The 72089-nt window shown below is 37.4% G+C and overlaps 4 protein-coding genes and 1 long non-coding RNA gene across 7 annotated transcripts in view; 3 read left to right on the forward strand and 2 right to left on the reverse strand.

Moving 5' to 3' along the window:
* LOC116253306 (uncharacterized) overlaps nt 1-11994 on the forward strand; it is a 25002-nt gene extending 13008 nt beyond the window's left edge. Inside the window, exons 4-8 of one of the 3 annotated variants that reach the window (XR_004172418.2) lie at nt 5163-6248; nt 6356-6437; nt 7713-7835; nt 10398-10445; nt 11506-11595. Coding sequence is in view for 2 of the 3 variants with exons in the window: in XM_031628069.2 (XP_031483929.1) it covers nt 5163-6248; nt 6356-6437; nt 10398-10445; nt 11506-11709 (1420 nt within the window). In the remaining variant the exon portion in view is untranslated. Of the gene's footprint in view, nt 1-5162; nt 6249-6355; nt 6438-6870; nt 7685-7712; nt 7836-10397; nt 10446-11505 lie in introns of those variants that run through there. The other 2 variants (XM_031628069.2, XM_031628070.2) reach the window with 2 other exon arrangements.
* A 5400-nt stretch (nt 11995-17394) lies between these two features.
* On the forward strand, nt 17395-20499 carry LOC126410044 (uncharacterized). The gene is made up of 2 exons (XR_007573302.1): nt 17395-17525; nt 17769-20499. It is a non-coding gene; the product is annotated as an uncharacterized LOC126410044 (long non-coding RNA).
* A 3587-nt stretch (nt 20500-24086) lies between these two features.
* LOC116252543 (pentatricopeptide repeat-containing protein At2g27800, mitochondrial) lies at nt 24087-24857 on the reverse strand. Its single transcript, XM_031626889.1, has one exon. The coding sequence runs from the start codon at nt 24855-24857 to the stop codon at nt 24087-24089; it is 771 nt and encodes a 256-aa protein (XP_031482749.1).
* Nucleotides 24858-28088: 3231 nt separating this feature from the next.
* LOC116252466 (vacuolar-sorting receptor 3-like) lies at nt 28089-48463 on the reverse strand. The gene is made up of 13 exons (XM_031626744.2): nt 47682-48463; nt 46030-46722; nt 45824-45912; nt 45561-45630; nt 45322-45405; nt 45147-45223; nt 44993-45074; nt 29971-30053; nt 29827-29890; nt 29399-29527; nt 29121-29230; nt 28597-28705; nt 28089-28488 (listed from the first exon to the last, which is right to left on the reverse strand). Exons 1-13 carry the CDS (start codon nt 48094-48096, stop codon nt 28484-28486), a joined length of 2010 nt encoding a protein of 669 aa, XP_031482604.1. The 5' UTR covers nt 48097-48463; the 3' UTR covers nt 28089-28483.
* An 8009-nt stretch (nt 48464-56472) lies between these two features.
* Nucleotides 56473-58387, forward strand: LOC116252544 (uncharacterized). The gene is made up of 5 exons (XM_031626890.1): nt 56473-56499; nt 56799-57024; nt 57122-57492; nt 57702-58055; nt 58163-58387. Exons 1-5 carry the CDS (start codon nt 56473-56475, stop codon nt 58385-58387), a joined length of 1203 nt encoding a protein of 400 aa, XP_031482750.1.
* The last annotated feature ends 13702 nt before the right edge of the window (nt 58388-72089 follow it).

Genomic DNA, 72089 nt, shown 5'->3' on the forward strand with positions numbered 1-72089 from the left:
CTCTGCTCCACACTCTCTGAGGTTTCACATCCACAATCTGTCGATCATTATGCTCCTCACGTCAAACTGCATCCACAACCAGCAGATTGACTCCACAAACAGCAGCTCCTCACGTCAAACTGCATCCACAACAAGCAGATTGACTTTGCCCCACACGGTCAACACAAAACTCTGATCACAGCAGCAGTAACATCCACGAGATCCACTTAAGGATTTGATCAAGCCTTCCACATAGGCGTGACCAGGCCCTTCTCCACGCAGCACAACCAACCTCTATTCTCTTACCGTCTCCTTATTGGGTGATAAGAGGGAAGAAGGATGAGGTCGCAGGAGGAGATGGTCGCCGGAGAACTCACTTGGCTGTCGACATCAGAGAAGGCTTTGATACCATGTCATGATGAGAGAGAGAGACAGCCCAACAGAATGCTCATTAACGTAACTCTAATCTCAAGTTAAAGAGATTAGGAGTGGTGGTACAAAAATTACAAAAACAGTCCAACAAGTATAAGAAAATATTTAAAGACCTACTCACTAACTTTCTAATATTGCAAAAACCCTCTTTAACATATATACATCACATTGTTGTGCTTGTACCCTCTCATGATGATGTGGATGCATTATTGAAATAGGAGCATCCATTAGACATTGGACTAGACTAAGTTAGATAGAGATTAGTCAAGAGTGACGGATAGTCACAGAAAACGCGTTTTTTTCGAAAAATCACGAAAAAAACACGATAAATTAAGTGGCCGTTTAAAACATTAAAAAACACATTTTTTTTGAAAAAAAACGTTAAAAATGAAAAAACGTTTTTTAACACGTTTTTTTGTGTTTTTTCACTTTTTTCATTTTTTTCAGTTTTTTTAATGCCAACAATTTTTTTTTTCATTTTCAATTTTTTATTTGTTACAAATCTGCTTATCTTTTGATGTTTATGTTATTAGTTTCACTTATTTTATTTTCCCCCTTTTTTAGTTTTTAAAAATTTTTAAAAGTTTACGGTATTTTTTCCTTTTTTTTCATGCTCGCCGTATTATACCCGAGAAAAACCTCGCTGTTTAAAACTCCAAGACGTTATTTGTGACTATGTAAGACCTAGGAGCTCTCATTCCTCCCCTTGACGGACTCATGTGGTTGGATCATACCAAACTAGAGATGGAAGGTGCCCTTTTAAAGTGTTCCTCACATGATACTTATTTAGATAGGGATTGGTTAAGGCCTTGGAGCATGGGTGTGCCTGAAATGGCCACACACCTGTGTCAACAAGTTAGACAATACAAGTTTACAACTCGAAGGGGCATCGTGGCGCTTGGATGCCAAGCACGTGGCATTCGTCCTCTAATTCTTCTTCGGTTGAAGTGTTGATCCCACTCTTCTGGGTCTGCTTCACTTTTCGAACATACAAGTAGTTTGGATGAGTTATTAGTCTTTCATAGCGGAGTTTTGGGTTGCCCACGGGATCCTGGAAGATCAACTGTGGCTATACTTTGCGTGTCACATACACTACTCTTGCATGGGCTGAGAGCCTGAGATAATCAGCTAGTGCATGAGTTTGTTCCTCTACAGAGAATCTGCCAACACAATTCTTTGAAAACTTTGTCCCGAGTATCCCTCGCAAAGAGAACCCTTGCTTGAAGGATGAGCCCTTTAACCAAGGTAGAACTGACAGACAAGTGCCACATAGTTGGCATCCAAGCACCACGTTTTTCCTTCGGGTTGTAAACTTGTATTATCTAGAAGTTGTGTAATAGGGATGCATATATAAGGTCGTCCTGGAAACCGCAATTGTATACAAATTTTTTGAATGAAAGGAAGAATGTCTCCCGCCTTAATATAACAACTCTAGTGCCTTTGCCTTAGCAGTAAGATAGAAATAATGTTGTTGTTGTCTTGTGGAAAATGGAAATGCTTTCTCTGGAGCTTCACTGTCTGGAGGTCTAAAGGCTGCTAAGGTTTTGAACCTTAGGCTTTACTTGGCTCTAAGAAGAAAAAAAGTAGCTGTGTGACTGCATTGCACCCCTCTACCCTATGATAAAACCCTCACTCATTTGCAAACGATACTTCAAGCGAGTAGAATAGGGTTTGTTTGACTTTTGATAACATATTAGTGGTGCACATGAATTGGACTGTAAATGTGAATCAGAGCCTCTAAAGCAGTATGGCTCGGGATATTGTAATGTATTATTGCAAATTGGATTAGAAATGATTTTAGAAGCTTCATGTTTGGTAAATGCTTAAGAACTTACATGTTTTAAGAAGTTCCAGCTTTAAAATTAGGGTTCTTGCCCGACTATTGCATAATTGGGGCCGACATATTCATATCAAGTGCTTCATTTATGAAATGGATATGTCCATGTGTGTGAGCAACAATGCAAAATGCATTTGTAGTATAGACAACAAATATCGTGATTTTTTTGAGAATATTGCGATATTGATAAAAAGATAAAGAAAATGATAAAACGAGAAAATATACGAAATTTTCAGGAAAACTTCAAAAATGAATGTATTGCAACTTTATCGTGTTTTTTTCATTTTTTTTCAACTTTTGTTTCTATGTTTTATTTATTTTCTTTTTCTTTTAAGGGTGAGTGGTTCATTCCATCCCCCGTAAGAGAGGCCATTGACTTTCCTCTATGCCCTCCACGCCCAGGTTCACAGGGCATGCTTTGGGACCTATTATGGTCCAAAGGAAGAGCGCATTGGGACGTGAGTGTGACCACTCCAGTATTCGAACACGAGTCCCTTTAAGAGGTGGATCACCTTGCCTCCCAGTGCACTACAATATTTTATCATTTTAACAAGATCTTTTTTATATCTTCTCATTAGTTTCTTATTTATTTTATTTTTACTTAATATTTTGAACTTTTTATTCTTCTAAAAAACTTTGAGATTTTCCAAAAAAAAAAAAGAAAAACTTTGCTGAGAAAATTACCCGAGAAAGACTTTGACGATAAAAACCTGAGAATGATATTTCTAGCTATGATTTGTAGTAATCAAAGTTGTCTTTGTGAAACCTACCCAAAGACGAAGTTGAGTTTCAAACTTGGTACTTTTTTAACATAGCCTTTTCCACGAATGTTTGGATGGGAAATCTTATTTAGCTTATATCTTTAAGACAATTATATAAGAAGATGCTAATTTCATTACACATGGCCATGTTAAAGATGTTAAATACAGTGACCCAAGTCACTTATTCAGGAAAATAAGCTTATGTGGACATGCCTTGTTAGTAGGGCATCAGAAGTTACTGATTGTGATGTTTCATTAATTTATTTTGCATCTTTGATATGAAAAATAAGTGCAATGTTAAGGGTTGAATATCTGATTTGCCCATCTCACTTGGCCCTGGTGCATTATTTTTCAGAAAACTTTCTATGATCTAGTTTTCAAAATTTAGTTGCTCCAAAATTGTGGCGTCTATAATTGTTTAATTTGGTTTGGTTTCCTAGGGCTTCTTGCCCTTTGAGAGAGGGAATTCCTTTTGTTCTTTTACCCATTTTCTTCTTTTTCAGTTTGAAGTACAGAGGTTTCTTGTAGTAGAAGACTCTCGGATGAATGCATGCTATGTGGAACATGAAATTGCAGGGGAGTGAGGTGATTGCAATATTGTAAAAAGCGTATCGTATGATGTATCAGTCTGACTTTAAGATACGCTGTATCGTTAAATATCGTAACATACCGTACTGTATCGTATTTAAAAAAAAAATAATCAGAAAAAATAAAAAAAAATCTGAAAAAAATCAGTAAAAATTAATGTATCATTATCATACGATACGTATGCCAATTGAATTTAAAATATTTAGTTCATATGATATAGCTATCCCCCATGGCTGCATATGTCAGCACTCTAGCATTCATGATTTCTTGATCGAACTTAATCTCCTTGTTGAAAAAAAAAGAACAATGATATGAAAATGGCTGTTTGGTGGTGTGAAAAACCGATCTGTTAATGATATAAGTTGCACCTAAGTCCCAGTGGTATGTGGGGGAGGCCCACATACCCGTACTGGCATATTGGTACGGCAAAACCGGTACGGTGATACGATTGGGTACGTTTGGATCGGTTTCGGGTCGGAACTGATCCAAACCACACAAAAACATTGTCTTAGTCTATTTATGTTTTTTTTTTATGAGATTATATGTAGGAGTTATGAAAGAAACATTTTCTTAATGATGTGATATCAATTTTGTTTTCGGAATTAAAAATATATAATTACCGCGGTGCCGAGATTGGTGAAAACGCTGTACCCGTACGCACTTCCCCGTTCCCGTACAAGCACCTTTACCCCTACCTATGTGACATAGAGTTGTACTCATTGCAGGCATGCGGTTAGTGGGTCCTATGTTTTCTCATGGGCCTTAGCCAAGTGATCCTCTAATCTTTTGTGTATAAGCAGGCAACAATTTGCTAGTTGCTGACCAACCATAGCATTCAGGAAGGTGGACATTTTAGAGTCTCAAATGATAGATTGTGTATGGTAGTTATCAAATTTCAAAGATCTATTAAATGCAGTATGTGGTTGTCATAACACCTGGCTGCTGAGTGCTGAGCAGGGTATCCAGGGATTTGACCTAGGATTGGGGAGCTCAATGTTTGTGTTGATTCTTGGTCAATCCAGATGTGATCCAATGATTTGCATGATGACTGGAGATTAAATGTTTCTTGAGGTGTCATTTATTTAAGTGGAGGTAAAACGTGTGATTTGGTAAAATTGTTAGGGCAACTAACGTGAACTTTGTCAGAGCTTGTAGTTGTAAATGTTCAAGGCTTGTTTAATTTACTTTTGTTATTTATCCTCTTTGGTCATCAATGTCTATCCACATGCTACTATGAAGGCATCCGGGCTACTTAAATGTTTTATGCTGTATGTGGTATTTTTCCTGTACCTTATCCATGGGAAGTAACTTGCTTGAAAAATTGCCATGCTTTTGGCATAGTCAAAATAATGCAAACCTGTCTCTTGTGATGTTTACTTTGTGAGAATTATATAATGTGCATGCAACAAAGCAAACCTGCATCTGTCATGATAGTTTACTTAATGAAAGTTATGTGGGTTGCCTTCAATAAACCGGAAATTACATTTTCCTTCATGCACTATGTTTATATTTTTGAAGTTGACATTTATGACTTGCTTTCCTTTTTGTTTTTCCAATGTTAACAGCCCAGGTGCCCCATTCCACCTGGATGAGAAGCAGCTTCTGACAGGAAACCCAGGATATGTACGATCTCATAATGACTTATATTCTTCTTGTTGGGAAAATGTACCAAAGAACCAACCTCCTATACTCAGTTCAGACAGAATCCATGAGGTCAGACTGCGCGAATCACCACACAATCCTGTGGGAAGTACATGTGCGCATGGTTCTCATGCAGTTCCATCCACCTGGTCAGTTTCAAGCAATATCGAGATGGTGGAAAAGAAAGATGAGGTTTGTGATGGAATTGAAAACAAAGTTGCATCAGATGGGCCTTCAACATCAAAACTTCAACCTGGAGGAATTAACTCATTTGACGATCTCCACAGCAATCCTTCAGTAGTAGATCCTACAAGAAACTCATCACAGGTTTCTACTGTTGGACAGACCACTGAACATGTATGGTCATATAAGCAACCTGGGTTGGACCAACAAATAACACCTGCTGGAGGCATTTTGCATCCTCCACCATTACTGCCTGCTCCTATTATGCATCCACCTATCCAGACTTCACCTTTCATACGTCCTGGTTATGTTCCTGGAAACAGTTCATGGGTTTCTCATGGGCAAAGTTCTTCAGCAATTAGTCATGTTTCCACGGGTCCAGTGGCTAACAATGGCCTGCATTCAAATGTTTATGGCCGGCCACCCATTTTACCTTCTGTTACCCCACTTGCACAGCTAGCAGGAGGTCCAATACTCCATTTCCAACAAATGGTTCCCCTACCAGCTCCTCCACCTGTGTCACCACCCCCACCACCACCAGTGCCACCACCTCCCCTTCCTCCACCTCCTACTGATTTTCCCCCTCCATTGCCTCCACCACCACCTCCTCCTCCTCCACCACCATCAATGCCACCACTGATTCCACCTCCACCTAGTTCTCCTCCTCCCCTTGTTCAACCTTCTTCAGAAACCCTGAATATGTCCACTGGACACAATCAGTGGCAAGGCCTTCTATGCAAAAGTGGTTTGAATTATTGTACTGTCTGTGCTACAAGAGAAGAGTCTGATGCTTGTAAATACACATTTTCCTTCTGTGAGCCAGTCGAGTATGTATCTGGTTATAAATATTTTTTCGCTCCACTGAGATTGAATCTAATTACTGAAATTCTGGGGTTACTGATTTAAATTCTACTCTTATTAATATCTAAATCAGGTGGCCTGCTAAATTGGATGTGACAAAACGTACAGATTTCAGACATGTGAAATCGACCTTTGCCAACACTCCACCAAACAAGGTGAAAGTTTCTAAGTATTTTCTGAAAACAAACTTTGATTCTTTCCTCTACCTTGGATATTGGTGTCATTTCCATTTCTTGATTGAATATGCCTGGACTGGGGCTTAATGAACCATAGAGTATGCATGACTTCTCTCTTTCAGGAAGTTTGATACATATCACAGACATTTTTTTTTTCTCTGCTGTAATTGCAACGTGGTTGCTCTCTCTCTCTCATATGTCACATGTATTCTTAGTAGTACACTGTTTTTTTCCTAATGATATGAATATCTGCTTTGGAATTAGAACCACACATAAGGTTGATATTTGGCATTTGCTTTTGTCCTAGTTCGTTGTACACCATGCTTATGGTGGTACATTTTTGATATATACCAAAATGAGAAATTTAATTGTTTATGTCGTTTGTTTGCTAAATGTAGTAATTGATTTTCAGTATCTCTGGGAGATTGTGATGTTAGTGAAGATGATGAAGCCTTTAACATGGTAGATAAATTGTTCTACTCATTTTTTAGTTAAACCATAGTCGCAAGTATGTTTAATATTTTGAAAATATCTTGGTATATAATTGTCTTGAACTCAGCCAACAATATTGACAAAATATAGCGATATGTTCATGACTATTGTAAAAAATGAAAGTATCAGAAATTTATTCGAAGATGCTATGACATATTCAGAAATGTTCCTTTTTGTATTTTTGAACCGTTCATATTTTTCTGTTTGCTTATTCTGTGCTCTACAAAATAACTATGCTTGTTTCTGAGCTCTTTTTGAAAGATTGATCCCCGAGAGCTTGGTTCTGAGCTTGCGCTAATAGTTTTGAGCTTGCCCCAAGCTTGACGTGGGCTTGCTAGGAGCAGACCCGTGTTTGAGCCAGCTGAGATCAACTGGCACTCAGCCCTTGAAGATCGCTACTGAGACCTAATGCTTGGGTTTAGACCTTGTTCAAACAAGAGTATGTTGGTATTGTGACGTATCAATGATTCAAAATCATGTGTGCAGCATGCAAAAATACATGTGATATTATGGTACTCCATCTAAAGCAAAAAAGCTAAATGAAATTTTTTTATTAAGTTTAATATGTGATGATGAATATCATACAATTCACCTTAGGATCATGAAAAGTCATCTACTTTTCTACAACTTGGGATAATCCAATACCAATATGTTTAATTTGAAAACCGGTTGAAAGTAAGACATTTTATCTCTGATTGTACTCATTATGAATTTGGTTCTGTTAGCACTTAAAATACGAAATTTATATATTTAAATTGACAGGTGAGTTTTGCAATTCAAGATTTCTTGAGGACAAATTAAATATGATCATCACTGTCAAGCTAACAACTGAAGTGAGGAAGAACATGCTATTTTTTGAACTTTCCAGCTACTCCAGGTTGGGAGGTGTGTCCTGCTGTTTTGCGGAAGGATGTTTCTTCATTCTGATGAACTTTCCTTTGGAACCCTGTAGCACATGGGTGCTGCAAATAGGCTGCCTCAAGTCCAGTGTGATTTGGATACTGCTGTTAATGAATGATGGTTCTTTGTGCTCTAAGTTGTAATTGAATCACATACTTGTTTATACATATAATCTTCTTGGATACACACATACACACAGAGTTGGCTTATCCTCTCCAAACTTTCTTGCGTGCTCCCACACCCCCAATCTGTAGCCACATTCATGTGGCATAGCTCTTCATAAGTTTTGGAATGTAATGCTAGTAAATAAGACCACCATTAGAGCCAAGGAATATGCTGCTTCTTCGTTTCTCATCCACGAGTAATTATTATGCCATCGTAATTTCCAACAGACCCCATCATTGAATAAAGTCTGTCATATGTATGAGTCGACGATATCTTTATCCATAGGCTCAAAAAGTAATACAATTGATAAATAAACACAATAACTCATAACGACTGCTGTCAGCAATTTTTATATATGGCTTTTCTTTGAAATTTGTAGATCTTATTGGAACTGGGACCTCAAAGAAACGTAGGCATTTATTATGTGTACTGTATATTTGCACAATAGAACATATAAAAATTTCAAGTTGCAAATTTAGCAAATCTGGCTGCTGTGGGATTTCTCATAATTTTGGTTTCTGCTGCAACTCACTTGGGGGTAGATGCCCCACACGCCTTTTATTATAACAAATAAAAGAAACCAAATACGAAAGGGACAATATAAACAGGAGAAGGACCTAAGTCCTCATGGTGCTAAAAAATAACCCCATTCTACTTCAGAATGGTTTGGCTGTCCCAAGGAGATGACAGGCATCCCAAGATGCGTTAGTATTCATCAACAACAAAAACTTTCCATGACCTGCCCCTCCCAAAACAGAAAAAAAGTTTAAAAACCCATTACTAGAGATGTTGATGGCAGCAAGCATTTCCTGCTTCCACCTGAACGGGCCAACAACAAGGTTCCATCAACATGAGAAAGGGTACATGAAATATTGTTTATGAATTGATGTGTAGACCATGGCCAACTTATTAGGAAGAGGTCATCATGTTTATGGTTCATTCACATTAAACATCTAATGAAGAAAAAAAACTGCAGACTACATAAAGATGATTATATGAAAGTGATAGTAGTGACTTGTTTTTTGCTTGCTTTAGAAACACATAAATATGACCTTGTTAGTTAATTTAAAAGTATATAAATACCTTTTTAGATTAATTGAAAAAAAAAAACCATAAAAGGAAGAGTCTTGAGAGCACCAGATTTTATTTTTAGGTGTTTTTTTAGATGGTAAATTTTGTTGTCATTTTTTTAAACCTTTTATCTATGAATGCCTTTGTGGTACACGTTTATCAAATTTGAATATATATATATATATATATATATATATATATATATATATATAGCGAGAGAGAGAGAGAGAGAGAGAGAGAGAGAGAGAGTAATTGGTAGAAGAATATCCCAGACCACTAGGTCAGGGACAAAAACCGGGACACTCAAAATTGGTTGTTAAAGTACTTTCTTGTATAATCTTACCATGTAAGTATGATCTTAGGAATGCTTTGATGAGAATCGTACGCTAGTCATTATGAGTTTAACATGTTTCTCTAGTCATGAAAAAGTCAGTAGTTCTTTTTTGACATCAATTTTTTAAGAAAAATCATTGCTTTTTTAAAAAACTACTTGAACTAAGACATTATGTTGAATTAGTATTTATAAGCTCATTAGAATGTTAAAACGTTCATTTGTTGTTTAAAATATTTTTTTAACAAGAATTAAAGAGGTCTCAGCTTTTCCCTGACCTAACCTTTAGTTATATTATTTTTATACCATATCCTGTAGTTATAGTATTTTTCATGTATTATCTATACATATATTCCATGGATTGGCCAATGTATTTTCCATGCTGAGTTGCCCACTGTTTTGCTCATTGCTCGGTTATTTTCATGAATCTAACCATATGGATGGATGTAGAATGTCCAAATTTATTTGTTAAAGAAAAATGTGAATATTGAATGAAGACATAGGTTTATAAGGATTTTAAAAGCAAACTTTGTTTTCTTGTCTCATCAAATACATTGGAAGGCTCATGTGTTCATGATTTTTTTTTTTGGGTTCTTTTGATATTTTGCATTCATCTACGTATCAGATTTTTGAAGCAGCATAAAACATTCGCTGAGCATATGCATGTATGTGTGTGTGGTTGTGTCTGCTGAACCCACGGCCTGTATTTGGACTTGGACGCACACCTACACCCAATGACATGGGGGAAGAAATGTTACTGACAAGTGACAATAACTGTAGTGTTAAATGATTATTTCTCATCCCTGCATGAACACACTCAAATAGCCCCCCACCCCAGCCCCCCTTCTTTTCTCCTTAAGTGATTGACCATTCTGGCAACCATATGAATTATTTATTATTTTTTCCTTTAGTGATTAACTGACCATTATGGCCACATAGCTGCTTACATTATTTTTTCCTTGTGTGGTTACTGGTTGCAGAGAGAGGTTTGTCGACTACTACCAGCATCTTTAGAAGATCAAAAAGGAGTAAGTTTGGGTGCTTGTTTCAAGAATGGTCTTGTTTTGCATATGGTCATTTCTCTAGTATGCATTAGCATGGGCATTCTATCTGAAACTTGCATTTGCTTCTTATGAATTAGTTCTGGGCTAGTTGAAAGCATGATTAACATTTGCGTCATAAAAGTTAGTCTTGTGTGGAAAATGTGTCCAATGTGTACAACACATTGGAACTTAATCAAGGAGTTTATATCAGAGTCCTTCCATAAGTCTCGACATTTCAATTTGGCCATGTGGCTCTGTAAACCAGTTGTTTTAGCACTCTATACATGGCAAAAATACTTACCGGAATATTTGCATGTTTGTCTTACACCGGAAACTCTAAATGAATATTTACAAATCTGGCTTGAGTGGGATGCAACTCAATATTGGAAAAGACCCAACCAAGAGGTCTTATGCTTAGGGAAGATGAATGTGTTCAAAGTTCATCTATCTTAAATGTATGAAATTATTTAAAATATTCCGCAAGGTTTTTACTTAATTCTATTTCAGAGAAAATAGTTTCCCCATTCTATAGTTTTATTACAACAATTAATGGTCAACTGATTGTTCTGCTTGCAGAATGCTTTCTAATTTACATCATCATAAGCGATCGACTGAATGCTAAAACTGTTATGGTGTTTACTTTTCAAATTGGAAACTTTTTCTATTTTCTATGATGATTGAAGAACAAAATTAATCTTGAGATAAAGTAAATTGACCACAGAAATGTCATTTCACTGCATTTTAGAGCGTTACTTGCAAGGAAGTGTTTTGTCATATTTTGGGTAGAAACTGTCGAAACATTTGTAGCTACCTTTTACAAGTTTGTGTTACCTAATAGACTTGGTTCGTCATAATTTTGCCAACTTCATTGGAAAAGGTTGTGGTTGTTTCCCTTTTAGAAATATTAACTGAATGTTTCCTATGTAATTCATGTTTTCATATGTAGCTATGTCATAATTAATTGAAATTGAGATAGATAACACCTGTTGATTATCAAAGGTGATTACTTTTTTATTTCTGATATATTTGTATACCTGGATTGCAGTTTCGGGATTTTATTTCATATTTGAAGCAGAGAGAATGTGCCGGAGTGATCAAGATACCAGCTGGAACTGCCATGTGGGCAAGATTGCTCTTCATTCTTCCTCATTCCACTGATACGTGTACCATGCTTTCCATCAAACAGGAGCCTATGGAATCCCTTATTGCTCTGGTCTTACCGAAGGAAACTAACTTTGACTGGGTTTAATTCATAGTTTATGTGCACTTACCATTGATGAAGGAAAATCCTTGTAGGTTCTTATTGTTAGAGTGGTCGCCCAGATCTCTCTGGAAATCAACGCTGCTGTATTTATAGATGCCCATCCGTTCTCCTACGAATTTTGTTTTATAAGCAACTCCGTGATTGGGTGATGAAGAGTTACGTGTGTATATATCAGACCTAGTGGCCTTTTGAGGGGCAATTTTTATTTTGTACGAATTTTTGAAATGTAAATGTTCTGCACATGCAATCGATTATCCCGCTTCTCATCAATTTTATTTTTCATCCATTTCATTTTTTATTGTGATCAAATTGTTGTTACTTGATGACTTTTTTTCAGCGTAATTATTTTTCGGTGTTTGGATGGAATAATTTCTTTTTTCCTGAAGTTGTTTTAGGTGTTTGATAGTTGGACAATAGCCATACCAGAAATGGAAAACTTATCGTTGAGCTCTGGAAGAATGGTTTCAAGATGAAGTAATTTAACAAGCATGCCAATTGAAATGTATTTCATTTTTTTGTTAGTTGTCCAAGTGTCAGTTGATTTGTATGAAGTAATTCGTGTGCTAAAAGGTTGGTCAAATAAATGGGTCAATGTGGCAGGAGGAATTACAATAACCTGCGGTTTGCATGTCCAACGACTTCTCTTACATTTTCTTGGTTTTCAAGTATTAATAAGCCAAAGCACCAAGGGGTGGTAGCTGGTCAGTCGCTGTTTCAAATTTCAGCAGTGCCTTTTAGGGCTGGGCATTGGGGACCGATAATATCGGGCCTCGGGCTTGAGATTATGCGAGGCCTGGCCCGACCCATTCGGGCTGCTGCCAGCCACCTTTCAAGCTTTTTGTTGCTGTTGTTAAGGGTCTCGACTCTCGCTCAGCCCTTTCAAGCGTTTCCCCTCTTTCGTTCCGTCGTTCTTTCCTCTCCTGCTTTTCTTCGTCTTTTGGACGCGATTAATCGAACACTCCATGGGTTTTGAAGGGCAGACAACAAAGGAAGATTTGTTTTCCTTTTCTTTGTTCTTTTCCTCTTTTCTTGGATGCTAGACTGATGGGAGATCAAGAGGAGAAAGCGAGATGAAGGAGCACTCATCTTCGACCAACACCAATGGCCACTTCCCCTTTGCCGGCTACAGCGGACTACACCAATCGGCCAACACCAAACTGCCCACTTCACCTTTGCCGTCTTCGATCAACAAAGTGTTTCCCCTTTTCTCGCCGGCCACTTCCCACCACCAACCTCTGCCGGCTACAGTGGACTCCTCACCCGCAACCTCCACTCCGTCTCACTCCCCACGGCCTTCCTTCTCTGCCGCCTTCGGCCAACACCGCCCGGATTTGGTGTTGATTGAACTACACCATGGGTAGGCCCTGCCCCAACGACGAACTCCTCGCCGGCGTTGCCGCTCTCCGCCCGCCCTCCCTGCAACCTCATGAGTTATCTTTGTTCTTTCTTTGGGAATTGGGGACTGGGGAGTCGCAGCGTCGAAGACTCCATCACTCCAACGGCCGAAGAACAGCGAAATGAAGAAGAGCGAAAACCCTAAATCCATGAAAAAAAATATTAATTTATTGTTGAGCTTTTCGGGCCCCCACGATCACAGTCCCAGTCCCCAGCCCGACATGGTAATTACCAGGCCGGATTGGGCCCGATAATCAAGATTTCAGGGCCCGGTTCAGGCCCGAGTCAGGCCGGGTACCGGGCGGCAGCCCAGCCGGTGCCCAGGCTTAGTGCCTTCTACTGCTTGCATTTCCTTCATTCGCCCGTCAGTTACTGCTTAAAATTTTGGTGGTGCCTTCTACTACTTCTATTTACATGATACGAGAGAGCATAAGCGGTTTAACTCCACAAAAATTATGATAAATAAACGATGACCAAAACTCTCGCTATTATCCATCTCTCTTGCATAATGGCGATGGCCAAAGTTCCGTTGTTACAGATCCTGTCGCTTAAACTACTGGCGATGAAATTGGCTGTTGTTTGTTTTTGAGTACTTCTTTTGATGGTTCTATCAGTGGCTAAAGGTTGTATGGGAATTTCAGTCATCTAAATGAACGTTTAGTGAGAGCTTTCACATCATTTAACAGCAAAAATAAGCAACGGATAAGTCCATCTCCATTAAAAAAGTGGAGGAAGGAATTTTATATCATGTAAGATGGTGTTTAATGACGCTTTTGGCTATTGCATAGCATACTTTTTGCGACAGATTTAGCCGTCATTTTGAATTCTGGTGAAGGGAGAGAGAGAGAGAGAGATCGACCGACCAATAGTTCATAAAAATAATATTTTATTACCATGAAAATATTGTTACATAATGTAAAATTAAATGCAAGACAAGAAATGAATGCCTATACATGTACAAAGCTGAACGCCTGCCCTCTTCCCATTTGCAAGATAAACAAGGTTTCTTCCTTCATTCCTCGCCACCTTCTATTTCCTTGTTCTTAGCAGCAGCTCTTTTCTTTTTGAAGGTATAGAGTTGCAGTCATCATACTGTCAAAAGACTCAAAACCCCTTGTCTTCCCAAGCAATATTTCAATCTGAATAGTTTCTGTAACACACTTAAATCAATTTAATTAGGGAGTTGAAACATTGACAATCACTTTCAACTAAAGACTATAGCTGGACAGTATGAACCGAATAAAAATACAATGTCATACTTTTGCAAGAACGGACGGTGTTTTTGGATCTGCCTTGAAATTGGATATGTGGTGCCCTCACCTTGGCCTTGTGTATTTGACAACTTTTATTTTCATGTTCATATTCATCGTTGATGTTAGGATCTTTATAGCATTGCATTATTATAAGGTTCATGATATTCCATAATGAGGACCTTGTGCAGCAGAATGCAAGAACACTTGCCGATTGTACATTTAAATTTTTTAGAATAAATATCTTTGTACATCACAACTTATGTCTGAAGAATAATTTGAGGTTGAAACAGGCATACTAGTGTTTAATTCATTTACACTAATATTTACATTCCTACTAATGAAGCAAGCAGTATGGATTGAGCCTATAATATTAGTAACCAGTAGGATGTCATGTATAGACTATGGAGATAAGTTTTTAACACCAATGTTCAAGGTATGCCAGCAGAACCTGTTGAAGAAAATACATGAAAGAATTTATTGTTGGAAATAACTAAATGAATAGCATGTCATCGAATAGTGTATGACAAACGTCACAAGATATTGTATCATAACTTATAGCTAGTGGATAGAATCCAGGACAATCATGCAAAAGAAATCAATCTAAATATTTGCAAGGATTGCTATGCCACATACAACCATGTCCATTACTCAGTCATTTCTCATAGTAGAGTCAAGAGAAGAGAAAATCTATGAAAGAAAAATTAAGAAAAAGATGAGGCTTCAATGGACTAAATCAGTGTTATCCGTATCATAATGTACCGTATAGGTTTAGAAAATCTATATGGTACGCTTGTGATGCATGATATGCTCGTGTTCATATGTGTATCACATGTATCTTACGATATGAGTGATACACCCTCGTATCGTACAATAAGGAGAAAACATAAAAAAGGGCCCGACGGTCCCTTTTTTGTGTTATGTTTTAAAGACTCTACGCTCCTCTCTCTCTCTCTCTCTCTTCTTGTTTCTAAATATGCAAAAGACGTGGGAGAGAGAGATTTTCCCCATTTTCATAAAAAATCACTAAGGATTCATCAATTTGGGAGAGTCTGGAGAGCAGTGGAATGTTGGTGACATTCCAAGAGAGGGGATAGAAGCAATTAATGAAGAAAATGAAGATGATGATGCAAATGATGAGGATTATCATTAAATCATGAAACATGATAACTATGTGTTTTGAACTTATGAGTTGTGACGTAATCTAAGTCCTAAGAGGCTAAGACTCCAAGTCCTCGGTCTCTAAGTCCTAAGATTCTATGAAATTTTCAAGTTTAAAATTGTGATAGATGTTTATCATGTTATTTTGAATATCTGATTTTTTATTGTTGAATATGTTATTGATATACATGAATGTTCTTTTAAATACATTTTCTTGATTTTTACTTATTTTTAGGCTTTTTTGGGATTTTTTTATGATTTTTCTCTATGTTTATTATTTTTTAAAAATTAAAAAATTATTTTTATGATATGCTACACTATGTTTGCGATATGTTACAATACGGCATATAGGTCGGCCCGACCGATACTCGTTATGCTACACCTTTTACAACATTGGACTAAATAGAGGATGTCCATACTCGAGTGTCCCTGTTGTGAATCAATAGCACATCCATTTCCTTGAAAGCATGAAGCCATTGAACAGGGTTCGTGAAGACCTTCTGTCAAACAGAACTCATTATATAGCTCTTCAGTTGAACGGTACAAGCAATGGAATAAAGGACAAAAAACACAACTAAGTTTCATAACCTAGTACCTACCAATTTTAGAGAGAGAATTCTTGGTACTACAATGGACAAGTGTGAGATGGAAATTTTGCTTCATAGTTGCTAACACCCCTCCAACCATTTTTAAACACCGTCTAGAAAGAAATCGAAGTGGATCAATAGAGTTAAATTGTAAAAGATCGCTACAACAACCAAGCTGCCATATAAACATTAAAAGGAAAACTTAGGACTGTTAGTACTGATTCCAACTGTCAAGCCTCTACATAATCTAAAAAACTCATAAAATAGACATTAGGTAAATACTGTGTACAAAAATCATGAAATCCAATAGCACTTGACACTCTAAGTTCATATGGTGCATGTATTGTTGGCATACAAAGGTCAAGATATGAAAAAATGGGAAGCTCTAGAATCAAATAAAACATGTGCCAAGAATGAATGTATAAGTAGGGTACCTTTAAGAAGATCTGGACTTTGAAGATTCTTGATTATTGTGGCATAGACCCTTCCTTGTACTTTCCTATTTGAAGGTCAATTTGCAGGTTATAATGGTTGAGTAGGTCTAGCCGTCTAGGTTGAGGGGGATGGCGGTGTGGATTTTGTTTCATAGGACATTCTTTGATAAAATGTCCTTGCTCATCATAATTTAAACATGCACCTGTAAGCATAGAATATAGTCTTCCAAGGTGTAGTCAGTGGCAAAGATGACAATCTTTTGTATTAGGCCTGTTTGGAAAAAAAGGTCTACGAGATTTAAGTCACTTTCTCGATTGCTTGTGTCAGATCTATTGGGTGAAGAAGACTATGCTTCAGGGATTGGGACAAACAACCAATTCAAGAGTGAGGCAGTCATTCGTGGGAATAAAAAGAAGGCAGAGGCAAGGGTCGACTTACATTAGTGCCAACACACGACAGCAAGGTTGATGGAAATGGGTATGCCAATTTTTCACTGGAGTTGGCCCTCATGAGGGCGACCATACCCGATGAAGACATCCTCCTGCTCCTATCCCAATCAGCAGGAGTGGGCGTCTACTTTTCCTGGTGGTCGAAGGTGGAGAGAGGTGCCAGCCATGATGGTTGAGATCTTTGACCCAGACATTCTCCGCAACATTTTCCCCAATATCGAGTCGAAGACCCCCCAGAACGTGACCCTTAGAATGGGCGTAATAAGGCACAAAAGACGAGTGTGGCAACCTCTGTGGGATCAGGTTATGGCCATTCTCACCAGCCATAGAGAAGGAACCCTCTGTTGCCATGATGAAGACGATCGTCGCCCTCCGGACAAAGAGCCTACCTGCGATTTGTACTAAGCAATATCTGATTACAAAAGCCAAGGTTGAGAGTGCTTTCAATCGCCAGGAAGCCTCAACCTAAGAAGCAAAACGTCTACCACAGGCAGCCACCTGCAGTGATCTCCAATCTGTTTGAGGTTTGTTTGTCTGCCTACCCCTTACCACTTTTGCCTACCTCAGGTGGAACTCCACCAAGGCCATGAGTTGGCAGAGGTCTAGTCAATCTACCAACTGGGGGAGGGTAGCTATTCTAGTTCTTGTCCATGCCTTCCCCATGATCGATAGTGGTTCTACCAGCGATTCCATTGAGGAAACCATAGTGAAGAACGACATTGAAGCAACCCTAATCCGGAAGTCTGATTTCCCTCTTGATATACTAGGCTGCCTGCTGACAAAAATGACGATGAACTCGCCTTCGACTAAACTGGACTTCTCGGAGTAGAAGTTGGGAAGGTTTTTCAGAGTGCATTTCCGTATTGACGAAAATGGCAATGTTCATTATGGAGCCGGCCAGACTAAGGAGCAGTGGAGGAGGAATGCATCAGCGTCAAAGCTGCATGGGAGCCACACGACATCAGTAGCAAAGGACACATCGACATCTCAACCAGGCATAACGCGGAGGTGCTAAAGAATCTCCACTGGAAGACACTACAGGGAGAGGAGAGGAGGCAAATTTGGGGTCCTGTTCCGCACTTCCAGTTCCATTGCATCAGAGGTTTGGTGCGAGAGGTTGCTGTTTCGAACGTTCCATTCTATTCTTGTAAACAAGTTGTCACCATCTTGAGGAAAAGTTGCAGCGCCACCGGGCTGGACGAACCTATAAACCTCAAAGGCGTTGAGGATGGGGCCATAGTCTGAACCTTGACTGGCCTCCACCGTCAAAGAGTACTGGGCAAGGCTTAAAGGCCTACCCCTAAATCCATGGTCAGGAACGACCAATCTCGACTCTTAAACCACAGAAGAAAAGGGGGAGACGAAGAGAAACCCCTCCCGCTACTCCAAAATGCTTACGCTTACGAGGAAGATGAGAAGAGGCAGCGGCGGAGGACGAAGATGAGAAGAGGAAGATGGGAGGAGCCCGACGCGAAGAGCTGGAAACATTTTTCCACCTCTCCCGGTGGGAACATTTTTTTGGGAAATCTTGTGGATTCCAGCCTCAACGGTCTCAAAAAAAAATTCCGCCTTTGATAAACTCTAAAAATTTTAACATTGTGAAATTTTTTTTCTGAGCTACAGGAAATTTCCGGCCCATTTGAAACGGAGTTTGACTACAAGGAGTATTCAAGGGTTGATACTGTGGAAGAAAATAGGAACTTTTTGCAGCATTTTTTTTACTATGTTTTACATAAACAAAATGATATCACCTTGCCTACTGGAGGTTCATTTTACAACAGTGATGAGATTCAGCCTCTAGCATCAATGCTACCTTGGGACCTTGGGTAGATACACTTCAAGCGTTCTATTTGTCGATCAAGTATTGTGGTAGATGGCAATCAAGCCACTATGTTTTTGTCTCCATCTGTCACTGTCATACCACTTTGTGTGCCGAAGTACAAAAAGGGCGAGTGCTACATTCATTATCATGATAGGGATGAACCAAGACATGCAGTCCTATAACCTTTTGGCTGATATGTGTCCCCGCTCTTTTAACATGGAGAATCGTATGATATTATTCACTACTATAGAATCAGCCACCAAGATGCTACCCTGCCATCATTTCGAAGTTGTAGGTTGGGTAGGGAAGGCCATTAACATATCCCTTTCTGGATCCAATTATGGCCAATTCAGCGTACGTTTTGTAGGAAAAGAAGGAAGCAGTTATTATTTCTTGCATGAGCAATATGAAATGCAGGCAGACTTTCACTTCATGGGAAGGAGGGGAGAAAATGAGATCGAGGGGACAATTAAAGAGGCAGAGCAGGTGTACAGAGCCCTACAGTTGCAAATGAATGAAGGTGTTGGTGCTTGCTCCCATCTAATAGAAGAACTCCTTCAACATACTTCTGCTGGAACAAGGTGGATCTTGGTCTGTACTTATTCTTGTAGATCAACAGCTAGAGAGTGTTACGAAATGGATGAGGCAGAAGATGAGATCAGTTCTACTACAAAGTTTGAAAATATTTGGCAGCTGTCCATGCTTAGAATTGTTGGAGGGAACATTCTCTCTGAAGAACCCTACAGATATCTCAAGATAAAGGTTATGTACTTGGCAGAAGATTACCACTCCACGAGGTTACAGGTTAGGGCTGGTCAAAGCTGGTGAAAGAGTTGTGCAAGGCCTCGCAACAGATTGGATATTGGAAGAGTTCACAGGCAACCCACATCAGAGGCCTTCCCATCTGTTACTATCTCATCTTCTAAAGATGGACTCATGCTTTGCATTAACCTGAAGTGCAGGCTTCCACCGCAACTATCCAAATATGAAAGAATAAGAAAGCTAGGACATGACACTTCCATTAACCAAGCTGCTGGCCTGTATCCGTGGTTCTCTCTCATGCTTATTTTGTGGGAGCGTCGAAGAGGAAGCAGCTAATTTTCAAGTGTACACTTATACTATCAGGACTGTTATTAAGACAGGTCTTTCAGTTGGTGGTCCACTTTGTCCTGCGGACAGCAAGGAACCTTCTTCATCGGCATTCATTTCCCATGCTCACATCTTGAGGTCAACTTATTTTTCGGAGGGAGTAATGTTAGTGTCCATGTTTTTGGGTCGGTAATCGGGTCTATGGGACTGTGGTTATAAATAAGGGATTTGGGGGTGCAATTAGGGATATCGAATGTAATGCAATCCTTTCTCTGGTGAGGGTTTGCTCTAACTAGGTTAGGGCAGAGCGTGTGAGTGAGTTTGGGGTAGTGTTTACAATTACATTGTAAGAGACGGCAGTTAGCAGGTGGTTGCTAACAGCCATCTACATATCCACATATTCACATGGACATACTTCAGAAGTGTTAGTCAAAAAATTGTTGTTCTAAGAAGACTGCGGAAAACTCACCTGAATGCCTAGCATGGTGGATCTGAATCCACTCTGCAACTAGCTTCCATTTACACATAAAAGTGCTATGAACTAGGCCAATCTGTACTTGTCAAACATGACATACAAGTATATAACCCTTCGAACTCTTCTCAAAATCTTCAACTGAGAACTATTTTCAAGTTCTGCTCCACACATTGTGGGTGCTACAGTCCATTCATTTGAAGAATACGTCTCACATATGAATTCCAAGCTTGATTGTTGAACTTGGCTCTACCACCAGAGATAACTATCAGGCCCAAAACTGGCCTGGGTGCCTCGCATGCTGAGCATCATTCCACCTTGTAACTAAGTCTGGTTTTGCACCCTAAAGGCTACAAACTGGGATAATTGATAGCTGCCACAAGGTATATGAGCCCTAAGGATTTCTCGAGATCCTCAATTTTATGATTACTTATAAGTCCTACATAAACTTTGGGTTGTAATGAAATGCCAGTTGCCCACAAAGTCTAGGCTCCAGGACCAACCCCATGGAATGTGTTTTCTCCACCGGCGAAGGGTAACTCTCTCTCTCTCTCTCTCTCTCTCTCTCTCTCTCTCTCTCTCTCTCTCTCTCTCTCTCTCTCGCTCTCTGTGTGTGTGTGTGTGTGTGTGTGAAGAGAGCAATAGTGCACCTCTTCTAGCAATTCACAACTATGCATGCTGTTGCTTCCAATGGAAAGGAGGATGCCTGGTTGGAAGTTAACATAGTTTTCACATCTTAATTGATCTGAAAAGAGGCAAATGTCCCATCAAATGCTCTCAGATGGTGCCCCTTCGTCCTCTTCAAGTAGTTATTTCCAGGATTGGAACCACTGTAAAACAAACACCGAACAGTTTGACAGATGTTCCAGAGAACAAGACAGTAGCTATTCTTTGACGCCCCTGTCCGAGAACTATTTGTCATGGAACTGATTGTTCTTGCAATGGTACACCTTTTAGCTTTAGAGAAAATCATCCTCTTATTCTGTCATTTTAAGATTTCCGAGTCATGTAGCTTTATGTGCATTAAAGAAAACCCAATCCCTAAAGTATTTTGAATATGTTGCCATGAAAGCAGACAATTTATTTAAAAAAAAATTCTAGAATTAGAAATTCATATTTCTTTTAATTAAATTAAAAATCAGTGAAAAGCTTATAAAGGCAAGAACTTAAGATATGCAAGAGAAGAAAGCCTTTACTATTTTGTGGTTCATGAACCATGTCACATAGGTACGGGTACGGGTATGGGGAAGCGGGTATGGGTATGGCGTTTTCGTCAATTTTGGTACGGCGGTACAACGATAATTATATATTTTTAATTCAAAAACAATTGAAAATTTGAAAAAACAAATGATATCATCACATCATTAAGACAACAACAATGATAAGTTGCATAACTTATAAGTTATAATCAAATTAACGAACATGTCTGAAAACTCGACAAGGGCATATCCGCATAAGTGAAAAAATTAAAGAGATATGACTCCTAATTGGGACAAAACAACATAACGAAACAGCAAAACAAACATGTAGATCGGCTGTTAAAAATCAAAACGAAACAAACAACAGACCCAACAAATGAATCTAGTATCAACCATAATAACACTAGAGAACTCAAGAAACAAACTGAAACTCGACAAAATTCGTCATCTAACACTGAGAAAGCTGATATGCATGTATATGTTGGTATCTCATATGATAACCATCATCTAACTCCAGGCATTTATGCCCAAGCAAAACTAAGGTTTCACTTCCTTCAACCCTATGGACAAGAGAATGACTTTCACACATATTGAAGCAGATGGAAGCTGGCACCTTGCTAGCAAAGGTGCTCCTGAACAGGTTATCAAGCAGTTAAAATGGTTTTCGAGTCTTAACAATAGATTGACACTTTCTTCCAGCTAATCAGTGAGTCTGACTTGTTTTTTGTTTATCCCCCATGCTTACTAACCAGATACTGAATCTTTGAAGCGCCAAGGAAGACATTAGGCAGAAGGTGCTTGCTGTGATTGAGAAGTCCACAGAACATGGCCTTCTTTCTTTGGCTATAGCTAGACAGGTGTGTTAGTCTTCCTGCATGGCTTTCTGAAGCATCATTTCATGAGAGAATGCTGTTCATGTTTTCCTGATTTGCAGAATATTTCTATTAGAATCATTGAGCTCCTATTTTTTGATTGCCAGCACTATATTACTTGTTTATCTATCTCTACATTGACACATATTCATGATTTTGATCTAATGAGTTAATGAACCTTGAACTTGGCAGGACTCCTCAGGCTCTACATTACATATCTACTGGAATCTTATGCTTCAGTTCATACTTGGAAAAGGATATATATACCTGCACGTTTGTTTTAAACATCTACAACATGCCTAATTCATCCAATCATTAGCAGGAATACCCTCACAATACCATATAAGCATGATGCAATGTAAATATATCAATTTCATTTGTGAATTCAAGAAACACACACAATACAATTATCTCCATATCTGCAAAAAAGTTTAGCAGTTAATAGGAAAGAGAAAATCCCCAAGTCATCCATGGTTCCATATCATTCTCTTTTAAGCCAAATGAATGACTGACAGTCCCTGCGTCATTGCTTCTGATAGAATCACTGTTTGTTGTTTATCTATCTCTACATTGACACATATTCATGATTTTGATCTAATGAGTTAATGAACCTTGAACTTGGCAGGACTCCTCAGGCTGTACATGATTACATATCTACTGGAATCTTATGCTTCAGTTCATACTTGGAAAAGGATATATATACCTGCACGTTTGTTTTAAACATCTACAACATGCCTAATTCATCCAATCATTAGCAGGAATACCCTCACAATACCATATAAGCATTCCAGATAAATGATTACAGCCATAACAAACAGTGATTCTATCAGAAGCAATGACGCAGGGACTGTCAGTCATTCATTTGGCTTAAAAGAGAATGATATGGAACCATGGATGACTTGGGGATTTTCTCTTTCCTATTAACTGCTAAACTTTTTTGCAGATATGGAGATAATTGTATTGTGTGTTTCTTGAATTCACAAATGAAATTGATATATTTACATTGCATCATGCTCGGTAAAAAGAAGTGGTTGGTCAGCATTCAAGTGAGTTTTAATAGTTGTTTTTCACTAAGTGTGCATTCCAATGTCCAAAAGTATTATTCCAGCTGTTTCATCAAACAGCAGAAAAGGTTTTCTGGAGTTCCATTCCTGTTTCATCAACAGTACGAAAGTACCAAAACGTTTTCCTTTCAAAACTGTTCCCACCTCACTGTGAACTGGAACAATTCTTGTGGAATAGGAATTCCAGTAGCAATTCCAGAAATATTGATCCAGGCCACCAAAGGGACCTCAAACCTTCTTAGGATGTAGCATTTGTGACACATATGACCAGAAGCATGTACCAGTTACAGAGATGTACACTCACTGCTACTACAAAGGCTTTTTCCATGTTTCCTATTGTTTATAACATTATTTCATGTTCATTCTAAAATCCCCATGCTGCACACCAGAATAGTGAACATTAGGTTCCACAGAGTTAGAGTATGAACAGAATACCAAGAGAAAGAAGCATAGAAGAAAATTGTGAAAATTTATATTCCAATTTCCAATCTATCACTGAACATAACTATATAGTATTATATTGTCAAAATGCCAGTATATGTTGTACCTTTGATGTTTATAAGCTAATTAACTAATTAGACCACGATCATCTTCTAAATGGTACAATAGATTCTTAAATGTAAGACCATCCAAAACGCCTTTCTCTTTTAACTCCCATAACATCTTCTTAGCTTTTTCAACCTCCCCTAGTCGGCAAACCTCATCCAAGATAGTCCGGCATGTCACTAAGTCTGGTAATTTACCCTTCTCAATCATCTCCTTCATAAATCTCACAGCATCATCAACCTCGCCAGAAATTGCCAGGCAATTAACCAGTGAACTATAAGCCTTAGCACTAGGAGTATGGCCTCTAGATACCATCTCCCTGTATAATGACTTTGCGTTGATTGATCGACCTTGCGCACATAGACCATGAATGAGATGGTCATAAGTATATGCATTTGGCTGGCAACTATAAACGACCTCCATCTGGTGGAAGATTCTCAATGCATCATTCAAATGCATCGAGGAAACATAACCTCTGACCATAAAATTCAACGTGAAGATATCAGGCCTAACACCATCATCAACCATTTGCCTGAATAGGCACCTCATCGTCTGCATATACATATGGCTAATGTAGGAGTTGCTCCCCTTACTTAGCATAGCATTGAACAAGAGGTTGTACGTCCTCAAAGAAGGCCTACAGCCCAAGCGCTTAGAGTTTTTCATATGCTTGAAGACACGAACAGCTTTGCTTAGTTTCCTTCCTTCACAGTAGAAGTAAATGATGGTGGTAAACACCGGCTCGCTATGGAAGCATGAATTAGCCAGCACTTGATCAGCAAGGGCATCCATCCTATCATACAACTTGAAAGACCCAAGTTTCTTTATGGTGACATGGTATGTACAGACGTCGTGCTTGAACCTTGGTTGCTGTGAAGCCCAATTAAAGAGGTGGAGACATATCAGAGGGTCATTTTGGAGATACAGAGCGCGCGTTAAATCTTGTGCAGTGAACCTTGGTGGAAGTTGAGATATAGATCTTTTGAGTTTTGACATATCTATAGTTGGATTTTGAGGAGTTTTGGCAGGTGGGTGTTTGATGGGGCGTTTCAAGCTGGAATTTATGGGCAAGATCAAGGGCCTCGTGGTGTTGGAACATAGTGAAGAACGAAAGCAAAAATTAAAGGGAGACTCATGAATTCGGCAGAACAACGCCTTGGGATTGCTAGTAGAGAGGAATTTGGTGCGGAAGGAATGCAATAACCTGGCTTCATTTCCCATCTCCAACGGCTGAAAGCAGTAATACCGGAGGAAATGGCCCTCGCCTTTTTTCTTTCAAGTAGTAGAAATGAGGACCCTTTGGTGAAGACAGATCTCTCAATCAGGTGCAAAAGTCTCTCCGAAGGAAACCACCGGACTATGGCAACGATTCCAAGAGAGCCAAGTGTTTGATAGGGCGTTTCAAGCGGGAATACAAGATCAAGGACTTGCAGAGAGTCGACGAGGGGAGAAAAAAATTTAACGGGGATTGATCAATCCGACAGAACAACGCCTTGGTATTTGGTGGAGAGGAATTTGGTGCGAGACAATGAAATAGCATGGCCTCGATGTCCGTCCCCAACGGCTGGAAGACTGAAAGCAGTCAATCCGGAGCATTGAAGTGAACACGAAGGTGCTGACCTCCAGCAAAACAGAAGCGGACATTACAGAAACGGCCCTAAGTTCGACCAAAGAACAGCAAATAGCCCTACCAATGTCCCTAACTCACCTGTAACAGAACATGCGTTGTGCGAGGATGCCCATAGCTGTCTAGATTAGAGTTTATGTACCAGCTTTATGCTTAACCAAGGAAGACTTAGGTTACCCTAGGTTGACTAAGATAGGTTTGAACACTATGGACAAGCTTGGGTCTTGTAGGTTCGGTTGTACTGAGACAGATTCATATGTGCCCACTAGGCTTGAACCAGACTAGGCTCGGGCTTGCATACACTGGGCCCTTTTGGCGTGATAGGCCAGGTCAAGCCCTGAATCCACGTTCAGTCATGGATGAGCCACGTGCGCTCAGTTAGCTGGATTTAGCGTGAACCAGGTCTAGTTTTATGTATATTGTGGATATACATATTCACCACAAGTTTGCTAGGTTTAAAACTTAAAGAAGTATGAAAACACGAAAATATAATAAAAGACAAAAATGCCCCCAAATATCTTTTGCAAAATGATCATTTTGCCCTTCGTGGTCATGTCCAGATTTTGGTAAATTACATGGTATAAACTATATCACATCATAGAGCATGTGAAAAGATTCCTATATCTGAAATTTTATGCCAAAACTCTTTCTGATTTATACAACATGTGGCCTAGATCTTAGTAACTTAATAGAAAAGATGCCCACGTTTTAAGTTTAAGCAATTTTTTCGGAGTTAAGTAAAACTTTTTGAAAGAGGATTCTTTTTGTTATTGTATGAAATTTTTTGTAGTTGATAAGATTCAAATTAGTTTCCTGTCACACCCGTGGGCATAATAAAGACACTTCTAGATAGAGAGAGATGGAGATATACATACAAAATTAAATATTGCGGTATTATAGGCCTTTACATGTCTAATAAACACGACATTTGGCGATTTCTTAATTTCTTTCCTTTTCTTTCTTTCATACACGAACACACCTTAAATTTCTTTCTTTTTCTTTCTTTGTTTTTCTTCCTTCTCCATCCTTTAATGTTGTTCCTTGTCCTCTATCAACATAGTGCAACTGTCTAAGAACAATTCATCTTTCATGGTGATTGGTTTGTTCAGGATTTCATATTAATCAATTCAATGCAAGTCTGCATTCCAGCGACTAGTCTTCTTTAGTGGGTGATCTCCAGGTTAGAGGCTCTCTCTCTCTCGCTCTCATTTTTTTTTTTTGGCAAAAAGGACGGGAAATTTATTACTGCTCAATGCAATTTTGGTTGCATTGGTTTTTATTCTGTTCCAGTAATGTAGGTGTCCACGTTCGATTGTTTGATCGAATCAGTCGATTAAATTTTCTGTTCTTTTTAAATATTTAACATCCTTCATATGCGTAGAGCATTTGTGGATGCTGGATTTCTGTTGCTAAAATTTCGGCTGATTAAATACAGAACAAGGTTCTTGTTTGATCCACAAAACTGAGAGATTATGATGCAAGTGGGTGGTCCACCACGCTACATGGAGAGAACCTCAGAACAACTATATGGTAAACATATATGAAAAAAATTCTTGTTTGTTCCATAAAACTGAGAGATTGTGATGCACGTGTACGGTCCACCACATCAGTGTTCCATGTAGAGACAATCTCAGAATAACTATATGGTAAATATATATTTCATTAGCAGACATGCAATTGAACCAACGAGTTCAGCGTGCCAAAGATACTTGGTCATCGCCAAAAAGAGTGTTGAAGCATGCAAAGCACCTAGGAACGTTCATAGATTGGATTTGAGTGGGACGTACCCCTTTCAATGTTCGATTAATTTGATGTTAGATATTCTCATCTAAATTCAGATTTGAATACAAATGAAGAAAGGCTTATACCATTTATTACGGAAGAAGAAACTAAGCAAAAAGATAAATGATGAGATCTATTCAAAAGCTTACTTTTTTTATTTGACATTAACTTAATGGCAGACAGAATTCCATTGGTTGCAGTTCACTTAATGGTTTCAATCAAACCTTCACTGCAGTATAGACATTTAAGGTATTTAACTCTTCCAAAGCGCACCTGTTCGAAATCAAAGGCGGCAAATAATGTATCAGTTTTAGCGTCACCATACCAAGAGAGACCACGTGGATTTATAGTGATTAACCCTATTGAGAAATTTTGAATGCAACCTAGTTAATGGAATGCCAAAACTTCGAAAATCCATGGAGGAGAACTCTTTCAACAACGTCAAGAAGCTCGTACTCTCAGAAAGGAATCTTGCAGGTTTTACCAATCAGAGGTCATCCGATCTGCGTTACTGACATGGTATGGGCAAGAGAGGAGAAACAGAGAATGATGATTAAAAATCAAAGGCGTCAATGAGACAGTGACGACTTGAAAGTACTGCCACTTCAACAAAGTACAATAATAACTGCAGCAGCTAAAAAATTGACAGATGCCAGCTCAACAACGATCTTTGATCTCCCAAGGTTCCAAATTAAACTGACACATTGCGAAACACAGTTTGAAGATTCAGAGTCCAGTTTACATGGATATTGAAGCTTTGAAACCAAATGATTCTTTCCGAACAGAAACATACTTCTTGCTGTCACTGCTTGTCCCGTTATTGCTACAGTACTGACATGTGATTTTGCATTGAAGCAGCACCTGTTTGCAGACTATAAGTGGCAAATGAAAAAAACATGCACGTGAATCTATCTTCTCCCTTGGTGGATGAATTTGCAGTCATGCAAACCTTGGAAACCATCTTCACTTTCTTTTTAAATCATCTTGTGGAATCAAGACAAATAGCTCCTTAACCTGGCAACCATACAATACACGAGTACCATTAGTAAAGGTTTTTAATATGCTGAAATGCAATGGTTTAAAACAGACATCTTCAACCCATTATTGGAATCATGTCAGTACCATTTTGATTTTGTGCATGCTCATCATGGGAATGGCTTGGGACCTCCGATTGGCTATCAAGTGGCATGTATTGAGCCATAATTGCCCTGATTTCTGAATCCATGTAAGACTGCAAGAATTAAAAGGGCAAAAACAGATATGATCAGAGGTGTGGTGCTCGCTAGATTAAAACTGTGAGAAGCATTCACTTGACATAAAGAAGCAGAATTGTGGAAGCATTTTTTTTCTTCAGTGGAAAAGGTAGACAGAATAAGCAGTTTAAAAATACATAGAGAAGACTTGGTTTGTCTGTGTAGACAGCACTACATTGAAGCAGAACTTAGTTATGAGTTTCTTATACCAAAATCATGTGTGCAGGCCTCTAAGTCCTTGCTGTTGAAAATGGAGGAAACCTCAATAATGGAGTAATCAAATCCCGTGATCATGGGCTGGTAAGTAAACTACTTCCTGGACTAAATTATAAGTCATGCCATAGAAGAGTAGATAAAGTACATAATTTGTAGCTGGAAGCATCATGACCTTACCCTCAGTCTATACTTGTAGACAATATATGCACCTAGTGCAGCCACAGCCAAACCAACCAAAATCACCCAGACAGCTGTCCATATGGTCTTTGCTTCTTGAGCCTTCTTACCTGTGCATAAAACCCACAATAAGGAATATTTTCCAAGGAGGTCCAACCAATGTTGATATAGACTAAAAGGAAACATGAAATTCATAGGAAGCCACTGATCTATGTATCCTCATTCCCCAAAGAGAAGCAAAGCAGTCTGCAAGCAAATATTGGAACAAGACAACATACTTATGCAGGTATCATGGTCTCTGATGTACAGAAGATCCCCACTACAATGGCACTCATAGCCTCCCCATGTATTATCACAGTGGCATTCTGGACACTGACAAGCTGTCTTCTCCTTACATTCATTGATATCTGTCATGAAGAAAAAAGGTACTTTTGCAATTAAGAAGTGGCACAGCCTGTAGCTTTTCAGGAACTTGTAGGTTTCTTGGAAAACAAGTGAACTTCCAAAATGCTTGAGAAAGTTCTGAGATACTACTGAACTTTAAACACCAAAGATCAATAAAATTTTCCAGCTTGACAGGTGTACTAATGATTTTTGGCAGGAAACGAGGTCAACATCGAGGGGTCATTTGAAGCACAAGGAACTGTCAAACATGTAGAATATAAAGGTTAAAGAAGAAACAGGCAAACATGTAAAATGAGCAAACCTTCACATTTCTTGAACCCATCACCTCTGAATCCAGAAGGACATTTGCATCCATTGGTCTGGTCCTGTATATAGCGAAAAGAAAGATGAGAATGTGCTGGAATGAAAAAAAAAATGGCGATATGACACTGGTTACAAGACTCACAGAACATGCAGAGGCAGTTAATCCGTTTCGACTTTCGTGCCAACAGCCTCCATGATTGAGCTTGCATCTTCCTGGTCCATTTGCTGCATGAGGAATAAGAATGATGAGTGAAAAGGGAAGCAGTCCAAACAATCCTGCCTACTTTCTTTCTGCATCAGATAAGCTTCCTGTTACTAGAATGACAAAAAAATGCTGATATCAGACGGGTTTTAAATATTTAGTCAACCAGCAACATCCAGCAGCTGGCTGATTTCAATTCATATATATATATATATATATATATATATATATATATATATATATATATATATATAGGAATGAGAGAGAGAGAGAGAAGTGGTAATGGACTGCAACATACTGCACCTGACTACCACAGTCATGAATCAAATTTTACAAAACTAACTGCATAGATATGATCTCCATTTTGAGGCCATGGAATTAAAAAAAGTTTCTTTTATATATGTATAGATAAGAAGTTATGAGACAAAAAATTAAGAAAGATATGATTTAAAGACTAAGTCACTAACAGAGAAAGAACACACATAAAAAGGAACATGTTTTTTTTCAGTCCAAGGTTTTCAAACATGAGATATTACTTCCGTGTGTAGTTTTACAGAAAAAATTTCTTGGCTGAGATATTCAGCTACAGTGCATTACAATAGTTTGTATCTCTATACATATGTGTACACATATATACATATACATAAAGAGAGAGAGAATCATACAAGTCTGGACAATGATGATGTCAAAAAGGTAGAACACCAGAGTTGAATGAGAAAAAATATATAAAAAGCAATGCATGCTTTAAAAGAAGCTTACAACGCAAGATGGACAAGTCCTTTACAACACAGAATGCATCAGAGAGGGAGCTAGCAATTTGGGTAGACCATCAGAGAGGGAGCCAGCCAAGAGGGACAAGTCCTTTATATTTTTCAAAATCTTTTGTCACCTTTAGTCTTAACTTTGTACCAATGTTATCCGTATCGTACGATACGTACCGTATAGGCATAGAAAACCTATGCGGTATGCTTACGATACAGGATACACTAGTGTATCACACGTATCATACGATACAGGTGATACACCTACGTATCGTACGATACGGGAAAAACCGCAAAAAAGGCCCCTTTTTGCGTTATGTTTTAAAGTCTAAACACTCCTCTCTCTCTCTTCTTGTTTCTAAAGACTCTAAGAGACGTGGGAGGGAAAGATTTTGCCCATTTTCATAAAAAATCACTAAGGATTCATCGATTTGGGAGAGCCTACTACCCGTTGAAGAAGCTTTCTCGTAGTGGGAATAGTGAGAAGCTTGGAGAAAGAGGGTTTTCTAGTTCCTAAGATTCTATAAAATTTTCAAGATTAAAATTGTGATGGATGCTTATTATGTTATTTTGAATTTCTAATTTCTTATTTTTCAATGTGTTGTTGATATACATGAATTTTCTTTATGTATGATGATTTTTTATATTGTCTTTATTTTTTCTGCTTTTTTGTTTATTTTCTGGATTTTTTCAGATTTTTTATGATTTTTTCTCTATTATTTTCTGATTTTTTAATATATTTTTAAATTAAGAAATTAATTATACGATATGCTACCCTACGTTACGATACGGCGTATAGGTCGGCCAGACCGATACACATTACACTACACCTTTTACAACATTGCTTTGTACATTCCAGAGCATAAACAATTAAAAAACTAAAACTCTTGCAGTCAACAAATTGAAGTTTTGATCATCACAGTCAAAAACAACTACAAGGAATACTTTGAATATAATACTAAACAATGAAGCATACAAACTGGCACTCCTGCTATTGATTACAAGGGAAGAACACTCCCATATTTATAGACTAGATGAAGGAGAAAAGAAGAAGAGTGGACTAATTCCAACGGTTAGCAAGCTAAGAACAAAAAATAAAGAAAAATACAAAACAAAAAAAGAAGATAAGAAAAAAGAAAATAAAAGGAAATACTAATGCAAAGATCATTATATATATATATATATATATATATATATATATATATATATATATATATATATAAATATAAATATAAATCAATGCTTCCATGTGCCGGATAATTGCCGAATGGTTAAAATTCAAAATTCATCACTAAAATGGTCATAAATCATCACTAAAAGCATCATAAACCATCGCCGCACCACAAACCATGGATAATGCTAATTAAGTAACTCTTTTTTAGCACTAAATCTTATTTAGAGTCATGTGGCAACATTCGGCACATGGCAGCATTGAATGCCCCTATCTACACACACACACACACACACACACACACACACATACACACACACACATATATATATGTATATATATATATATCAGAGAATTGATATCTACTGGCTGCTAGTGGTTAAATATTCAAAAGTCATGGCTAAATGCACCATAAACCATGGCAAAAAACATCATAAACCATTTCTAATGCTTCCATTGTATGGCGACTCCAGCGATGGTTTTTAAATATTTTTGTCAACCAATAACACCAAGCAGCTGGCTGATACCGATCTCTCTGTCTTTCTCTCTCTCACTATATATATATATATATATATATATATATATATATATATATACACACGAAAAATCTGGCAACTATCCAGCACATGGCAACATTAACTCTCTCTCTGGCTGATGCATTTGGTGAGGGGTGAGGGTCTTCTTTACAAGGGACTGCAAGAGACCAGCCCTTTTCAGCTGTTGTGCATCCTATGGCTGACCACTTGATTTTTACTTATATTTTTCATTGTGAGATCTGCCAGTTCCGAGAAAGTGGGACTCAATGGCTTTGATATGTATATATATATATATATATATATATATATATATATATATATATATATATATATGTAAAACAATCCCACACCTATACATAAATCATTGCCACAAACGTTATTATCGGGTTTTAAACGACAAGGCTTTACTGAGGCATTTTTCGGCAAAATTGTTTTCTCGGGAGAATCTCAAGAAAATTTTGGCTATATTTTTAAAAAGAAAAAATACTAAAATTATCCAAAAAATGAAATAAATGAGAAAAAATAAGAATAAAAAACTATCTGGATAAAACGATAAAAATGATGTGTAAGTAATGATGGAAATGAAGATAAATAATTTAACTCACTTTTAGACTTTAAAACAAAAATAACATAAATGTCAGGTCTTTTTTGAAAGATACATGACATATGTGACAATGATAATATATATATATATATATATATATATATATATATATATATGAATGAAAAAGTAATATATGACATGATATATATAATATACATACATATATATATACACACACAGCACACACACACACACACAAATGCTTACAGTGAATCTAGTATTCCTCCTCAAACTTATAGTGCTACCATCGAAAGTTTGTGAAGAAGAAATTGAAACCTTGGTGAACAAGACAAGAACTTTAGTGAAGAATCTATAAGTTAGACATCCTAAACAAACAAACACACACCCTTATGGCTTTTTAGAGATTTTCTTTTCAAACAAAACGATAATCAATCCTGATAAGTCTAGTTCTTCTATGATACGTGTGATGGCTGGTTATGTGAATAGCACTTCTATTATCACAGCAAAGTTTGGTAACTTCTTCTAGACGAATTCCCATATCTTTCAAGTTTCAACAAAGTCTTGAACCAAATAATTTGCATAGTGGTTGTCGTCATCATTTGGTATTCAGCTTCAGTTGGCAAAAAGGAGGCCTTTGTTTGGTTTTTGCATCGCATAAATCAGGGACTCACCTAAAAGTACACAGAAACTAGCGGTAGAGTGTCATTATTAGGGTCTCCACCTCGATCAATATTAGTATAGGCAATCATGTTTAAAGATGAAGAGGAAAATAAAGACAGCCCTTTTGTGATTATGTTTTTGATTTGATGATTCAAATTACAAGACCATGTAGAAAAATATAGGAGCATAAGAGGTCGTTTGATGGCCACAGGACACGGAATGGAACACGTGTGTCCTGTTCAGTTGATTTTTTTGTCAAACACTGTCCACGAAACAGGCTGAACACGACGAACGATTGGACAAGAGTTTAAATTTTACTTTTGTTCCATTCTGTTCCGAGCTAACTCTCGGAACATACAGAACAGCCCCTCCCGCCCCCGACCCTGAGCCCCCGACCCCGTTGCCTCTCTCCTCCTTCGTCTCTGCCCCTGAACTGCCTTTCTCCTCCGCCTCCGCCCCCGTCCCCGTTGTCTTTCTCTCCTTCTCCTCCTTCTCCACCCCCATGCTGCCTTTCTCCTCCGTCTTTATCTCCGCCCTCAAGCTGCCCTAGCCCTTCCTGTTTCTTTCCTTTTCCTCCGTCCCCCGAGCTGCCCTAGCCCTGTCTGTTTCTGGTTTCAGGTCAACCGGAGTCATTGAGGGAGTTATTTGCCCCCGTTGGTCTTTGCCATTCATCGGCCTCTTCCGTTGGAATAAGGAAGAAGGGGAGAAAGACGTAGAGCTTTCTGTTTCCAAGTGATTGAAGATTTCAGCACCAGTAGTGAAGTGAGTAATCATCTCTTTCTCTCCCTCTTTCTCCTGAACCTGTAGTTGGCACTTGTTACTATGCTCGAGCTTCGTGTCTGTTGTTTTGAGCCAGATTATGCAGGCTCCATCACAGTCACACCTACTCTCGTTCTTGGAAAATTTTCTCAGTGAGAAAAGTCCTATCCTAAGTCACACGGGTGCGGGTGGGGGGAAACGGGTGCAGACATGGCAAATATTATATTCTAAAAAATGATAAAATGAAGAAAGAACATTAAAAATCATAAAAGATGCAAAAAACATATAAGTTTGTGCAAGTTTATACAAGTTTATGCATGAAAACAATGTTTTTTAAATTCCAAAATCTCTGTTTTCCCAAAGAACATTAAAAATTCCAAAATCTCATGTTTCCCAAAGACCTGTCGTGTCCAAGTGTCGGGATCCGAGTGTCTGAGTGTCGACACTGATACGCAGCCCCTTTTGAGGTGTCCGTGTGACTTAGGTCCTATCTAAATTTTTCATTAGCCAGCACTGGAGTTGTCTTCTCTAGTGCAAATGGTAGAGCAGGGGAAGGCCTGGGTCCTTCGCTCTACCTTAACTTCATTTAGTTCAAAATTTTGATTTTCTTTTTTATATATTGTTTAATGGTGGGATGGAAAAATCAGAACCAATTGGCTCGCATTTTGGTCGTTTCCTGTGGCTCAGTTCGTGGGTAATAAATTCTGGCATTCTTTGTTGGATTTTCCGATGGTTTGTTTGTTTAAGTCTTCTACTGGTTATTCGTTGTCTTTGTTTTAAGTTTTTTATTGTTTTTCAGCCATCTATTAAGTTAATGCGGTGCTTAGGTTATTGGTTTAGTGGCCCAGCTATCATTGGTTTTATTCATGATTGTTTCCATTGCTGTTGAATTCCATACTCATGGTGATTTAGTTTTTGAAACAGTTTTCTGCGTCAATGTTTTAAAATTTTCAGAATAGGTCAAGCCTTGAAGGTGTCAAATGCTCCCAAAGCGTATAAACTGCTTTTAGATCGTGCTTGTCTTTCTTTTCAGTTTCCAGATTTTCAAGATTCTATTTGAATTTACGTCTCCTTTACATTGAATCTGAGAATAAATACTTTTAGCAGTTAGTAGCAATTGTATTTTTTTATTTATGAGCACAAGTTTAAATATAACTTGCAAAATAGGAAGACAACAAATCAGATGCACATACACATTATCCCCTTTCCCCTTAACCCATCTTCTGGTTGACATCTTGTTTTTTTCTATTTGATAGAATTTTGTAATTAACTCCATTGAAATTTGAAGCTATTTCAATTATGTCATGTATACAAGCGCACTGTTTCTTTCTTGATTTTGCCTCTGCTGACGAATTGCTCAATGGAAGACTAGGCTAAGTGAAATTGATAGAGAAAGAAATCAAAAGCTTAGGCCAGTTAATGTGCCATCCTCTACTGAAGGCTTGATTCATTGACTGATGAGAGATCAATGTACATAGATGGTGTATGTGCATCTTGCTGAAAGTGATTTTTCCTGTTTCTCATGGATATGTTATTCGTATTCCTAGCTTAAGAAAAGGAGAAGCCAAGTTCATTTTCATGCGATTGAATAATTGGTGACCTTCCTGAGCATTTTCATAACATCCTTTCTCTATGAATTCAAGGAATCAGAGGGAAGGGCCGACCCTTCCTCATGCTTCATAGTCGGCACCAGACATGACAGTGAAAAAAGGGATTTAGCTTTGTAGATTTTCTGAAAGTTTTCATATTTTTTCCATGTAGTAATTTTAGGGGCATTTGATGGCAGGACTTCTTTTCATGCTTATCTGACCATGGAATGATGGAACTCCTTTTCTGTCATATAAACCTTTGCTGAATGCCTGCAATATTTTGCGTTTGACTGTGTTACTTTGCAGATAAAATCTATCTGCTATTACATGCTTAGTGTGCTCTAGAGAGCCAGAAACTTTCATCCATAACTACTTGGTTGTTTATCATCCACGTGAATTGTCTTTGCATTGGACAAATCCTCTACTATCTTTCTGAAAAGAATAAAAGCATTATCTGTCGTCGTCCAATTGTCTCTAGCTTCTTGTGAATCTGTGATGTAAATATTTTATAGTTCTGGGTTCTCCTCAACTATATTCTTTTATCCTGTTATGACCTTACAAGAAACAAATAGTTAGATTGGAATGCTCTTGCTTTGTCCTACTCTCAGAACCCGCTAGAGTAGGCAATCTCTATGGTGTTCTTTGACGGTATAACAAGAATAGTTGATTAAAACACACATGAAGCGTACATGGCCGATTAAATTAAGTGATTATTGAGGAAGTAGAACTTCCTCAGTGTATCAAAGTGCCATGTGGTGTCTTTGAACAGGGATCTAGAAAGTGTACATCCCCATGACCTAGCATTTCTTTCTTCTTGTCGTTTAACTCTTCAGCAGCTTCTCCTTGTTTTTATGACTTTAAGTGGAGTCAATGGTAGAGCCATCGAAAAATCCAATGCTACGTTTCTCTAGAGTTTGTTAATGGAAGAAATCCCGCAAATCTTCTACATCATCTGTAGCCTACACAACAACTAGGTAGCAGCAATACAGAAATATATGTATTTTCCTGCTATTTTTGTAGGCACATTATCAGTTTTAGGAATTCAAGGACACTTGCAACATAATCCATTAAAATAATGTGGAATTCTTTGATTGTCATTTCTGTTTGGACTTTGGAGGTATGGTGTCCTCGTTTCTTTGTTTTATCAGTTCCAACTTCCACTTGGTCTGCCCATGACAGGACGTGAGCAACATAGGTATGCTCTATAAACAATATTTGTAACTTAGGACTTACTGCCAAGAAGAACGTGCATCCAATCAAGAGTTCCTAGAACCTAGAACAAAATTCTACAAATATATTTAGAAGGGCGCACTGTGTAACTATAGGAAAGCATTCAAGATCCCAAATCCTCTTGTATTGAATTCCAAAATCATGAAAGACAAGTGCTTCCTGGTCTTATTGGAATATCTATTCTTAGAATCATTAAACAAAAGCCAATGGTTTTTTTTTTTGGAGGTTCTGTGGATTTCAAGCATTAGTTTTGGCATATGCAGCTTATATTAACATTCAAACTCGTGATAATCTGATGAGTGGGGAACTGAGTCTTTTATTTATAGTATCTCTTGTTAGAGAACTTTTATTCAAGTGTTCTTCATGCTTTACTGCAGGCATGTGAGTGACAAAGAAAAGCATTTTTACGTGCTGTTTATGGATTTCTGATTGTCATCTCAAAAAATTATTGACAGCATATTGATTTTTAATTTTTTATTTATGAAGAAATCATAATCCCATTCTTTGACTTGGCTGATAATAACATAATCTTCAGTTTAAGCATTTGATGCTGTGTTCTGCAGCTTTGCTTGCTAGTTACACAAGTTATTGAAAAATGAACCAAAATAAGAACACCCACTTGGAAAAAAAAGGGGGGTAAAAACAACCTTTACATAAAGTTGATCTGCCAATAACTTGACTTTCTCTTGTATGGTGGGGACAAAGCCAACAGTAGTGTGCATCCACTAGATGGAGTGGGTCCTTGGATAAGGAAATGGGGTTTCACTTGAGTTGGCACCTAGAATGACGTGATATAGTTCAAGGACTTTTCAAAATTAATTCTAGTAATATAAATAGATGGGGTATGGAATCTAAATCCAAATATGAAGCCGAATTACATAGAATCCGATTAATTCACGTGCAGTAAAGGTTGGATTTAACACAAGATTGGACTGCACCTGAACTGTTCATAGCTTTCAGCTAATGACTTTTATTCCATTTTTCCATGCATACAAAAACAAACAATAACCCTGAATTGAGCCTAAGCTACTAAATCATACTGTAGTTTGTATCGCTTGCAAATATTTCATCATTCGGTATTCCTCCAAGTTCTTTATCATCTATTACAATACATAAAGAGTTATGTTTAGCTTTCACTTTTTATATTATTGTTGTATATTTGTTTATTCACACAAGTCAATTGTTTAAACTTATTTCATGTAACTAAATTGCTTGATTTTCTTGTATTTCTATTTGTTAAACTTAGATGAGCAGCCACCATGACAAACTACAGTGAGATGACGATCAAGTACAGTTTTTATTTGATAGGATGTTAGTGCAAGCGAAGATTCCTGGAATGCGGACATTAGGTGGACTAAAAGAAACAACTATGAAGGTGGTTGAACAGATAAGTATATACAAGCAGATGATAACGTGTGGAAAGAGTATATACAAAAGTACCCAAATAGAAAAAAATATAAGTTGCCAGCAACATGGAAGTATTATAAGCATGCAATGGATATTTGGGGATCTTCCACTGCATTGGGTGACAATAGGAGTGGCGTAGATAGTAGGGCACTAGATGATGTACAAATAAATGTGGATGAACAAGATAAGAAAGATTTTCAATTACCTACTTCACCAATGGATAACAATGTTCATACTTCGGGAGAAACCTCTAACAGCACGAGGGGAAACAAAGGAGCGAGAACCTCCACAACCATGAATGATGATACTTTTGAAACCATTGGTGAGTACATACGGGCTACGACAACTTGTGGAAGCCTAACTTGCAGTTATTTTGCAGAAGAGTGGAGCAATTTTAAGAGATATGTATGCAAAAGGGGAAATAGATAATCATTTGTTTTTCAGATCAGTCGATATACTTTCTAATTTTGATAAAGCAAACGCTTTTTTTATGATGCCACGTGAGTTGCAGGTTACTTGGTTGCGCATGCAGATGGCTAAACAACAGGTACTGTTTGTAACTGAGTATCGTTATGGAGGTTTGTAATTATGCATTACTTTTGTTGCGTGTAACTGTTTGTAATTTGTGATATATAATAATTGTTTGAAATAGTGTATTTTTTATGTTTTTAATTGTTTATAATGTGATATATAGTAAATTGCTATGAATTCATGCTTGCAAGTGTTTTTTATTTCACAATTCTTTGCAATTAAATAGTGTTTATTCTCATAAATTTGTGTATTTATTACCAGGATGAACGGAATATCCACAGTTATCTTTATTCTTATTATGTGGTTGATGATGGAATGCTTGAAAGCTCAAAGTAGACCTACTAGAAATTTAGTACATATTAATCGACTAGTAGGAGCCCAATTTGTGCATGACTGTATGTATGGACACCCAAGAAATTGTTTAGATCTATTGAGGATGGATCAATGAACATATGCATTATTATGAAATTTGTTAAAAAGTAAGGAGTTATTATATGATGCAAGAGAAATCACAATTGAAGAACAAGTAGTGATGTTTCTCGTTACGGTGGGACATAATTAACGAAATCAACAAACCCAATATAATTTTCAACACTCAGGACAAACAATTAGTAAGTACCTCAACTTAGTTTTGAAAGCAATTCTCCATGTTGCACATGAATACGTGGGACATAGAGATGATACTACACCAGCTCGAGTTAGAGGAGATCCATGTTTCTTTCCATACTCTAAGGTAAACAACTATAATTCACAATAGATATAGTCAACCTTTTTATTTGTGGTAAAACATTTAAAATACTAACACATATTACGTATCAATAGGATTGGATGGTACACATATTCCAGTATATGTTCGAAAAGATGGCCAAGTTGGCGAAATAGAAAAGGTTTCTTATCTCAAAATGTTTTAGCAGTGGTGGGATTCGATATGTGGTTTCACTACATACTAGCAGGTTGGGAAGAAAGTGCAACTGATGCAAGACTATTATGCAGTGCACTACAAGATAATCTTCATCCATTAGAAATTCCACATGGTAAGAAAATAAACATCAATAATTTAAATTTACTATCATCAATTTAATTGTTTAATTGTTTGACTGACAAAACACATATTGTTGATTATGAAATAAGTAAATATTATATTGACGATGGTGGATACCCAAATATTATCGGATTATTAACTCCATATAAAAGATGTCGGTATCATCTATAAGAGTTTAAAGTGTTTGGATCTAGGCAAATTAAGACAAAAGAAGAATTGTACAACTATAGACACTCATCTTTGTGCACTACTGTGGAGAGAGTGTTTGGTTTGCTTAAGGCAAGATTTCCGATTTTGAAGAATCATGTGTCATATCCGATATCCACTCAACTTAAAATTGTACAAGCAATATGTGTTCTTCATAATTTTATAATCAACCACAATCCAAATGTTGAACGATTTCTTTCTGATGATATAAATGATAGTGAAGTAAGTGATTATAAATGATGATGAAAATACTGAACAAACGCAAATACGTGGCAGCAACAATGAACTTCGTGAGCAAATTACTTCAACAATGTGGAATGATTATGTTTCAAGTAAGATACTTATTGTCTAACATTTTCATTATATTATATGTCATTGTTATAATTATACTTGATTATTTTAATATTTTATGGTGATAATCTAATTATTTGTTAGTTTTTTTAATTTTTGAAATGCAGGAACCAGGTGATGTCTTCTAAAGTATTACATGGTTTTGATGAGAAGAGTAGTGTGCAGGACAGGAGACTAGTTATCTAGCAAGTTGTCATAGTTATTTTTGTTTTATGGCTTACACCAGTTGAATATTTTAGACAATTTGTATTTTGTAGTTTTACTTAATACTGGTGACTATATAGATGTTTAAACATTTTACAGTAATGATGTTTTTGTTATATATATATATATATATATATATATATATATATATATAGATATGAATGTATTGAAAGAGTTGATTTTGATATAATATTATGGATCGTATTATCGAATGTATTGATTTGCATACAACATGTTGTTATGAATTTTATACTTGTTTTAATATAACATGTTCAAAAAATAAGATATCATATAGCGAACAGAACAAATATAATAGCGAAAACTGATTAGGGAAGATACAAACACCGGATAGAACAGATAGTTCGAAAAGAATATAAACAAACACTAGACAGGACAGACAGAACTAACAGAACTAACAGAACTAACCATGGAAGACACAAACATCGGACAAAACAGATAGATCAGACAGGACATAAACAAACGCCTGGACAAGAAGAACGTAGTGTTTTGTTCCTAAAATCATCAAACAGTAGACAAGGAACATCATTGTCCATGAGAAAGGGACAGTAGTGTAATAGACATGACGTCCTGTCTGTCTTGTCCCAATGGACAACAATCAAACGACCTCCAATGGAATTGACTTGCAACATGAACGACACGTATAATGTCAAGTCTGACAACTGATAGGTAAGTTAAGGCTTCTATAAGTAGTTGATGCAGGTTGGATTCTCTAGAATTTCCCCATCACTTGACTTCATCTTCATTCCTTGTGCTTCAGGTTTTGTATCAACTACTTTGTCAACAGTAATTCAAAATTTGTTAACAATGCCATTAGCAAACTTGATCAATGAGAGCAGATATCTTTTTTGCTGTAACTGTAAGCAACTTTAGTACCAAGGAAATAGGTTAAATAACCTAAATCAACCATTTCAAATTCAGTTTCCAAATAATATTTAACTTGTTTAACTTAACCATCATCATTACCAAAAATAATCATGTCATGAGCATAAAGAAGTAATATAATTATCCTAGCAAGAGCATTTTTAGCAAACATAGCTGTATCATATAGCATGCTTTAAAAATTTGATCGAACATGACTCTGCTAAATCTGTTATACAAGCCTTTCGGGCTTGTTTCTAACCATATAATGCTCTTTTCAGGCAAAAAAGCTTTTTCTTTAAAAATAATATAACTTGGAGGAGTATCGATATAAACTTCTTCATTTGAATCTCACTTAAAAAGACATTTTTGACATCCATTTGAAAAATGGACCAACACTTACTAGAGGCTACAACAATTAGAGTTTGAACCAATGTTTCTATCAGTGGGAGCAAAGGTTTCTTCATAATCTATGTCGTACTTTTGAGCATACCCCTTAGCAACTAATCATACCTTATATCCTTCAAGGGAACATCGCTCTAGGTCATAACTTTACAGACTTATCAACAACCTAACTTTTTTCCTATGGGAAAATTAGCAACTTCGAAGTTTTGCAATTTTCTAAAACGTTGAACTTAGATTATCAATCCATTGAGGATGTTCATGAGGTTCACAATAGGGGGTGAGTTCATCATGAGAATGTATAGCTAATAATAAACAAGTTCTATGTTTTGTGAGAAAGAAATTGTAGGATATAAATTTCTGTGGAGGTCTAGTTTGTCTATGAGATCGCCTAGACGTTCTTTGGTTTGGATATCTTCAGAACGAGGTTGAGGTCCTCGTCTATAGGTTAGGACATCTCTTGAGCCGTTTTTGCTTAAGATGTCATTTTGGCTATTTAAAAAATTAAAACATCACATTCACACAAGACAAAACTGAAAAAGTAAAATATGACGTGACACACACATATATACATATGTACATACTACATACATACATATGTATAGGCTTTTTATCTTTTGGAAGGCCAGCAATGTCCCAAGTTTTTATATTTTTCAAGGGCATTTAGTTCATTGATCATTGCTTTAACCGACTGGGGTTTATCTTTGGCATCATGGTAGCTAGTCAACAAAGGAATGTATAGTCATGAGACAAGATCTGGAGTTAGGATAAAAAGATTTTTACAAAACAAACTCTGTGGGTGGTCTATTAATTCTTTGAGATCTTCCACCTAAGGTTGCTGATTTGCATCAGGAGTCTGTAGTAGACTCATCTCTAATGATTGGTTCACAATAGGCTCTTCCAGTGAGAGGCATCCTCATTGGTGTTCCAATTTATCAACGAGACTAGATTTAACATCCTCTACATCATCGTCATTATCCAAGATAGGCACATAAAGAAATGAATAGTCATTTGAATCATGAGCTAAGCTTCTATCAAAATCATTTTCATTTTCAAGGGAAATTAAATTTCTGGAAACATAAAGTCTTACCATTTTTCAAATTATAACATCTATATTTTCAGCATACCCAATAGAAGTATAAGAAATAGGTTTGCTAGAAACTAGAAAGTTTATCATTTTGATTGAATTATATGAAAAAATTGCATCCGAAGACTCTAAGAAAATGAAGTTTGATGATGAAGTACCCATAGACAGTCCTACACCCTAATGGCAACTTGTAGGGTCCTTAATGTATCACAGCATTGCCTGAGCAAAGATTGTTCACACAGTTCATGTCCTGAGCCAATTTTGACACTCTCCAACAACAGTTCATATGGGTGCTGTCCAGATTGTCAGATATATCAAAGGAAAAATAAATGAGAGAGTTTTTCTATCTTCTCCATCTTCCTTAAATTTAATAGACTATACAGTAAACATATGCAAATTAGGGGGGAGCCCAAATAATAGACATTCAGCAACTGATTGACTTACATTTGATCAACCTGGACCAAGTTGGACTCCAATTTTGAAATAATAGCTTGGAAGGTATAGTGCCAATTCCATGAATTTGATGGAAGGATTTGCTTAATTATTATTTATCACCTTTTGTATTATAAACTGTGTCAGACTGGCGTTAATCCAAAAAATAAGATACTCAATTAGGCCGCTATTGGGAAAAAGATTTAGCATGGAGCATGATAAAACTAGGCTTAACCCAGCCCAAATGGATGATCTGTTATCATGTCAAATATTTAGGAAGCAATTTGAAACTTATCAAGAAGTAAGCCCCCTACAGGCTGCTATCCGACTAGCCTGACCAAGCCCCGTCAGCTGGCCACCCACAATAACATTACATGGATTTGTAGTAGCCTTTTGTAACACATAGAAGCAAAACTCTTATACACACAACCAATATTCTTAGTCAGCAACCAATGCCAGGATTCTCAAAAATAGCTTCCATGTAAACCTTGTGACTGAAAATTTTGAATAATTTTAAGTAAAATAAACTTCCTAGAATATTTGAGCTAAGCTAACGAAAACGCTCTCCTCATACTGTAAAGAAAACAACTAGGTAACAAAAAGAATTTATCCCTCAATTCAATTAAATAGACCAACCAAAATACACTCTTACAGGAATCAAAGTACCATGATTGTGTTACGTGTTGTTTTTTGATGAAACTACACATATCCAAAATGCCATAGCCATTCCAGCATTCTTATAACATAGGAAGGAATCTTCAGAGGCACGTAATTTCTGGCCTCCAAGATGAATAAAAGCTTCTAACAATAGCCAAAAATCAATAGATCAAGACAACATTAACTTGCTGAATTGAAGAACAAGAATTCAGGTTTCTTTAGCTTGTCAAATCCTATGAGAGAAACTTATGTCTACATATGCATTCTGTTACTTGGTCAGTTAGCCAATCGGATAACAATTAGTGATGACAAATAGTTAACAGTCATGGTTGATGGGCAACAAAAGCATCTATATGACTGTTTTGCAAATAAAGTAACTAAAACTAGATGCAGCCACAGAACTTGTGATCTGAGAATATCTTATGCTCTTTGTATGGCCACTTTCACCAGCATGCATTCAATATACTAGTGAACAAGAAGGGCAAGGGCTACCTTCGCAAGAGCTATAACCATCTCCCTTGAACTGTACACCTTGAGCCAGCGGGCACTCACATACCCGCCCACGAAATGTATCCTAGCAGATAAACAACTGATTAGAGCAAAATTAACAGCTAAACATGTTTAAGATACAAATTTTCATTCATACCTTACAAGCAGTGACATTCAAAGCTTTGTCTTGCCAGCAACCACCATTGTCATTCAAACATTCATTTGTTTCCATATCTATTAAAAAATTATAAGTACGACACAAAATGAAACATCAGTAACACAAAGAAAATTTCCATCTCAGTGGACATGTGATTGCAACAAGGAAGCATTACCAGGACTCAGGCAGACAGAAGGTTCGGTTGTTTCCTGAAAACCAGCACAAATTGCTTTGAGTACAGCACCCCTGTCCAGCTTTCCTGCAGTCATAGTTGTAAGCAGATGAAACAGTAGACTTTATAGCTCAAATAAGATGACTCAATGAATTAAAACCATGCTATCTTCAGTTGTAAGTCAAAGATCTGGTCTAAAAACCTAGTTGAGCATCAAATAGATAACTGGGATCAATGCAAACCTCGATATTGGCGATTATTCACTACAAGAGTAGGAAGTATGGTAACATCACCCCTAGATCCTTTTCCAATCTACAAATTACAAAGCAGAAAGTACGTAAAAAAGAGGTTCCACCAACAAGCCATTAAATAAATAGGATAAAGAGAATAAACTGTTAAAGAAAAAAAAATCATGTACTTATTCCAAAAAAATCTGCCTTCATGAGTATGAACTCATCAAAGCAACTTGAAGCATGCAAGGCATTTAAGGAAAAGCTAACCCTACTTGTGCATCTTGCTCTGCCTTGAGGACAGGGTTTTCAGTATCAGCATCTGGATCTCCCATGCAATCTTCTATCTTCTTGTGATCAAGACCTAAGAGGTGAACAAGAAAAGTATTTGTTAAATGGATCAATCAACAATTCAATGCAAAATCAATTCATGACCTATCTGCTATTTCTTATGGAAAATTTAGGGCATGTATGAACCCACCAAGAGATTTGATCACTGCATCAGCACATTCCTTGTTGTACTTCTTTTCCTTCATCGGACATCTGATCTGAAAATCAGTAACATAATCCCACCAGATCCATGGCCTTTTGCTCTCACTTACAACCTTAAATACACAAAGCTGCCTAAGGTTTTCAATCACCACATCTTTCCCATTGTAGCCTTGAGTGAAGTCCTGCTCAGGATCAGGTGCACAGTACCTCCCATGGTTAATGCACTGAGACATGCATTGCTTACTCACTGTGAATGCCTTAGGACAGTACCAGGTTATGTAATGTGGCGTAAACTGACTATAACCACCTTTCTCAAGAATTTGAGCTACTCCTTTGAAATCCTTGATGAACCCCATCAGCATGTCACATTTGGGACCACATTCATCATTGCTGTTTGTCCACAGTTCATATTCCACCCGATCATCTGGATGGGGAACAGCCTCTCTCCAGTCCAGGTTCACGCTGACCATTTCACCATTTCTGATGGCTTTCTTCAGTTCATTACTGAATGCTTTGGTAATAAGGGCAGATGGAATTGTTATGTTTTCAATATATTTAAGTGTTGTGTCATCCTCTTGTGGTGAGTCCATGGTAATCAAGGGCTCTTCTGTGTCATCTGCAACTAAGACAGCTGCAGCTCCCGCATTTTGAGCATTCCAAACCTTTAGTGCAAAGAAGCAATCTGCGAAATTTGAAAAGTTAAGAAGGAACTTGTCTTTTTTATGACCTACTTATATAAACCTTTTCCGCAAACAAGTATGCAAGCATATAAAAGACTGAAATAACGGAACCCATAAAATAGATGAGCATAGAGTTACAAGCTGGGATACCATCTGTATGCCGTTTCACTTATTTGTCACTTATTGTAATTCTTCTCTAGATTTCCTTGGTCTGATTAGCTACATTCCACAAGTTTATGGAATCACAGAGAATTCTACAGAGTACTGACACCGGAACAGGTCTATAACATGGTTACCCTGAATGAAGAAAGAGGAAATAGAGGAAGAAGAAGAATAGATAAATAATTACTTTTGAAATTCGGAATTGTTGAAGTATTACGAAACAATTATAGTAGGTTGTTTTATTTACGTTTGATTTGGGAAACTTATTTCCAGCTTAGAAGAAAAAAAGGAGTTCAGAAAACATGGTCCACCATTGAGCAAGAGGAAGCAGCATAGACAGACTCTTTGAATCATTGTTTTTTGAGTTGGTGTCGAGGGAAAGGGAAGTAGCTGCGAGATTGCGACTGGAAATTCCTAGTGAGTCATCAGAAAATTTTTGCGATGCCTCCAACATGAAACTGTTCAAGGTGCTTATCCGGACCACCATTTCTCAGCCCATAGACTAAGATTCTCAATTGGACTGTCCCATACGCACTAGGCTTACAAACATACAGAACTGTACCCCATCCCATGTCACCCTACTTGAAAAATCTTCAAAATTCAACTGCAAACGGTTTATAAACTCCAAATTAGAGTACGGTAATAACAAAATAGAATCAAGAAAACTTATTCCAAAGCTACTCCGGATTTAAACGGAGTCATCACCAAAGAAAGTTGAGGCCAAAGGGAAAAATAAATTTAACTCTATTGAATAATCAACAAATGGTAATAATTCTTTCTATATAAGAATATAGAGTACCTCCGCGGTCAACCAATACAAAATTAGGGAGAGCACCAGGCTTCGACTTGAAAGAGAGTTCAAATTCATCAAACCCTTTGCACGCCTTGCTATCTTCCTTCGGATAGAGAACGGTTCCAGCCATACTTCCTCCATATTGAGGCACTCCAAAATTTCCAATAGCGCTATCATAAGTTCCCTTGATACTGTCCGGAGACGTCACCCTGAGACTATTTTTCTCCACTACAAACTTTCCCAGGACAAGAACCTTCAAGCCCAGAAGGGAAACCGACCAAAGGAAGGCAAAAAATTTCACCATCCCCATCGGAAAAAGCGCGAGCAGTGATGATGATGAGACTAGAAATTCACGAGATTTAGTGGCTTTGATTAAGTGGGTAGTCGTCAAAAATCTAGTTTTGCGACGACACGGGCACATCCATCAGTACAGCAGCCGTACCACTGAAGATTATGAGACAGGTGATGCCTTTTGTTGTGCCTCCCGAGCAAGGAAATGAGAATGTGGTTGGAGATCTCACGCCACAGAGAGTCGGCGGGAGATCGGCTTTTCACCGTTGAGTGCTCTGGGCGCAAATTTAGTAAAAGTGAGAGGGCGACCCTCCATTGATGGTCCTGATCACCTGGCGTTAGGTGTTGAACTAAAACTTTTTTGGACTTTTTTGGGTGGAGGAGGAAAGGAGGGTGGAATCGGAGCACAATGACCTAGTCCTTTTGACACTAACGCCCAGGGAAAGGGAAAGGGAAGAGGTAGAGGCTTTTGACACTAACGCCCAGGGAAAGGGAAAGGGAAGAGGTAGAGGAAGGGAAGAGAAATGGAAGGAAAGAAAAATGAATGGAAAGGAAAGGAAATTAAAAAGGTTGTTTGGAAAGAAAGGAAAGAGTTCATTAAAAAGCTTGTTTAGATAAAAGGAAAAGGAAAGGAAAGGAAAGACTTAAAATCATGTTTGTTTGGACTACATAGAAGAAAGGATGATAGAATTTATAATATTTTACGATAATACTTCTATCAGTTAAAATGTTTAAAAAAGAATGAGAGGTTTCAAAAAAGACACGATAATGCCCATCTCACCTTGCTCATGTGTTTTTCAATGGAGGGCTGCAACTTATGTAATGCGTCTCTCTCTCTCTCTCTCTCTAAATGTACGTATTTGTTGATCACATGATATTTTCAAAATGTTACATGTTAGCCTTTAAATATCACATTTTAAATAAATTAATTTCATGACAAAACTATTTTGTTTTGATTTTCTAACATATATTTTATATACTACACATGTTTTGCGCCTGAGATCTTTTCAAAATTCAAAGTCTAAGAAAAATATTACAATTTTTCCTCACGAGACTTGAAAATAGAAGAAAGGTCTGCTTCCACGATGGTTTGGAACAACAAACCATTCGAAGGATGTTTTTGTCTCTAGGATCGTACGAAGCATTCAATTTGAAAGTTTTTTCTCTTGATGGACATGTGTTTTATGCATTATGCTCGATTTCTTCAGTTGAATTAGTCAAATTATGCTCGATTTCTTTAGTTTAAGAAGACTGAATGAATCGATTGTTTTATTTCACAAGGAATGCTTTCCTAAATTCTGCAACTAATACAACAATCCTCTCTAAAATTCAGGGGTGTGATGTACATGTGGCCGTATTCAAGTAGGAGGGTTACAAAGGTAACACAGAATAAAGAGCTGGAAAAATAATTCCATCAAATTCTGATCACATAGTGACTGCCAAGACATGTTCCAACACAAGACGGTTATCATTGCACCTGAGAACAGTGCAGGGACATACAGGGATTGGTAGGAGGGAAAGGAAGGGGAAATGCAAATAGAAGAGGAGTGGTGCCATATTCTCATACCAGTCATAAAAAACTTACATAAAAAAGAGTGAAAATAGTTGTCTAAAGACAAAAAAAATGACATAGCAAAATAAAAAATAACATTCATGTTTTACATAATTCCAGCAATGCTAAGCAACCTAAGTAGAACATTCTTTCGCTTAGACACCGGACAATCAAAAAATGTTTTCATCCTATCTTTATCACTACTAAGATAAATATATGCATCAGTTTGTAACTCTTCTTCAAGACCAACAACTTCAAATGTTGGAAATATCTCTTTTTTAGAATATTTACATTCCTGTCTCAGCTCTGGTATGACATTACTTTTTTCAATTTCCTTAGCAACTCTGTCAAATGCTTCTTTCATTATTTCAATTTCTTTTAAATCATCTTCATTTGCACTTCTTCTCCTTTTACGCTTTGACAATGAACCTATGGGAGGCTCCATTTGGACTTCACAGTCGTCTCATAGGTTGATAAATGGTTCTAATACTGCTTCATTTTGAGAAACCATTTCATCAATAAGCTGGATTGTGTTGCCAGTACCCTCACACGCTAAAGTCATTCGATTGCGCCTCTCTTTCGCTGTCATCGATCCTTCCCCTGTTGCTCTATCATTGCCAAATAAATTTACCAGCTTATCATAGTTCGGAAGGGGTGCTGTCATCCACTTTTTTGCCATTGGATTTGCCTACAAAAAACAAAAAAAAAATATAACAACGTCAAAAGAAACTCATACTTAACATAAAAAGTGAATTATTAAAAAATAATATTAAATTACCAAAAAGAAAATTAGGTACCTCTATTAGTGGCTTCCATACTTCAGGTTCAGCCGCCCACATATTTGTCCTTGAATCAATGTTAAATCCACTCAAACCACTTTTAAAGATATCATAACAACTAGTGAAATTAGACTTCAACGTTTTCATTCGATTTTTTATGTGATCCTTGGTGAGCATTTTACCCAACTTATCGTTCAGCTCTGTCTCAACATTATCATATGCAGTTGTAGTAAAAGTGTCATTCACTCGATTACCTATCATTTGTTGACGCAGTAATGCATCAATAAGTGCATCATCCATAGATTGGCTCCATTGTATCTTATCAGTCTTGCCTCCGTCTGTATATATTTGATTCTTTTTCATTGTTATTAGCTAAATGTAAAATAAAACAAATTTAGGAAAGACATTCATAATGAAAAGAACAAATCACATGTAACAATAAAAGATCAAGTACACACAAATAACATGAGGAAAAAAAAGTCAACATGTCTCTCATATACAATAAAATTCAATCTATTGAAGTTTGAAGTTGATAGTTCTGCCACAGTCTCTGAAATGATTTGTCGTGTGAATTCTCCAACTTTGTACTCTTCATCTACATCAACTTGAACAGAATAATTTTCACTAGGTTGATTCATAAGTTCTGCATCAACATCTTCAATAATGCTAGCATCTGGATCGACACCCATGCAAAAGTTGTGCAATATACAACATGCTAAAATGATGTCCGACTGTGTATTGCACGAATAGACCGGTTCTGTTGAACTAGCTATAACTGGGAATCTTTTTTTCAAGACACCAAATGATCTTTCAATGACATTTCGCAAAGAAGCGTGTCCAAGCTTAAACAACTCTTTTTCATTTTGCGGGCATCGTTTGGAGTATTCTTTCAAGTGATATCTCACAACCCTAAAGGGTGTGATAAGTCCACCCTTTAATGGAAAACCAGCATCTACAAGATAATATTTACAAAAAAAAAACACAATCACATGTTAAGTTCATATTTCAACAAATGTTTAAATTATACATGCTTTTAATCACAATTACCTTCAGGAATTTTTAGTTTGTCTTCTCTGGTTAATGCATTTTTTATGATTCTCGAATCAAAAGCAGTTCCTTCCCAACCTGCTAATAAATATGTAAATTTCATATTAAAAGAACATGCAGCCAACACATTTTGAGTTGGCCAATCTTTTCTACCACGGTATTTCGATGCATCCTCTGAAGATACTTTAACACGAACGTGCATTCCATCAATTGCACCAACACAATTCTGGAATACAATTCAGTGTCAATGCAATATTGACATATTATAAATCATAAAAACTAAATTAGTTGATTTATTACCTAAAAGTATGGATAAAATCTATTATTGTATAAGATTTCATCTGGCACAGTTGATCCGTCAGATTGTTGAATGAATTTGTCTTCTAATAGAATAATTGAACTCAGTACTTTGTGAAAATATCGAGAAATTGTCTCTGTTGAACGATAAAACCAAAACTGAACCCCGCGTTGTTTATATGTGTGCGACAACATCATGAGAAAGATAGAAACTTGCTCTTCTACTTTACAATGTCTTGTACAACATAGTCCACCATGTTGTCGAAGAATATCACATAACTCTTTGAAAGATGATGTTCCCATGCGTGTTATGTTGCGGCATTGTACATCATCATCTAATTTATATATAATTTGATCTCTAATTTTTTGTCTTTTTCCATAAGATAGTCCAATTGATCGATGCATAAGTTGTCGTCGACGTTGTCTACGGCGTATGAAATAATAAAAACTATAACATAAACATAGAACGACTTGTTTCCATTGGTGTTGTCTCATGTCTTCTAATATGCGACAAGCTGCAAAACCAAAGACAACTTTTTTATGAAGATGATGATCATATGTGACAAGCTGCAAGCTAAATATACAACTAGAGACATCAACAATCATGCTTCAATGCCTAACTCCTATCTGTCTCTTTATTCTTATTTTTTTATTAGCATTACTTGTTATTTCTAACATACAATATTATTTTTTTATTAGCATTACTAGGTTTGCCCTTCACATCTACTGCTTCACAAGTAGGCTGCTTAATACCTAAACTTATGTGCACTATACATCATTTATTTTTTTATTTGATTGTTTTAAGTAGGTCCTATTAGTGATTGGTTTGAGTGTTGCAGTGATTAGCAGTAGGTTCTATTAGTGATTGGTTTGAGTGTTGCGGTGATTAGTAGTAGGACCAAATTGAGACTCTTTAGCAATGAAGTTACACTGCACAGACCACAATGAAGTTACACTGCACAAACCTACTGCTAATCACCGCAACACTCAAACCAATCACTAAGGTAGTGTTTGACGAGCAGGAAATATCCTGTAGCAGCGGAATAAAAATTCAAAATTTTAAAAAAATTCTGGTTTATCAAACGCGGAATTAATTTTGTAGCCGTTGAACCCGTTTCCAGAATAATATTTCCGGAAACATGTTTCCACCGCGAGGGGTGGAAACATATTTCCTGGATTATTTTTTTGCCCGTTAGGGCTCGCGTCTTCCTCCTGCCGCTGCCTCTCGTGTCTTGCTCCTGCTGCTGCTTCATCCTACTACTGCGCTGCTGCTGCTTCAATCCCCTGCTTTCTGAGGAAGTTCCTCACTGCTATAGCCTTCTTCCTGCTGCCATGACCCCACTCGAAGGATTCCCTCGTCAAGCTCCTTAACAAGGTGAGCGTTTCAACATTCTTACTGGACTCTTTGTCGTTCTAGATCTAAACGGAAGGGATAATCTCAGGCAGGGGGTTGTTCCTTTTGGTTGAATGGGTGTTGGCTCCTTTTTGGTCGTGGGGAAGGGGAGAGAAAGAGGGGTGAGGTGGGGAGCTGGTTTTTCTTTCTTTTCCTACTCTCTTTGTCGTTGCTTTTCTTTTTCCTTTTCTGGGTTGTTGTGTGTTGTGCGAATTTGATTTGTTAAATGTGGCAATGGCAGTGATTTTGAGCTGGATGTTGTGTTTCTAGTTTGCCTCTAGTCCTATGTCTCTCTCGCTCGCCTGTTGAGGATTCCCCTTTTTGTAGGTTTCTGCTGCGTTGGAGTTCCTTTTCTCATTTTGGCTTCCCTGTCTCTCTTTCCGCGGTTGTCCCTCTGTAGCCTTGAGCTGTTTCTGAGTTTTTCTTTCCTTTACTATTCTCTCTCTCTGGTTTATGATCCGGTTTCTTTGAAGGGGATAACACCAGAACCCCGTTTCCTTTGTCTATAGATTTGATGCAAGAGCTCCTGCGGGAATGGCGAGGTTTTCGCTTATTTCTCAAGGGTCTGTTAACAAATAACATAGTGTTCCGACATAAGTGCCTTATTAAAATTACATTATGGTGTATGAGTTAAATAAGTTCAGATCGCCATCCTTTTTACCTTATTAAGTGACCTGACAACAGGAGTTCTTGATCTGGTTGAGTTGTGGTCCAAGTTACTGGGTGACAAACTGGTGATGACTTGATCTGAGTTCATGTCAAACAGGAACTGCCTATGCGCATCTCAAGCCAGTACTGCTGTAAAGCAGCAATTTCAGCATTTTGTCTGGCTTTACTTGTTTTTTGCAGTTCTCTCGCTCTGTTTTTTTTTTTTTTTTGGAGGTATGTCTATTGATGTCTCGGTTGGTTGCCAAGAGATTCTGCTGTTATTTATTTTTTTAGCCGATTGAGTTTCACCTCTCTTATTTGCTGCTTATCCACAATGGGTATTAATATTCCATTGATTGAGCTCATATCATAAACAAAGAGGCATGCTTTGGACGGTCAGTCTGCTTGCCCTTATTCAAGTCATGCCATGTCCAACTATCAAGAACCTGCATCTCAGGGTCTCTTGGCTTGATTTTACATATTGGAGTCTGGATAAACATATGGTTATTGTTGTTTTGTATGATCTCCATTAACATTCTAATTTGAACCAGAATTTAATTGCAGTTTTTCAGAAACAATAAAAACATTGCATTTTTGTGAAACAAGTGAGGAATCGAACTATTTGAATGCATGTTCAAATCTAGTGTTGCCGATGTCCCTAATTGAGATGAAAGTTACATCTTTACCTGCATATTGTAGTTTTATTTCATTTATTTTGAGCTAGAAATCTCTACAATGCAGCAAGATAGTATATATTTCCTGTAATGTAGCTATATCTTATATAGCATATCTTCATCCTATTAGTAATTGGTTGTGGATTTTCTTGTGGAAGCCTACTACTTGAATGTGTATTCAAATCTAATGTTGGGGACATCCATAATTGAGATGAAGGCTACATCATAATCTGAATATCATACTTCTTGATGAGGTTTTTTCTGGGATTTCTTTTCTTCTGAAGTTTTTACCTACTGCTGAATGTCAAAATTTGGAATTTGGTAGAATCTAGTAATCTACCTATCATGTGGGCGTGATATGTGTAGGTTGGACATGTGGAACTCATACAGAAATGGAACTTGTGAAATGAGCTCAATAGAAGAAGAGATTCAATACAATCATGTGTGAGATTCATGGTTCCACGAGTTCAACTGTGCCACTTGTAAATTATTACTGGCAAGTTATTACTGAAAGTAGGCTGCATTAACAACTAATCAAACACATATATAACAGGATTGTTAACGAGCTTGATGAAGGTGCATCTGACGATGCAAATGAGAGTACATCGTTCGTCAACGAACTTGAAAGTGCGACACAAAGTATTCATCGAGGATCAAATAATGACATGTGCAGTTCAATAACATCTTAAATGTTTATGGATTTTGAAAATCGTAGGTGCATAGGAACTTATGACACATGGAAACAATTGTGTTGATGATTATTAGTTATTCATATGTTTAGTTTGTTTATGTTTTACTTTTCTTAGTTATTGTATGTAGAATATGACTTGATCACGCTAATCTTTATGTTTATGTTCATAGGTAATCGGAGTTGAAGCGGTGACATAAGTATTATGCCATGTTCGTGTCGTTCAAGGGACATATATGAAGAAATACAATCACCATATGTTGGAAGAACCTTTTTGTTTAAAACAATAGACATATGAAAGTTACATTTTGTCTGTGCTATGCATTTAACGTTGATGCTTCTGTCATCACTTATGTGAATTATCTAATGGTCCGCGGAGATGTAACTATTTCTTATTACCTCGTGCTCGACTATTTGTTTTTTGGGGATGCCCACTTTTTGAATGGTGTCGCCCATATTGTTAGTGGGGTTGAGAGTAGCCATGTTCAGCTGCTTTGGTAGATGATTTATTATTTCATGTTCATATTATCACTGATCGTGTTTTGGTAGATGATTTATTATTTATCTGTGTGTTTAAGAAATTGTATCAAAAAATTATGTAAATCTGGAAATATGTTTCCTTATTATCAAACACAGAAATATATTTCTGGAAATATATTTCTGTATCATCAAACACATAAATATATTTTTGGAAACATAATTCTTAGCTATCACACACACATCAAAATGAGAATCAGAAATATTTTTCTCATTCTTCTATTCCAAGAAATATATTTTCAGAAATATATTTCCAATTCCTAAATCCCTAACCATCAAACACTACCTAATAGAATCTACTGCTAATCACCGCAACACTCAAACCAATCACTAATAGAACCTACTTAAAACAATCAAATAAAAAAATAAATGATGTATAGTGCACATAAGTTTAGGTATTAAGCAGCCTACTTGTGAAGCAGTAGATGTGAAGGGAAAACCTAGTAATGCTAATAAAAAAATAATATTGTATGTTAGAAATAACAAGTAATGCTAATAAAAAAATAAGAATAAAGAGACAGATTGGAGTTAGGCATTGAAGCATGATTGTTGATGTCGCTAGTTGTATATTTAGCTTGCAGCTTGTCACATATGATCATCATCTTCATAAAAAAGTTGTCTTTGGTTTTGCAGCTTGTCGCATATTAGAAGACATGAGACAACACCAATGGAAACAAGTAGTTCTATGTTTATGTTATAGTTTTTATTATTTCATAAGCCGTAGTCAACGTCGACGACAACTTACGCATCGATCAATTGGACTATCTTATGGAGAAAGACAAAAAATCAGAGATCAAATTATATATAAATTAGATGATGATGTACAATGCCGCAACATAACACGCATGGGAACATCAGCTTTCAAAGAGTTATGTGATATTCTTCGACAACATGGTGGACTATGTAGTACAAGACATTGTAAAGTAGAAGAGCAAGTTTCTATCTTTCTCATGATGTTGTCGCACACATAAACAATGCGGGGTTCAGTTTTGGTTTTATCGTTCAACAGAGACAATTTCTCGATATTTTCACAAAGTACTGAGTTCAATTATTCTATTAGAAGACAAATTCATTCAACAATCTGACGGATCAACTGTGACAAATGAAATCTTATACAATAATAGATTTTATCCATACTTTTAGGTAATAAATCAACTAATTTAGTTTTTATGATTTATAATATGTCAATATTGCATTAACACTGAATTGAATTCCAGAATTGTGTTGGTGCAATTGATGGAATGCACGTTCGTGTTAAAGTATCTTCAGAGGATGCACCGAAATACCGTGGTAGAAAAGATTGGCCAACTCAAAATGTGTTGGCTGCATGTTCTTTTGATATGAAATTTACATATTTATTAGCAGGTTGGGAAGGAACTGCTTCTGATTCGAGAATCATAAAAAATGCATTAACCAGAGAAGACAAACTAAAAATTCCTGAAGGTAATTGTGATTAAAAGCATGTATAATTTAAACATTTGTTGAAATATGAACTTAACATGTGATTGTGTTTTTTTTTTTGGTAAATATTATCTTGTAGATGCTGGTTTTCCATTAAAGGGTGGACTTATCACACCCTTTAGGGTTGTGAGATATCACTTGAAAGAATACTCCAAACGATGCCCACAAAATGAAAAAGAGTTGTTTAATCTTCGACATCCTTCTTTGCAAAATGTGATTGAAAGATCATTTGGTGTCTTGAAAAAAAGATTCCCAGTTATAGCTAGTTCAACAGAACCGGTCTATTCGTGCAAAACACAGTCGGACATCATTTTAGCATGTTGTATATTGCACAACTTTTGCATGGGTGTCGATCCAGATGCTAGCATTATTGAAGATGTTGATGCAGAACTTATGAATCAACCTAGTGAAAATTATTCTGTTCAAGTTGATGTTGATGAAGAGTACAAAGTTGGAGAATTCACACGACAAATCATTTCAGAGACTATGTGGCAGAACTATCAACTTCAAACTTCAATAGATTGAATTTTATTGTATATGAGACATGTTGACTTTTTTTTCCTCATGTTATTTGTGTGTACTTGATCTTTTATTGTTGCACGTGATTTGTTCTTTTCATTATGAATGTATTTCCTAAATTTGTTTTACTTTACATTTAGCTAATAACAATGAAAAAGAATCAAATATATACAGACGGAGGCAAGACTGATAAGATACAATGGAGCCAATCTATGGATGATGTGCTTATTGATGCATTACTGCTTCAACAAATAATAGGTAATCGAGTGAATGACACTTTTACTACAACTGCATATGATAATGTTGTGACAGAGCTGAACGATAAGTTGGGTAAAATGCTCACCAAGGATCACATAAAAAATCGAATGAAAACGTTGAAGTCTAACTTCAGTAGTTGTTATGATATCTTTAAAAGTGGTTTGAGTGGATTTAGCATTGATTCAAAGACAAATATGTGGACGGCTGAACCTGAAGTATGGAAGCCACTAATAGAGGTACCTAATTTTCTTTTTGGTAATTTAATATTATTTTTTAATAATTCACTTTTTATGTTAAGTATGAGTTTCTTTTGACGTTGTTATATTTTTTTTGTTTTTTGTAGGCAAATCCAATGGCAAAAAAGTGGATGACAGCACTTGTTCCGAACTATGATAAGCTGGTAAATTTATTTGGCAATGATAGAGCAACAGGGGAAGGATCGATGACAGCGAAAGAGAGGTGCAATCGAATGAGTTTAGCGTGTGAGGGTACTGGCAACAGAATCCAGCTTATTGATGAAATGGTTTCTCAAAATGAAGCAGTATTAGAACCATTTATCAACCTATGAGACGACTGTGAAGTCCAAATGGAGCCTCCCATAGGTTCATTGTCAAAGCGTAAAAGGAGAAGAAGTGCAAATGAAGATGATTTAAAAGAAATTGAAATAATGAAAGAAGCATTTGACAGAGTTGCTAAGGAAATTGAAAAAAGTAATGTCATACCAGAGCTGAGACAGGAATGTAAATATTCTAAAAAAGAGATATTTCCAACATTTGAAGTTGTTGGTCTTGAAGAAGAGTTACAAACTGATGCATATATTTATCTTACTAGTGATAAAGATAGGATGAAAACATTTTTTGATTGTCCGGTGTCTAAGAGAAAGAATGTTCTACTTAGGTTGCTTAGCATTGCTGGAATTATGTAAGACATGAATGTTATTTTTTATTTTGCTATGTCATTTTTTTTTGTCTTTAGACAACTATTTTCACTCTTTTTTATGTAAGTTTTTTATGACTGGTATGAGAATATGACACCACTCCTCTTCTATTTGCATTTCCCCTTCCTTTCCCTCCTACCAACCCCTGTACGTCCCTGCACTGTTCTCAGGTCCAATGATAACTGTCTTGTGTTGGAACATGTCTTGGCAGTCACTATGTGATCAGAATTTGATGGAATTATTTTTCCAGCTCTTTATTCTGTGATACCTCTGTAACCCTCCTACTTGAATACGGCCACATGTACATCACACCCCCGAATTTTAGAGAGGATTGTTGTATTAGTTGCAGAATTTAGGAAAGAAGCATTCCCTGTGAAATAAAACACTCGATTCATTCAGTCTTCTTAAACTGAAGAAATCGAGCATAATTCAACTAATTCAACTGAAGAAATCGAGCATAATGCATAAAATACATGTCCATCAAGAGAAAAATCTTTCAAATTGAATGCTTCAAATGACCCTAGAGACAAAAACATCCTTTGAACGGTGCGTTGTTCCAAACCATCGTGGAAGCAGGCCTTTCTTCTATTTTCAAGTCTCGTGAGGAAAAATTGTAATATTTTTCTTAGACCTGCCTCTTTTAATTTTGAATAGATCTTAAGCGCAAAACATGTGTAGTATATAAAATATATGTTAGAAAATCAAAACAAAATAGTTCTGTCATGAAATTAATTTATTTAAAATGTGATATTTAAAGGCTAACATGTAACATTTTGAAAATATCATGTGACCAACAAATACGTACATTTAGAGAGAGAGAGAGAGAGAGAGAGAGAGAGAGAGAGAGAAAGAGAGAGAGAGAGAGAGAGAGAGTATGAGACACATTGCATAAGTTGCAGCCCTCCATTGGAAAACACACGAGCAAGGTGAGATGGACATTATCGTGTCTTTTTTGAAACCTCTCATTCTTTTTTAAACATTTTAACTGATAGGGGTATTATCTTAAAGTATTATAAATTCTATCTTTTCCTTTTCTTTATGTAGTCCAAACAAACATGATTTTAAGTCTTTCCTTTCCGTTCTATCCAAACAAGCTTTTTAATGAACTCTTTCCTTTCCTTTCCATTCCTTTCCCTTCCCTTCCTCTTCCCTTCCCTTCTCTTCCCTTTCCTTTTCCTCCCTTTCCCTCCCTCCCTTTCCCTCCCTTTCCCTCCTACCAAACAGGGCGTAAGCCTCGAACCTCTTACGAGCCTAAATCTCAGAAATGACCGAGGGAGTGGCTGAGGCCAGGCCAAAGGAGGCTGCGGCCGAGGAAGGGCACCAGCAAAAAAAAAGAAGCGTTGATGTGGCCGACAAGGCCAAAGCATGCTCGATCAAGAGGGGCCGACCTTGTAGAACTAACGCCGAGCTAGAGATATTGGGCATGAGCAGCCAAAAACATAAGGAGAATATCTCCTAAGGCTCGAGGAGATTGGATGTAGCGACAGAGGAATTCTAGCTTAGGGGGGTTAATAGAGCACTTGGAGGTGCTATAGTGGGCGATGTGGGTGGAGCATCAGTGACCAAGTACAGGCAACAAGCAGAGCAGTAAGACAGACCAGACACATGAATAGGACCTAGAACCGGGTTAGGAAAGATCAAACCCAGTGTCGAGTCTGAAACCAGGTCAAACACGATAGCCTAAGACCCGACCTAGGCCGACCTAGGCAAGTTAAGGGCTAAACCATCACGGGCGAGGCCAAGCTACTCACATAAATACCGAGTCAGCGCAGCACCTAGACAAGTCCCCCTCCTTGGGCTCGCGATGGGTGTTTTGAACTCTTGAGACGTTTGGTCTCGCATTTGTTTTATGTATCATTCTTATTTTGCTTTTGTGAACCGAGACGCTTGGAATATAGAAGTATATTTCTTTTCCGTAAGTTGTTTTGGATACTTTGAAAATGAAATAAAGAAAGTTTGTTTGATTGTCTCTCTCTTTCCCGCGTAGGACTGGAGCTTTGTCAATGATGGTGGTCGGATTCTACTCCGACCTCAACCGGCCTTGCAGGAGTTCTACTTTACAAGAGATTTCTCTTCTTTGTCTAAGCTCACCCTTCCATGGCCGATTGGATGAAGATGTTTTGAAGAAGGTGATGAGTGGTACCCGGCGACCCCTCAAGCCCCTTCAACTCACAAAGAATACCCCGACAACAAGCTATCTTGAGGTCGGTAGAAGTATTCAGGAAGGCTGAGAAGATAGGAAACGCTGTGGTTTTGGCCGATTCAATCTTCAAGGCAACGATGTCTGGCTGTGTAGAGACGAACGCAAGTTCCGACAATCTCCTCAGTTCTTCCCTCTCTAGAGAGATTTTGCAAGGCCAACCGAAGGCAATCGGACAACTCATGCCCTCCTTCTGACTTGGAGAGCAAGTGGTGAAGTCGGTTGTCAAGGTCTCGGCTTTAGCTGGTTTTCCATGGAGAGAAGCTTTGGCGGATTTGGAGACTCCATCGGTAGACGGCCGGTTAGAATCCCCCTATCCTCTTGGCTACTCGACATGAGAAATCAGCAACGCGGGCACTCCTCCATCTCAAACGAAAATCTGATCGTGGTGTCACGCCTAGGAGATCAAATCCGTTCAGCCGGCCAGCTACAAACTACAATTATCGCACGGCCAGGCTGAACAAGACCGGGCGACAGGCGGAGGATTGAGTTCAAACTCTGTAGCAACCCGTAGCAGTTCTCCTCCAGCTGAATATACCAGTAGAATCGCCCAGAAAAAAAGCTGCTTCCAGGCCAAATCTCAGCCTGCACTGACGGCAGAGTTCTCACATCGGCCGGAATTCCCAAACCGTGCGAACTTCAATTCACGGCTAGGCTGAAATGCACCAGAAATTAGGCGGAAGTTTTCGGCCACATCTGTAGAAATTTGAGGTAAATTCTTGGCTAGGCGATTAGTCCAATAAAATCGCCCAGGAGTTAGCTCTCTCCTTGAATTTCAGTTAATTTGGACCAAGAACGGACAAGGGAGATCACGGATGGAATTCAGGTTTGGGCGCCGGAGCAAGCCACTGCTGCACTCTTTCCGGCGACCATCGAGCGGCTACCACATTTTAAATATCCATTCCCAAATTGCCCTTGGTGATAATTTTATTATTTGATTATAATAAGTTCAAGGAGGGCAAATCAGTTCATGCGGTAAGATATCAAGCTGAAGAGAAGGGCCCAAAACCGTTGGCACATTTTCTTTCTCCCTCTCTTCGGCTCTCCTTCATTAATACCGAAGCCCCAAGGAAAGTATCATCAATTAGTGTCAAGTGTCCCATTCCTTTACGCATTAACCTCCTCATAACCGTTCCTATAAACCCCACGTGCTCAAGAGTCATTTTAGCTCGCCACATGTCCCACTCCCATTCAATCATTGTCCAGCCCTTACGTTCTTAACTCCCACATCATATCGCATGACCGTTTGCTCCTCTCCAAGCCATAACCGATCCCAACCTTAATCAGCCATTGTCCTCATCATTCCCCATCATTTACTTACCCTCTCGAATGACCCACTCCTCACGCACATAACTGCTCAGCCCACTACCTTATCATTTCCCATTATTAGCCGTAACTTACCATTAACCGATCTAATTCACTCTCTACCTCTAGCACGAGCCTCCCTTTGACCTTCACCTAAGCTTAACCGCCCTAGCTCAATTTGATCCTAGCCCTACCCGAACCTAGCCTCTCACCAAGTTTGCTACCTATTAACCGAACCCACTTAGTCAATCGAGCTCACTTCACCTCATAGCCGAGCTCAACCTTCCTCCTCGAAGACCCCTAGTTAGGATACTCTCAACCAAGCTCTAAGACCGAGTTATCTACAACCATCAAAGCGTCCACCAGTTCGAAGACCAGCCATCGTACGTGTTCAATTGTTCATGTTCAATTGTTCACGAAGGATGTTCGTGACCATCTTTCAGGTGACACATCATCAAGGCAGGTGACACATCATCAAGGCAGGCGACTCCTTCAAGCCACCAGCATTGCCGCATCTTGGAGTCGACGACACCAGCCGGCACCAGAGGCGTTCTAGGTGACCTCGGCCAGGTGGACCGAGCACTTCCTTCATCCGTTGCTACGATATTCGAGGGCAGCACCTTGCTGCCGGGTTTTCACTCGGATCCTTTGATGCTTGGCCGAATCCTCTTTGGCCCGGTAATGCTCTTAACCCCCTATAACTGCGAAGGATTTGAGTGTTCTTTGCTTTCTAAACCAGGCTTTAGCCTTAGCATCCATCGGCAGTCCATCTGAGGCTCACGAGCCAAGGACACGACTGCGGGATCGCTTGACCACCCACGGGCAGGGTGTGGTTTGGCCGATACCTAGGCATGAATGAATAGTTTGCTATGGATTGTGAATGAATGTTGAGTGAGTTATGAGTGTTTTTTATGTATCGCAAGCAGTTGTAAGGCCTTGAACCCCATACTCTTGTAATAGGCAGTAAACTGTGGGCAGGAATACCTCACTTGTACCACTACCTAGGGTTGAATTTGCACCAGGGTTGCTGTCCGATCAGGTATCGTTTGTAATCTAACTTGTTTTAGTTTGGAACTATGGTTCCTTCGAGAGATCTTGGAGAGGGATCGACACTGGATCAACAGTTTTGCCGACAACGGGTCTAGGTCTCTAACAGAACCAAATGCCCACTAAATGAAAAGCAAAAACCTGTCTTTACCTTATTATAGTAAGTACATAAAAAAAGGAAAAAATATGTTCTCAAAAAAACAATTACATACATTCTGAATATTTTGTAACCCTACTTTTCTACTTACAATTTGGTGTTTGTTGGCCGCCATTGCCCTGCTCCTTTGCAGCGGCCACATTGTTCTCGTCCGTCATAAGGCACTTTGCCGTTTGTGGAGTTGTGGACAATCCCATCATAAAAACTTCATTTTTCATTTGGTCCTTTCATCGATGCCTACCCCTTATCAGTATACAGTCTTGGTATGCATTTCAATGGTCATCATGTTTATTTTCATCGTCAATTGTTGTCATGTCCTGATTTTCAGTAAACTGTTTCCGCTAGGCTCATTGTCACTTGATTTGTCACAATAAATTCTTGTCATTGGGATTCCAGAGAAAACCGCTCATCCTTAATTCTTCTCTTTTCGTATAATACATCACTATGGCAGAGTACATAGCTTGCATGTTCAATTGCTTTCTTGTTCTATAGAATAATCTTTGGTGCATTATCTCTACGGTGGTCACTTTAGTAAGTTCATCCATTTTTTGTCACTATCGGTGGGGCCTATCGCAACCTCTTAGTTAAATCATTGCTGCTACACTGCCACTGATAGGAGTAAGTCACTGTTTGAAGCTGGTCATTTGGTTGTAAATTGAATCATTTTCACAGTTGGTCTTGATATCAAAGAGATCTTATTTTTTCTAAAAGTGTTTCTATAACCAAATAGATTTTCTGGCTAGCAGTCCTGCATATGCCAAGCAAGAGGTGGAAAAGAAAGGGTGAATTATATATGATTGCTTTGTTAGGACCATCCTTGTCGTTTTGTTGTAGAGAAAATCGTTATTTGTTGGATCCTAAGTAAATCATTGCTTCTTATTGGTATTGTAGAATCTCAAAATCACAAGAAAACGAAGAACAAAGAAAAAGAAAAAAATTGGATGCTCTCTTTCTCTCTCTATAAAAACACGTAAAAAATAACTAGGAACCGGTTTTCTGAAAGAGAGAGCGTCAACCATACCCCTAGTGGTCGTCCTCCTGTAGGGTCCCATTTGCACCAAATTCTCACTTCACAACTAAAAGAATGTTAAGCAATATTCCTCAATATAGTTCAGTTTAATAATTTTTTTAAAAATATAGTTAGTCCCTCTAAAAAAATTTTTGGTCTACCCTTGGCTGGCATTATATTTACATTAACTCAGCTTTAGATTGGTCATTGAAACTCAACAGGCAATTTGAATTAGCTCAGAATAGTAACCGATTTTGCTAAAAATGCTATAAATATTCTATAGTAATTGATTTTGCTAAAAAAACACTATAAATATTCTAAAAATCAATTGGAAATTGTTTTAAAATATCTTGAAAAATACTGGGGTTACAAATCACTGTTGTGTACATAGTCTAACCAAATCACCAATGTGAGTAAGGGTCTACGTTATGTAAATCGGTAGGATATGAGTGTCTATATTATGTAGATCATCAATATGGCCTACATTGCACCATGCTCTTATTTCCTTTTCATTTCTTCTAATAACAGTCCGACGAAGAGGCAGAAGAAGAAAGAGTATCAACTGCTTAATGAACGAATCCGTGACATGGATGAACAACGTCATACATGTAAAGCTATCATTGCATTATTATGTGAAAACTATGTGTAACTCAAACACAGTGTTGCCAATTAAATAGGCGAGACAAAAGTTGAGCATGTCCACATGTAGTTATCAACTCCTGGATGATCTATATGTAACTCATACATGATTTTAAGAGCACACATGGCATACAACAATAGGTCCAAATTGTCCATTTTCTAGTTAGATAATGTGTTGCTTATTTTATTTTTCCGGCAAGTAGTGCTCCAGCAGACATCCATGATCACAATACTTGAAGAAGACAAAGCAATTATTTATGTAGCAAATACTGCCATAAAAAATTAGTTGACATGAACTTGGTAAGTTTTTTTCTTGTCAAATAAGACAGCTAAAGTGCTCTTATATTCTTGTCCAATACACTATCTTCCCATTTGTATTGCCTACTTTGTAGGAATGCAAAAAAATGCTAGGCATATGTCTTTGAATATTCATGATAATGCATCACATTTTGCATGCATTTATCCATGACAATGATTTAAACCCCACAATGCTGTTAAGGAAGAGAACTCATGGTTCTGTTTTGAGTGAAAATGGAGCTAAAACGAATGAATTAGAGGTATTTAAGTGCTTTTGAGCAAATTTTGGCAATGAAGCAGAAGAAGACCCATTCAGGCAAAGTTTAGTTGGAACTTGGACCCGATTAGACTTCTTGAATGTTTTGTGGACCCAAATCCATGGAATTCTAAGTTGTACTATTTGTAAAATCACTCGAAACAATAGGCAAACTAGGGTACATGTATATATCTATAATTTTTCTATGTTTTATGTAATTTATGAAGCATAGAAGTCATAAGAGCGAAGCGGGTTATATACGCCCTGCCATGCACAAAATTTTCAAGTGCCAATATGGTGATGACATAAAATGTCCCTGGGTAATAAAAAAGGTAACTTTTTTTTATGGACAAAAGAGAAAACAAAAAAAGAAAGGTTTTGGGATTTGACAAAGCTCACATCGAATGATTTTGTTAGTCCATATATGTAGATTTTATAACCAATATACCCCTTTGAGTAGAAAAAAATATCTTTTTTTTTGTCTTACTCATGCATTATTTCATACTGCTATCGTTATCTCATATTCATTATTTCACACCCTTGTTGTTATTACTCCTGTCATTACCTCATGCCCATTATCTCATACTCCTGTCATTACCTCATGCCTTTGTTGTTATTTTATACTCATTATCTCATATCCTTATCGTTATCTCATATATGAGATAATGAGTATGAGATAATGACTGAGTATGAGTTAATGTCAAGGGTATATAATGAAAAGGGTTGTTCGCACCCCACCATTTCTCGAAAGGTGTAAAAATGCGAATAAGCAAAACTCTTTTAAAATTGAGTTTTGAAATTTTCAAGAGAAAGGGATCCGTCTGTCGGTACGAGGTCCAACCGTTCCTGTTGCCTTTAACGGAAGTAATTAGACCAATGACTAAGGATCACTTAGATCATGTACGAGTTATTGATGCAAATCCTATACGCTTGTACATTGAGATTTTGGATTCAAGAACCAAAATTTATTTTGAATAAGTGATTTGAAATCGTTTTGAAGATTGGAGGATTCTTAAGTTGGTTCAAAAGCCTTTGTTTTTGTGCTATTTGAATTACATAATTCTTGAGGATTTTAAAGATTGAAATTGAAGAAAATTTATTTTGAATTCTTCTTTTGATAGAACATACGTTCCAAATTGTTAGAAAACATATTGTTTTCTAAACATATTTTGGCCAAGATTGTGAATGCATTGCTTGTGTTTTCTTTTAAAATTAAGTAAAGTTTACAAATTCTTGTTGCAATATGACTTGGTCATTTTTCGCAACTCAAATTTGAATCACTTAACTTCTTGAGAATGTGCACGTGGTGCTATTGATTTTAAGTGAAAGTGAATGCATGAGATGAGAAGAAAAACTATATGAAACATTCATTCTTCTCTCTCTCATAATCTCTCAAGATTCATTCATTGTAATTGCATGTCATACAATCTACACATAAAGACTGATTTTAACTAAAATGTAGGACTTTCTCTAAATGGGCTTATTATATGATTAAGCATATGAATTAGAGATGTAGTCCATAAGCTTGAGACTTAACATAAAATTATCAAAGTGATGAAAAATATATAAATGATGCTAAAATCAATTTTTGAAATAGATGGGAGACGTGGATGACATCCACTTTTGTCTCAAGATAGTCAAAAATTAGATCTTGTATTGATTTAGATAGCTGAAAGTTATGGACATTGATTCCAATAAAGAGCTTGTTTCTTAGATAGAAATGACAAGTCTTTCAAACCTATTCAAATTTCAGATTTCGTACTCATAAAATCATCAACTTCTTTGGATGATTTTAGGATAGTTGGCATTTCAAATATGTAAACTTTGACATTCTTAAGACAATTCCTATAAAACATGGTCTGATTTTAACAACGTACATTGATCTTATGTATGGATTGCTGAAATTGAGCAAATTTTAAAATGAAATGAAAATGATCTCATAACTTGGTATTATGAAAATCAAAATGATCCGTTTTCTTAAAACCAGTTTGGAAATGTGTTCTAACCTGATTTTAAGAGAGGAAAACGATTTTTAACAAGAGATTGCACACATATATGTATATATATAACAATGTATATATATACGTACCTTACTCTTCAAAATGAAATTTTATCATGGGACCGCATGACTCATGAATCATGATGATTCTGGGTTATTTTATGTAGGAGGATTGAAAACTTGTTTCAAATCTCCCATACTACCCTTGATCAATTAAATAAAGCATGAAGCAAAATAACTTTAAATAGAAAGAGATAAATGAATGCTCAAGCTACTTCCTCCTTAGTTTCGTCATGCAAAGGTGGATTACATTTATGAGAATGCATCCATCGTTAATAGGCTTTTTTCGTCATATATATATTGCAGCAAGATCACTCTCTCACCATGGGATTCCCTCATGGTGGGGAGTTCAAAATGGTTTTAACCTGGTTGTTTTGAAAGGGACGTGGCCTTGGGCCCCTTTTTCAAAACTTGATACATGGTTTCGCCTTTAAGACAAGCCAACGTATGCATACATTATGCATTAACATGTACATTTAATCATAGGTTTCCCCTTAGCCGGACATCATTCCCAGCTATAAAATACACGAAAATAAACCCTCCCCACGAGTTGCTGAAATTAAAATGAACCAACAAGAAGCCAAAATAGATGAGAAATTGATTAAAATCACCTACATTGCGGTCGGTCTTGATACTTGATCTTCGCCTTTACTTGTTTTCTAAATCGAGCAATCCTAAGCAAGAATCCAATCTTGGATTCGAGCTTAGCAAAGCTAGAAAAAGAATAACTTGCTTGCTGGAATTTGGAGTGGAGAAGAAGTGACATTCTCTCCACGAAAATCCTAAGTAAGGGTTCACTTAAGCACCCTCACTTAGCAAACTCGATAGAGGGAATGAAGAAGAAAATGAGAGAAAAGGGGAAACAAGGGTTGGATGAATCTTCTTTCTCCTCCTTGGCTTCTCCCTCCTAGCTCATTGGCTGCCACAACTTGGTGAAGGGCTTGAAAATTTCGTGCTTACCCTTGGTGACCAAGAGGAGGCTTATATAGAGGAGGAGGTGGGTTCAACTACCTCCTTAACTCACCTTGGGAACTCACATAAAACCTTGGGGACTTGCAAAATGAGTTAAAGAGTGTTTAAGGGCTCGAATTTGACTATTCTTAGCTCATTTACATGAGCTAGGTGGGATGGGCTAGGTTTGATCAACATTGGTTCAGACCTAGCAGACCAACTTTGACCAAAATTTTGAACGAAAATGCCCTTGTATAGGGTTTTTCCTTATTTTATGCTATTTATTTTTTTCTTTGTTTGAAATCGAGCTTGTTAGGTTAAAACCTAGTTACTAAGCTCCAAATGTCATTGAATTATGATAATTCAATTTAAATTTGAATTTGAATAAAATCTGAAATTCTATCAAATTTGGTCTGAAAAGGGTATTTTCATCCATAACTTGATTAAAAATGGATTTCAACTGAATCAAACTTTTGGTTTGAAATATTGAATTTTAATTTGATATTTCATTTATGTATTTGACAAATCCAAATGTATATGTGTCTTTTATAAACCAATTTAGACTCAGTCATCTCAATTTGACCAAAGAAGGGCAAAATTGTCCAGATTGATCAATTTCGACCAATTGACCAAAGTCAAAGCTCATTTGCAAGCAGTTTGACTTTGTTTGAGGTAATTTGATAAATTTGAGCCAAGAAAGCTCTTAATTGAGCTCAATTGTACTTTGACTGAGTTTAGTGAAAGTGAGTTTGGTTCAGTCAAAGTCTATTTTCATCTGCTGACTGGGTCGCGGGATAGACCAACCTTTTTGGCCAAACTGAGCTCATGTTGACTGAGCTTAGCTGAGATTGGTGTCATATTTGGGTGCACTAGGGTTGAACCTACTTGAATTAAGTAGGTTAGGTGAGTTTGACCAAGCTAGTTATTGTTTTTTAGAAATTGACTCCTCTTTAAAGAAGACCTAGTTAAAGAAGAGAGAGAGACATAAATGTCTCTCTTTTCATAGGTTTCTCATTCATTTCTCCTTGAAAATGACTTTTCTTCATTTAATTGAAAGAGAATATATATTTTTTAATGGGGTGACGTGACCCCCGAGGGCTCTTGAGCACACGGGCTAGGTGGGGCCCACACATGGGTCCCACGTAGCATTCTAGATTGAATTAGATCCAATTCTTAGATTTAAGTCAAAATTTGAATTTTGCTATTGGATTTGGATTTCAAATACATTTGTAATTTGGACATAGTTTGGACTCGTAATCATGCATTGGGATTCGTGTCACGGGTTAAATTCATGATTCGAATTCAAATTGCGTTTAGGTTCAAAATTGGCTTTGAAATTGCAAAATTTCACAATTCTTTTATGAAATTTTCACATTGCTTTAATTTTGATGTGGAAAAATTTGGGGTGTTAACAAATGCCCCTCTTTGCTGTTAAGCAAGTTGAAGAATTTGCTTAATAGCAAAGATCTATGCACCAAATTTTTGCAAATTGAAATTGAAAAATTCATTTTTCAAGTGATGTTGAACCATCCTCACTGAGGGGAAATGCTAGTCATAGACCTGAAATAAGAAGATTTTCCTTCATCTCATTGGAGACTTTGTAGAGGAATTAATGTTGGTTGAACAATCTTACAATTGTGAAAGTTTTTGCAAGTGTTTTTTCTCTCATTTTGACTTAGTTTTTCACTTGTTGGCTTGAGCTTTTGAATTTTGATTTTCTTTTTGAGCTACCCTTCACCTCTGTGAGAAATTCCTCATCACCCCAAATGCTACTACGGAGTTCCACCGCTTTGGTGGTTTTGTGTAGTTTGCTTTGTGCAATATCAAGTCTATTGGGTTTCTCTTCTGAACCCTTGTAGCGAGCTTTGGGTCGATAACTCCCAGACCAGTTGGTCTTAGGGTACCAAGTGTAAAACACTCCTCAGACTTACTTACTCGAATTCAGAAGGCTTTAAGAGACTTAATATAAGCAAAATGTTCATGAATTGCTTTTTTAGCTTCACGGCGTAAGCATAGGTCATATGCCCACCTACGCCTATAGAGCTTTGAACCAGAGGAACAACTACACTCACCCCGAGCTCATCGCTTAACTCATCTTGCTTGATAGCTTTTTCTTGCATCTTGCCAAGGTCTTTTAGGTCACAAGGGCTTTTCTTATGGCGTCCCATGCTAGACCTTTACAAGTGTCAATTGTCGGGACCGACATTAATTTTTATACATTAATTCCTCAATTTCATTAGGAATTTCTTGCATATTTCGAGTCAATGCCCTTGCTGTTGTTCTCAAGACATGGGCTGAGTTTGAAAATTTTGAAGATTTTGATGCATTTTTTAAACTTTCTCTAAGGGATACTGTGCCCCTTAGTTGATTTGAAAATTGGTAAGAAGGTGCTTATCAAAACACAATTGTTTTGAAATTTTTGAATTACAAATTCAAGTGTAGAATTTCTTGCGATGCAAAGCATTAATTGGATCATGGATTTTGACCCCATCGGCGTCAATCAAGCGATAAGAACTGTGAGGTAGAACCTCTTTGATGACATATGGGCCTTCTCAGTTCGATGCTCATTTTCCTTTAGGTCTACTCCTGAGTGGAACTATAGATCTTAGTACAAGATCATTTACCTGAAATTTTCTCTCAATGACCGATTAGGCATAATGTCGGGTGACTCTTTTTCGATAGACTTCAACATGCTCTACCGCTTGTAGTCTTTTCTCTTCTAAGAGGTCTAATTGAGCAAGTCTTTTTTTCTGATACTTGTTAATTGGAAGTTCAATGAGAGCAGCAAATTTTATTGCTGGTTTTTGGACATGTAATGGAAGGACAATTTCCGTTCCATATACTAACTCTGCTGGTGTATGCATTGTGTATTTTCTCGTGCCAATCTCGATCTGTTTCAATAGTCCTTTCTAAGACACGAATCAAAATCTTGTTGGTTGCTTCTGCCTAACCATTACCTTGAAGGTAATATGGGGCAGAGAAGTGATGTTGTATTCTGTGTTTATGACAAAGATTGTGCACCTTCTCATTTTTAAAATGGGTACCATTGTCAGAAATGATATCGTGCGAGATGCCAAATGTACACAAAAGATTTTTATGAATGAAGGACACTACATGTCGTCCTTCGACTGTTTTTAAGGTGATTGCTTCGACCCATTTGGTAAAATAATCTATAGCTGCAAGAAAATACCTATGTCCATTTGAGGCAGGTGGATTGATTGGACCGACCACGTCAAAGGCCCACATAGAGAATGACCAGGGTGAGTTGACCGAATGAAGGTATGCTGCTGGAGCATGAATTGATGGTGCATGCAACTGACATTTGATGCAATTCTTGACAAATTGGTGACAATCTCTCTGCATTGTGGGCCGATAGTACCCTGCTCTGACTATCTGTTTGACAAGGGTCTGAT

Source organism: Nymphaea colorata, chromosome 4, assembly GCF_008831285.2.
Source record: "Nymphaea colorata isolate Beijing-Zhang1983 chromosome 4, ASM883128v2, whole genome shotgun sequence".
Classification (NCBI taxonomy): Eukaryota; Viridiplantae; Streptophyta; class Magnoliopsida; order Nymphaeales; family Nymphaeaceae; genus Nymphaea; species Nymphaea colorata.

What these genes read in the sequence shown, in the direction of transcription:
- LOC116252543 (XM_031626889.1), bottom strand. Translation starts at nt 24,857, where the DNA reads ATGGATGCCCTTGCTGATCAAGTGCTGGCTAATTCATGCTTCCATAGC.
- LOC116252466 (XM_031626744.2), bottom strand. Translation starts at nt 48,096, where the DNA reads ATGTGCCCGTGTCGTCGCAAAACTAGATTTTTGACGACTACCCACTTA. An exon ending in TTCTGTCTGCCTGAGTCCTG is followed by an intron (nt 45,224 to 45,321) that starts GTAATGCTTCCT and finishes ATTTTTTAATAG; the next exon opens with ATATGGAAACAAATGAATGT. An exon ending in TGAATGTCACTGCTTGTAAG is followed by an intron (nt 45,075 to 45,146) that starts GTATGAATGAAA and finishes TTTATCTGCTAG; the next exon opens with GATACATTTCGTGGGCGGGT.
- LOC116252544 (XM_031626890.1), top strand. Translation starts at nt 56,473, where the DNA reads ATGGTGGACTATGTAGTACAAGACATT. An exon ending in ACTATGTAGTACAAGACATT is followed by an intron (nt 56,500 to 56,798) that starts GTAAAGTAGAAG and finishes ATTGAATTCCAG; the next exon opens with AATTGTGTTGGTGCAATTGA. An exon ending in TATGGAAGCCACTAATAGAG is followed by an intron (nt 58,056 to 58,162) that starts GTACCTAATTTT and finishes TGTTTTTTGTAG; the next exon opens with GCAAATCCAATGGCAAAAAA.